The sequence below is a fragment of the Asparagus officinalis genome, chromosome 7 (assembly GCF_001876935.1).
Source record: "Asparagus officinalis chromosome 7, Aspof.V1, whole genome shotgun sequence".
Lineage (NCBI taxonomy): Eukaryota > Viridiplantae > Streptophyta > Magnoliopsida > Asparagales > Asparagaceae > Asparagus > Asparagus officinalis.
The window spans coordinates 80,121,495-80,193,583 of record NC_033800.1 but is presented as its reverse complement, the minus strand read 5'-3'; the positions used below and the strand labels follow the sequence as shown (position 1 = coordinate 80,193,583).

Here is a 72,089-nt window from a genome sequence, read left to right as displayed (position 1 = left end):
TTGGTAATTTTGTGCACACGACACTCTATTTTGCTCGTTGTTCATATACTTTGCATTCGTGTTGCTACTTTTTAAACACGTACACATACTTATTTTTGTTAATTGCAAATGTTAGAAGTTGCAATACATGTAGCTAATATTTGTTGTTGGTTATATTCATGTTGCTAATTATTATTGTTGGTTATTTGTGTTTAGATTGAGCCAATGGTTGTTGGTGCCTTGTGGTATATAATGCTCGGTATGAGCTAAATGACGCATGGTTTTTTGGTACTCAATCTGGTTTGAGTTCTTTTCGTACTTGTTTATTTCGATGGGCAATGATGATGATAATAAACTGAGAATGCAGCCCATATTTATTGTGTAATGCTCAAGCGAGGTAATTTTGTGTGGAATGCAACCTACATTGATATTATAATGTATGAGTGAGGCAAACCATAAAAATTGTAGCCTATGTTACATCATAAATATTTAGGCGAGGCAATCTTTTATGACAAATATATTTATATCCTGGGCCTAGTAAGTATTCATGTAATGGTGGATTTGTGCTCTTTGTTGAGCTGTTGGTGTTGTTTTTTGTTGGACATTTTAGAGCTTGTTTAGCTCTATATTGTGGAGTTTTTGGTTAATACCCGTGCTCGTTGTCGAGCTGTTAGGGCTTTTTTTGTTACTATACTGATTTTGAGCTTGTTTAGCTCTATAGTGGAGTTTTTAGTTGATACACGTTGTCACGCCCCGCTTCCCAAAATACCAGGGAATCGAAACGTGAACAAGCCCGTGACGTATTGGACTGAGGAGAAATGTACTAGATCTTCTACTCAATCTAATATGCTAAACGTCAAGCAATATAAAGCGAAGTCATAGGTCCCCGATCACAGTAGCAAGAATATAATAAACAACTCAGAACCAAAAGATTCATATCACAACTGAAATAATCATCCAAACATAATATTCGGGCCAAACATGCCCTTATACAAAACTATCTGAATGAAATGCTGGAAAAAATATAAAATACATCGATCAGGCGGAAATAAAAAGTACTGTAAAAGTAAACTAGGGTCATCAACTAACTAAAAGAGGTAACTAAGCTTCGACTTGTTCTTCTGCTCCGTCTGCAAAACCTTCCCACGGAGGATCCTCTGGCTCCTGTACTACTCGGAACTGTAGCTGCCCGTCCTCTAAATCTGACGTATATCCCAAGAGAAAAGGAGTATGTTAGCGTGCATGGCACACGACAAGATCCCACAAGGAAGAATAGAAACGATCGAACGACCAATGCAATAATAGTAATAATAAATAGGAGCATGGTAATAAAATTCTAATAATATAAATGCAATCTATCACTAGAATATAATAATCAAAAGAATCCAAAAATCAATCAGGTGACGAGGTCATGTAGCTAGCGATCAGAATAATCATCCAAGTAACAGAGTCATACAACTAGATGGAATTAATACTTAAAAAATCTACAACTCGAGACGTAGTACATCGAACGAAATAATCCAAACAAGGAAACCTTCATATATATACCATATGTCTCAAATTGTAGATAATTAAATATTAATCCTGATCTATGTATGAAAAGAATATAACTAGTCCGTATCTCACAAGAATCCAAAATCATCCAAATAACGAGGTCATGTAACTTGTCATTCTATAACAAGTCTGTAAAACCCCGTAAAATAAAGTGAATGAGTTTTTATTAAGAAATATATATTTATATTATAGATAAATGTGATAACAAATGTTTGGGGGATCAAACAAATTTATTTATGTGAGAGAAAACAAGTGAGAGGCCAACACACAAACAATCATGCATGAACAGGAATTTTCCTGTCCGGTCGACCGGGCCGGTCGACCGCGCATCGGCCAGACATTCGGGTCGTGTTGGGTTTTGGGTCGGGTTTTTGGGTTCATATATATATATTTTAATCTGGGAGACCCTTTTCTTCATCAGTCCAAACCCTAATAGCCTCCTCCTCCCCTCTTACAAACCCTAATCCCTTCTCCTTGGTAATTCTGGCAGATTTTGGAGAGTTTTAGCGTGATCCGGCGGCGTTCAACGAAGGGGAATCTTTTTCAGCGTCCTTAAGAGTTTGTCAACACCCCTCAGGTGAGTTTCATCTCGTTCAACCCTGTACCCATGCTTTTAAACTTGTTTTCTAATGTTTTCTTGTCATTTGTGAGTAAAAGAATGAGTTCTTCAGTTAATAAAGATCACCCACGAATTTCTTAATGCAGATCTAGATCTAAAATTTTTATTTTAACAAGAGTTTTGAAAGAAAAATAATTGTTTTCGAAGGATTTGACATGAATATGTATGTTTGAAGATGTTTCGTTTTGCCTAAAGTGATTAAATTGTTCTTCATATGTTTAGATATGCTAAATTACTCATATAAGGTTATCCAATATGCAAGATTAACATATAAGAGTTTGTATTTCATCTATCGTAGAACACAAACCTGTAGGAAGCTTTCTGTTCTTGCGCGGTCGACCACAAATATGCGGCGGTTGACCGCTGGGCGCGCAACTGAGCAAAAACTTTCTGCTCACTGCGCGGTCGACCGCAGGAATTTGGCGGTCGACCGTAGGACCTATTTGTGCATGTGTACGTCGTTTGCGTACAGTTGTGTGGCTGGCGAAACACCTAGGTTATATGGGTTTATTGTACACTAAGATTTGTGTACATGAGTTGACTACAGACATGAGTCTTAGATTTAATCACTGGGATATGAGAGTGAATAGTATATATGCTTTTACTTGTATCTGCTCATTGCATGATATAAATCGTATGCAGTCCATGCGTTGGACATATGTCTATTGCGGCCTATGTGTTGGACTTTAATCATATAGTCCATGTGTTGGACATTTACCCATTTCAGTCTATGTGTTGGATCTTCGTCATATATAGTCCATGTGTTGGGCTTTTACCTTTTACAGTCCATGTGTTGGGCATTTATCATATGAATTCCATATGTTGGATATTTATCTGAGTTATTTTATTTAATATATAGTAGATGAAGTCCATGTGGTGGACAAGTATCTGGCGTTAGTCAGGATATTTTGATAGTATGGTTGGAGATGGAGTTAATGCTCCACGTTGTAGCTCGAATTTGGTATTTAGATATTTATAATTTGAGCTACGGGGGACGTACCTATGCTCGTGTTGTAAATTTCTAAATATCAAACTCCCACTTTATTTTAAAGTCAGTGATTGATTATCCATTATATATCTACAGCTATTTTCTTATCCTTCTAGCCCTTCCCCCTGGGGTTGGTTAAGATGTTACTCGCTATAGCGTTTTGATGCTCGTTGTCCCCCCTAGGCAGCGAGTCAGGCGTACGGAGAGTCGCAGGTTGATGAGATATCTTCATAGATTCTATCTAGATATTTATTATATTTGTAGTTTATGATAGAACTCCACAGTAGATGTATTTATGAACATTTGAGATATTATTTCTAGCTTTGTAAGGCGATGTGCCTTTATGTCATTTCATTTGACTTCCTATTATGAGACAGTTGTATCAGTGCAGTTCTTTGTTTCTTAGAGATTTATCTGTTTATATCAGTGATAATGATTTTCTTTAGAGTATCTATTGTTTAGTATTTCTTCCGTATATTCTCTCTTGCCTGTTTTAAACCTATACCTGTTGTTGATTCCACTAGATAGATAGTAATTGTGATGGTGAAATATATCGTAGCATGGTGTTTGGTGCTTGGCAGGTTCAACATTCTTGGTTTTACCTTAGACTGCAGCCTTGTTGAAACCAGGGGCATCACAGTTGGTATCAAAGCGCTAGTTCTAGTATCCTAAGATCATCATGTGTCAAGTCGTGGAGTTAGAGTAGAGTTTCTTAATATTCATGTATAGAGTCCGCTAGAAATTTTTAGAATGAATGAGGACGTTATATTCACGTATTCAAAAATTACAAATATTTTTTTGTGTGATATTAAAAGTATTTGCGTGAATAATATATGATATGAACTTTCTATTTATACGAGTTCCATATATGTTTTGTTTGAGGACTCATAAACCTTCTTCTATGTGCTCAGATGGCAGGATGCGGTAGACCTCATACCCGAAGAACTGGTCAGGCAGAGCCACAGCAGGCTCCACCCGAGCCCTCCCCAATATTTGATAGATCTGATGGCTCCCATAGCCGCTAGGATGGCAGCGCTTGAGGAGCTTGTGACGAATCACGTCACACCACCACCACCAGTAGTTCCACCACCTGTAGTACCAGCTATTCCAATCGTGGAGAATTTTTTGGGAGTCACACCAGCACCTACCCCACATGCAGTTACTGATAGGGCCACAATGTAGGAGGCTTGGCTCTGCCTAGTGGAGAGATACCAGAAGATGAGGGCACCGAAGTTTCAGGGATTGTCGGATTCTCTTGCTACACATAAGTGGAAGGAGGATGTGGGTAATATTCTTGAGATACTTAATGTGACTTCGGTTCAGAAGCAGAGGTTGGCATCTTACAGTCTCAAAAGGGATGCAGGAAGATGGTATCGGCTTCAGTTCACTCCAGAGCAGAGAATGACCCTCACCTGGGAGGATTTCATCTACTTATTTGATGAGTAGTATATCTCTTCCGCGGCACGGGCCGGGAAAGAGCTTGAGTTATACAGATTGACTCAGGGAGACATGTCAGTAGCGGATTTCGAGAGCAGATTTATGAGTCTACTTCACTTTACGGGCATGTGACAGACTGGAGAACGCCAGACACAGATGTTTCTAGCAGGACTTCACCCTAGCCTTCATCGATACCTCATTTCTAGGAGGTTCTACTCAGTTCGAGAGGTAGCTGATGCTGCCACTTCATAGGAGAATGAGTCAACTATGTTCCAGAAGGACAAAGAAGGAAATACTAAAGATAAGGGCAAGAATAAGAGGCTATTTTTCGGACCCCAGCAGCAGCAGCAGCAACAGCAAGGCCCTCATAGGAGAGGACCTCAGCACGATCAGAGAGCGCCTCAGCAGCATAAGTTTCAGGGCACATGTTATAATTGTTGTAAGATTGGGCACAAAGCATCAGAATGCCGCAGTGCACCAACAAGAGCTCAGCAAGGGGAAGGGCAAAATCAGCAACATAATCGATTTCAGGGCCGAGGTTAGGGCCAACAGATGAGACTGGAGGTACCGCTAGTGGTTCCACAGATTGAGGGGCAGGTTCATGTAGTTCAGGAGGTCCCTCAGGGACATGTAGTTCCATATGCTCCACCTCCAGTAGCAGAGTAGGCTCCAGCCCCGGTAGGGTCTATGCAGTAGTCCCTCGTGATCATGGTACGAGCGGGGCCATAGTGGAGCGTATGTTCTTCGTGAACTCCTTTCCAGACCATATTCTTTTTGATTCGGGAGCTTCGCACTCTTTCATATATTATACTTTTATGATTAGACTTCAGCTTGTAGCTCAGCCTCTAGATGTTCCTTTGTTAGTTTCCACCCCGCTAGGTGAGATGTTGCTCTTGGAGAGCATTTGTAGGAGGTGTGTTATCAGTTTATACGAGTCTAAGTTTGTTGTCGATCTGATAGTGTTGATCATATCAGAGTTTGATGTTATTCTTGGTATGAATTGGCTATCTTCCTGCCACATTAGTATCGACTGTTTTGCAAAAACAGTTAAGTTGCGAGCGTCCGATGGGTCCGAGTTAGTTGTGGCCACCTCTCAGGGGAACCAGTTTGCGGAGTCATTATTGACGTACATCGAGGATTTGATGCTTTGGGATCAGAGTGTTGATATATGTGAGACTAGATTTTCAGGATGTCTTTCAGGATATACCTGGGTTGCCTCCTGTGAGAGAGGTTGAGTTTTGTATTGAGTTGCAGCCGAGCATAGCCCCGATATCCCGAGCACCCTATCGCATGGAACATGCTGAGATGAGGGAGCTACAGACCCGGTTGGATGAATTGTTAGCTTAGGGCTTTATTCATCAGAGTCATTCTCCGTAGGAAGCGTCAGTCCTCTTCGTAAAGAAGAAGGGTGGTAGTATGCGATTATGTATCGACTATCATGAGTTGAACAAAGTCACTATCCGGAATAGATATCCTTTACCTTGGATTGATGACTTGTTTGATCAGCTGTAGGGAGCATAATATTTCTCGAAGATTGATCTTCATTCTGGTTATCATCAGTTGTGGGTTCGGGAGATGGATATTCCCAAGACCGTCTTTCTGACTCGATATGGGTCCTTCGAGTTTTTGGTCATGCCATTTGGGTTGACCAATGCACTCACGGTATTTATGGATTTGATGAATCGGATCTTCTGTCCATACTTGGACCAGTTCGTGATTATATTTATCGATGATATTCTTATCTATTCGAGATCAGAGTCGGAGCACGAGCAGCATCTACATTTGACTTTACAGACCTTGTGAGAGTATTAGCTATATGCTAAGTTTAGCAAGTGGGAGTTTTGGATTTCTGAAGTCAGATTTCTTGGCCATGTTGTCAGCAGAGAGGGTATAGCAGCGGACCCAGCTAAGGTTTCAGCATTGCTTGATTGGGAACCACCAAAGACGATTACTGAGATTCGTAGCTTTTTGGGGTTAGCTGGATATTACAGGTTGTTCATTCAGGACTTCTTGAAGATCGTAATTCCACTTACACACCTTACGAATAAGGGTGTACAGTTTACTTAGAGCATAGAGTGCCAGAAGGCCTTTGATACCTTGAAGGCTAAGTTGACTACGACACCAGTTCTTACTATTCCGAGCAGTGACAGGATATTTTTTTATTCATGGATGTGTCATTAGCAGGTTTGGGAGGTGTTCTGATACAAACTCAGAGGGTAGTAGCATATATCTCACGGTAGTTGAGGATGAATGGGCAGAACTACCCCACTCATGATTTGGAGTTAGCAGTGATAGTATTCACGCTGAAGGCGTGGAGACGCTACTTGTATGGAGTTCAGTTCGAGCTATTCACAGACCACCAGAGTCTGAAGTACCTTTTCTCCCATAAGGAACTTAATCAGATACAGCGGCGATGGATTGAGTTCATCAAGGACTACAAGTTTGCGATTCAGTGTCACCCTGGGAAGGCGAACGTCGTAGCGGATGCTTTGAGTAGGAAGCGTCGACATCAGGTTGCGGCTTTGAGGTGCTCGTTGTATCAAGATCTTCTCACTCTTAGCCAGTTCAATTTTAGGCTGGAGATTGGCAGGACCAGCGCATACTTGGGAGCTATATCAGTGCAGCCATCTTGGAGGGACAGAGTAGTCAGAGCTCAGTTGGAGGACTCTTGAATTCAAATCTGAAAGGTGGAGATTTCCAAAGAGCCCAAGGACGATTGGACCATTGGAGCAGATGGAGGCCTTCGAATGAAGGGTCAATTTGTTATGCCAGCTAGTGTGAAGCTGAAGAGGGAGTTATTTGATGAAGCACATCGTACCCGATATACAGTGCATCCAGGAACTACTAAGATGTACAAGAACTTGAGGAGACACTTTTGGTGGAGTGGTATGCGTAGAGATATTGCAAATTATGTAGCTAAGTATTTTACCTATTAGCAAGTGAAGGCAGAGTACCAGAGACCAACAGAGACACTTCAGTCTTTACCCATTCTAGAGTGAAAGTGGGCGGATATTTCCATGGACTTCATTGTAGGGTTGCCGAAGTCGAAAAAGGGGAACGACTCAGTTTGGGTAATAATGGATCGGTTGATGAAGTCAGCATATTTTATTCCAGTGAGGACCACTTATACCGTTGAGACCTATTGTAGGCTGTCTAAAAATCACAATAGATAGCTTATCCCCCATCAACCACCGATGATGGAAGTTACAATCTGACGACTTCCAGAAGGCTGTAATCTGACGACCTTCACGACGACGGATGAAAACTCTATTCAGCAGTCTTCACAATCTACAGTGAAAGTTACAATCTGACAGACTTTCACACTCCCACAACAGTTAACGCAGGATGTACTGGAACAATGGGTCCTTGCAATGCACGCACCAGAAGAAGCTACAAGTCAAGATACTCATTCGAGACGCGATGTCATCCCGCGTCACCACTTTGGAAATGTGAGCGACTCGCGTCGCAAGCCTACGCAACCCTCGCGTCGCCAAGCCACGCGACCCCTCGCGTCGCAGCCACGCGACCACTGCGCGTCGTCAAGCCACGGCGACCCTCGCCGTCGCCAAGCCACGCGACGCCTCGGTCGTCAACCACGGCAAGACCCTCGCGTCCGGCAAAGCTCACAGCGACCTCGCGTCGCCAAGCCACGGCGACTCTCGCGTCGTCAAGCCACAGCGACCGCTCCGTCGTCAAGCATAGCGACCCCTCGCGTCCGTCCAAGCCACATGCGAGCCCTCGCTGTCGATAATGCACAAGCCAAACGTGAGCGACCTCGCGTTCAATGGTGTCAACCAACAGACGACCCCGCGTCGACAATAGCACAAGCAAACGTGAGCGAGCCTCGCGTTCCTAGGGATCCAACAACACCGAGACCCGCGCGTCCATCCAAGCTAACAACAAGCCAAACGCGAGCGATCCCTCGCGTTCATTCAATGTTCAGCCAACACCGCAACCTCGCAGTCTCAATCCAGGACGTGAGGGTTAGGGTCCTGACGCACAACGTGGGCGTTGATCATCAAGTCAAATGAGTTGAAGCAGTTTCTAAAACCGTTTCCGCACGATTTCGGGGGCGGTTACACCTACTTAGGAGAGATTTAAGGGCGTTTCACCCCCTTAATCGCCATAAATAACCTAAAGATTAATTCAGTTCGGGGGCTTGTTTTCTTCTGACGGTTCCCGGTGGAAATTTTCTTGGGCTTGATCTGACCAGCTGGAGACAAGCTTTTGAGGAGATCGCAAAATCATCTTCCAAGGGAGATCATCTTCAACTTGACAGCAACCGAGATCCTAGAGGCTTTGATCTTGCTTATTAACCGAACTTTCGTTCAAATCACTCTTCATAGAGTTTCAAACTCGTTCAGAGTTATCAACTCGTTCAGAGTTCTAAACTTGCCAAGCGTCAAGTTCTCCACAACGCAATTCGTGAAGAAGAAGACATGCGTTCGAGTGATCAAGAAAGACGTGGCGGATCGTCAACGGAGGAGCAAACCTCACGCGAGCATTCGAGGGAGGCACTCCAAATCGTCGCCACCGTGAAGACACAGTTTTAACAAAGAGGAAAGAACCAAATTCGTATCTCCCTGCTCTTTTGTAATCAAGTTGTAATCGGAATCAAAGAAATAATACAATCAAATTTTCTTTATTCTCTCTTTGCAATTTTCCACAAACAAAAGATGGCGACTCCGCTGGGGATGAGCTTCTGTGACGAAGAAGTGGTGGTGCAATCCGATGTTCATCTCACTGGAACAACTGTCGAAACTCTCGTGGTAGAGTTTGATCAAGCCAAGTTTGAGGAGGCTATCTCTTCCGGATCCCTTAGCCCCAAGGCTATGCGCAAGATCCACAAAGTCTCCAAGGAGAATAAATCTCTAACTGTTGCTGGAGTGCCGAAGAAAGTCCTCTCCTTTGGCCGCAATTTGTCGAACAGTCACTCTGCTTCAGGAGCGGGCTCGGCCTCTGCTGAACTCGCACAGCGAGTTGAATATCCCACCTCCGCGTCAACACGATGTGCTTCAGGCCATAAACGGCTTAGAGAGGAGACGAGCTCCATAAACGCCGATGATGCCTCTGCAAAAGCCTTAAAACAGGCCAAGAAGAACGCTGCTCATCGAAGAAGAAGGTCTCAACGACGAGCACAACTTCGAGAAAATCAATCCTCCAACCAACGCGAACTTCGCATTCGTGAGCCTGAACGCGACCCTGAACTCCGCGTTTATGAGCCCAAACATGAGCTTCGCGAGAACCAGACTGAACGCGACTCTCAATGGCGCGTTTTACAGCCAAAACGCGGACTTCAAGCCTTCGTTGAACGCGAACTTCAACTTCGCGTTTCCCAGTCAAAATACGACCCTCGCGTCGATACTGAAGAACGCGACCTTCGCGTTTCAAGTCCCAAACGCGACCTTCGTGTTTCAAGTGCCAAACGCGATCTTCGTGCCAGACGCGACCCTCACGTTTCAAGTGCCGAACGCGACATTCACGTTTCAAGTGCCGAACGCGACATTCGCATTTCAAGTTTATGGATTCAAGGCATCTCAATCAAGTCCCGAATAGTCTGCGTAGCGCGACTAGGTTGAGGGGCGGATATAAGAAGTTTATGGATTCAAGGCATCTCAATCAGATCCATATTCACCAAGAGCCAGTCCTGTCCAATCATGGACTGGGGGTTCCAGTTCAAACCTCACAATCAGTGAGTAATTCTCCTCTAATCTTTATAACAGATTCGAGAGAGTTCACATCGAGAGAAAGATCGATGCAACAAGTCATTCGTTCATTTCAATGTGAACGACTGATTCCTACGGTCCTCTCGGGACGCCAATGCCGCTCATATGCGGCCCAATTGCTGGTGTTCAACCAATCTACGAACGTTGCTTTGTCCAACCAACAACGATGTTCTCACAGGAAGAAGTCTCCAGAGACCGAATATCCTGGGGTCACTATCAATGTGATCGGTAGAGGGAAAGCCTCAGGTCCTAGTTCGGATGACTCTGAGGCAAGTCGTTCACCGACCGTCAGAGAAATCGCTAACGAGTTTGAAGGAATCTACCAACGCACTCGGACGCGAACAGGAGCTATTCCCCCTGTCAACTATCGGAGTTTGTCCAGAGGAACCAATTCCGATGATGAACACTCAGCTATCGCAGAGTCCCAATCGTCAAGCTCTTTTGTTGAACATGAGAGCTCCGCTTATATGACAGGAAACCATGAAGATCTTGCGAAGAGACTTGATGAGCAGGAGGCCATGCTCAAATCTCAGCAAGAGGCCATCAATGAACTCCTGGCCCTGTTGACTCAACTCGTCGCAGACAAGGCCAAATCTCAGAAGACAGATTCGCCACTCAGGCAAGAATCTTCCCGAAGGGAAAGAACGTCTTCGTCCCGACCTCACACAAGCAAAGGGAAGGGAAAAATGGTTGATGACACGGCTTCTGACCAAGAAGCCCACAACCTGGAATCTTCCTCTGATGAAGGAAGAGAGACGGAGTATGAGCAAAATCCTCAGTCGGCTAAAATCGAGGAATTGGAAGCCCGCCTCAATGTCATTGCTAACAGAAGCGAGCTCCAAGATGAGGGAGTTGTCAGGCCCTACCCTGCCGAATGGGACGCAGCCCCTTATCCTCCAAAATTCGAAGTCCCGACGCTACAAACTTTTGACGGCACGGGATCACCGAACCAACATATCTATCATTTCAAGTCACAGACTGGGAATGTAATATCAAACGATGCCATACTGGCTCGATTGTTCATTGGCACCCTTAAGGGAGTTGCCTTTGAATGGTTCAGGAAACTACCTGCCGGATGTATCCAAAGTTTCTTTACAGGAAAAAGCTTGCTGGAACTGAATCAGATGAAAAAATAAGGCTAAATGCCAACTTCGGGGCGTATTGGAAATTCATGAAGCGGATTGCCCCGAAGATGCGCCAGTGGCACAGGGATGCGTACCGTGGCTCTATATTTGAGCACTATATTTTATTTGGGCCTCCTGCGCCTGGTCGCCCCTTATTGGAACTGCTGCTGAGCTATTATGATGAAGCCAATGGCGAATTTTCTATCCCTGATTCAAAGACTGGTGGGGTAAAAAGAGTTATATTTGATATACAATGGGTCCACAACCATACATATTTCCCAGTTGATGGAGAAGTCCCAAGTATCAATCGGGACTCAAAAAACCATACATATTTCCCAGTTGATGGAGAAGTCCCAAGTATCAATCGGGACTCAAAAAACAGAATCTGGGTACAATACTTCGCTCATCTTTTCAAGACTGAAGAGGGGAAGAAGTTAAAAAAAGGAACAAAGACCCATTGCAGTTACCTCGAAGGGCAACTGGAGAGGCTTGTGGAATCTACAGAACAGCAGGATATCCAAGACTTTGTTCTGCTGCAAATTCTGTACCAATGCTCTTTGATATGGTGCCCCAGATGCGGGGAGGGTATCCCTAGACCTATACTCAGGTACCTGGATAGCATTGAGAGGGTCAATGGAGTTGCATGGGCCCAATTAATTTATTCAGAAATTATCAGGGGCATTGGGGTTGCTTTGAAGGGCAAGAAGAAGTCAGGGATGACACATGTCCCAGGTTGCATGACACTATTGTGTGTAAGTTCCATGTTTTACTCACTCAGCAAGTATTTTTGTTCTGATTTATGTCATGTGAGTTCTAATGTATGGTCATGTTAGTTCTAGTTTTTTCCATGTTAGTTCTAACTTATTTCATGTTAGTTCTAATTTGGGTCATGTTGGTTCTATCTGTGGACATAAGTTAGAACTAACAGAGATCATGTTAGTTCCAATTTATGCCATGTGAGTTCTAACTTTTAGCATGTTAGTTCTAGCTGCACCCATGTTTTATTTTAAATCGCTAATCATTTTAGTTCTAATTCATGCCTTGCGCGTTCTAATTTGAGTGCTTAATGTATTTGTTACAGCTTTGGTACTACGAGATGACCGGCATAAAGAAATATGCCTACGTCGACTACTCCAAACCTCCAATGACATGTTGGGCTTCAGCGGATGTGAAAGTCTCATCTATGAGGGTGAGGACAATAACATCAAAGGCTAAGGCAGCTTCAATAGCTTTTGTCCATAGGCCTATTGTGGAAGTAGGGCCTGCTCCTTCAAATATACGTGCACTTCCCGCGGTACCGAGGGGCGAAGGAGTGCATCATAAGCCTAAGGCAAAGAGGAAGGCGAATGAGGAGGAAACGAGGAAGAACTTATCAATAGGCTATGTAAGTACAATGTTAAGTCTAACTTATTTCACGTTAAATGTAAACAACATCCATGTTAGTTCTAATCCTATTTTATAATATAATCTCCAAACCATCTCAGATCATTGCAAAGCATATTGACGATTCCATTGATGATGAAGAGGTGGAGAATCTACCCATTGAGCAGCAGCTTGCTTTTTGGAGAAATTCTGCTAAATGTCTCAAACGAATACTATCTGCCACAAAGCAGAGCAAGAGTACATATTGTAAAGAATTTATGATTGAGATCAACAGGCTAAACACAATAGTTCAAAAGCTTGGAAGCCATGATGAGATTATAGACCCGGTGGTGCTAAAGGCAAATATCAAACAGAAAATTGTGGATAGGAGGAAGTTGAAGACACGGGTAACTGAGGAGGAACAGCATGGCAAATCAAGCAGAGCACATAAGGAAGGCGCCACCATGCAAGAAGCTGTACATAAGAATGTTGAAGAGGTTGCTGAGGAGCCTGTTGATGATTTTGTTGTACATGGGTGCGATGTTGATTTGGGGGTCACCACAATGGAAGGCAAAGTTGTGGATGAAGCCCCCGAGAATAAAGATGAGGAGAGTGTAGATAGAGAAGATATTATTGTAGATAATAAGATTGAGGAGGATGTAGATAAGGTGGATGAAAATGTAGATAGGGAAGTGGAGAATGCAGATAGGGTAAAGGAGCATGTTGATAACGAAGAGGGGATTGTACATAAAAAGGAGGAGATTGTAGCCCTGAAGACGAGCATGTTGGTAGAGAAGGGGAGAATGTAGAGAGCAGGGCTGAGGAGATTGTACATAAAGGGGAGGAGCCTGTTGATATGGGAGGGGAGCATGTTGGTGGAGAAGGGGGGGATGTAGATAGCAATGCTGAGGAGAATGTAGATAAGGTGGATGAAAATGTAGATAGGGAAGTGGAGAATGCAGATAGGGTAAAGGAGCATGTTGATAACGAAGAGGGGATTGTACATAAAAAGGAGGAGATTGTAGCACCTGATCAATAGGATGATAAGTCCACAAAGTTGCTCCAATCGCAACACATCCCTGTCACGTTAACATTAAACCTCTGACAAATTCACTTATTAATCCTCGTCAATAGGATGATAAGTCCCCAAAGTTGCTCCAATCGCAACATCCTCCTGTCACGTTAACACTAAACCTCTGACAATCCACTTATCACACTTATCAATCCTCGTCAATAGGATGATAAGTCCACAAAGTTGCTCCAATCGCAACATCCTCCTGTCACGTTAACACTATACCTCTGACAAATTCACTTATCAATCCTCGTCAATAGGATGATAAGTCCACAAAGTTGCTCCAATCGCAACACACATCCTGTCACGTTAACACTAAACCTCTGACAAATTCACTTATCAATCCTCGTCAATAGGATGATAAGTCCACAAAGTTGCTCCAATCGCAACATCCTCCTGTCACGTTAACACTATACCTCTGACAAATTCACTTATCAATCCTCGTCAATAGGATGATAAGTCCACAAAGTTGCTCCAATCGCAACATCCTCCTGTCACGTTAACACTATACCTCTGACAAATTCACTTATCAATCCTCGTCAATAGGATGATAAGTCCACAAAGTTGCTCCGATCGAACACACATCCTGTCACGTTAACACTATACCTCTGACAATCCACTTATCAATCCTCGTCAATAGGATGATAGGTCCCCAAAGTTGCTCCAATCGCAACATCCTCCAGTCACGTTAACATCACACCTCTGACGACCAAATCAACTTATCGACTCCCTTCAATAGAGCGATAAGCCCATAAATACTGTTAGGTTAACATCACACCTCTAACAGTCAAACCCTCCTCAATGAACTTGTTAATCCTCTTTCAACAAGAATAGCAAGTTTTCATTATGAAATCCCCAGCGGATTAAAGATTTTCTGGAATTATCCTAGTGATAGTGAAGAAAATTTCTGAATTTCATTCTAAGTGAAAATTCATGCCAAGTTAATACTACACCTCTGGCACTTCCAATTTTCTTTCAGTGTTTCAAGTGAAAATATAACACAGGAAGAAATAGTAACAAAGTCTACGTATTCAATATCGTAGCCAGTGATTACCATTAAATTGATAATCTCTGAATCCATACATTGCATGTATGGGGAATTTTATCCCGAATCCTAAGAAGGGCATGTATGGGGAATTTTATCCCGAATCCTAAGAAGGGATAAGTCAACGCCTGATACGCGTTGCCGGTGAGTCTTTGACCGTAAAAAGGACAAAAGTCTACGTATTCAACATCGTAGCAGGTCGTTATTAATAACGCCAAAATCCATGCCTTACACGCATGGGGAACATTATCCCAAATCCTAAGCAGGGATAAGCCTACGCCTAACACGCGTCGCCGGTTAGTCTTTTTCCGTAAAAAAATGACAAAGTCTATGTATTCAAAATCATAGCATCAAGACTAAGAGAGTTCATTCTCTTAGCACAACGTTACATGTGGAACGGACTTAGACAATCCATGCGCTAGCCCGACTCAAACGGTAGTCGGTAAAGGCTTATCAAATCCGTTGATGGCTGAGGGTTTGCCAAAAATCCTATGTATGTTTGAAGGCCCAACAGCTTAATGGACGTGCGCCGAGACTTGAAACAGATAAGCTAAAGACAAGTCTCAAAATCACGACGCTGAGGTCACACCCCGCATCTCAAGTTCAAAACGCCGAGGTCAGACCCACGTTGCAAAAATCAAGACGTCGAGGTCACACTCGCGTCTCAAGGTCAAAACGCCTAGGTCAGACCCGCGTTGCAAAAATCAAGACGCCGAGGTCACACTCGCGTCTCAAGTTCAAAATGCTGAGGTCAGACACGCGATGCAAAAACTGAACGCCGAGGTCACACCCGCGTCTCAAGTTCAGGATGCAGGGTCCACCCCCAACATTCCAGAAGCGGGATTATGGCGCATACCTTCACACAGGTCCCATGTGACAAATCCTTTCAACCAAGATGCCTTCGAAGCGAGTGCAGAGAACGGCTCCTTTACAACAAGGAATCAACAGCTCTAAGATCAGAGTTAAGATCCAAAGTATTCCGAAAATTCGTCCCAGTCAACCGCGAACTTTCGAAAACTTTGGAGGGGGTTCTGTAGGCTGTCTAAAAATCATAATAGATAGCTTATCCCCCATCAACCACCGATGATGGAAGTTACAATCTGACGACTTCCAGAAGGCTGTAATCTGACGACCTTCACGACGACGGATGAAAACTCTATTCAACATTCTTCACAATCTACAGTGAAAGTTACAATCTGACGACTTTCACACTCCACAACAGTTAAAGCCAGGATTACTGAACAACGGTCCTTGCAATGCACCACAGAAGAAGCTACAAGTCAAATAGCTCATTCTGAGACGCGGATGTCATCCCCGCGTCACCACTTTGGAAATGTGAGCGACCCTCGCGTCGCCAAGCCACGGCGACCCTCGCGTCGCCAAGCCACGGCGACCCTCGCGTCGCCAAGCCACAGCGACCCTCGCGTCGTCAAGCCAAACGTGAGCGACCCAGCTACAACAAGCCAAAACGCGAGCGACCCTCGCGTTCATCAATGTTCAGCCAACACCCAACCTCGCGTCTCAATCCAAGGACGTGAGGTTAGGGTCCTGAACGCCAACGTGGGCGTTTGACTCATTCAACATGAGTTGAACGGTTCTAAAACCGTTTCCCACGATTTGGGGGCGGTTACACCCTACTTAGGAGAGATTTAAGGGGTGGTTTCACCCCCTTAATCCTCTATAAATAACTGAAGATCAATTCAGTTCGGGGGCTTTTTTCTTCTGACGGGTCCGGTTGGAATTTTCTTGGCTTGGATCGACCACTGGAGACAAGCTTTTGAGGAGATCGACATCATCTTCCAAGGGAGATCATCTTCAACTTCAGCAACCGAGATCCAGAGGCTTTGATCCTTGGCTTATTAACCGAACTTTCGGTTCAAATCAACTCTTTCATAGAGTTTCAAACTCGTTCAGAGTTATCAACTCGTTCAGAGTTCTAAAACTTGCCACGCAAGTTCTCCACAACGTCAAATCGTGAGGAGAAGACATCGTTCCAGTGAATCAAGACGTGCGGATCGTCAACGGAGAGCAAACTCGACGCGAGCATTCGAGGGAGGCACTCCATCGCCACCGTGAAGAACCCAGTTTTAAACAAAGAGGAAGAACCAAATTCGTTCTCCTCTCTTTTGTAATCAAGTTGTAATAGGAATCAAAGAAATACAAATCAAATTTTCTTTATTCTCTTCTTTGCAATTTTTACCACAACCTATGCGATGAAATTTATCCGAGAGATAGTTCGACTTCACGGAGTTCCAGATACGATTGTATCAGATTGAGGATCGGTTTTCACCTCGCACTTTTGGAGGAGTTTCCATGATTCATTCGGCAGCAGATTATTGCACAGCAGTCTATTCCACCCTCAGACAGACGATCAGAAAGAGAGAGTGAATCAGGTATTGGAGGACATGTTGCGGGCTTGTATCATTGATCTTCAAGGTAGCTGGGAGGATCATATTCCATTGATAGAGTTTACTTATAACAATAGTTATCAAGCGACGATTGGTATGACTCCATATGAGGCATTACACGGGAGGCCCTGTAGATCCCCTATATGTTGGTCAGAGCCGGAGGATAGCTTGTTGCTTGGACCAAAGCTTGTGAGGCAGACTACTAAAAATATAGCATTGATTAGGGAGCGTATTCTAGCCGCTCAGAGTCGGCAGAAGAGCTACGCAAATCATAGACGGGGACCTTTAGAGTTTTAGGTAGGAGATTATGTCATGCTAAAGGTATTGCCGATGAAGGGTGTGCAGCGATTTGGTAGACGGGGAAAAGGTAGGAGATTATGTCATGCTAAAGGTATTGCCGATGAAGGGTGTGCAGCGATTTGGTAGACGGGGAAAGCTTGCCCCGAGATATATTGGCCCTTTTCTTGCCGATGAAGGGTGTGCAGCGATTTGGTAGACGGGGAAAGCTTGCCCCGAGATATATTGGCCCTTTTCAAATTATTGAACGTATTGGAGTTGTTTCTTATAGACTAGATCTTCCAGCATTGATGTCTAGTGTGCACGACGTATTTCACGTTTCTATGATCAAGAAGCACTTGCATGATGAGGAGAGACAGCGAGTATTGGATGCCCCGAAGGTTGAACTTCGGGACGATTTGACTACGATCAAGATCTCAGTTTGTATACTTTCCAGAGAGGACAAGAAACTTAGACATAAGGTGATTCCTTTGGTAAAAGTCCAATGGAACAGGAGAGGATCTGAGGAGATTTCTTGGGAGCGCGAGGAGGATATGCGTCGCGACTATCCACACCTGCTTGAACATGTAAATTGTTTGGATTATATTTTCCTATGGTTTGTGATGATTTTGGGATAGTTATATTTATTTTAACACTAGAATGGGAGTATTGTCACTTAGTCCCTAATCATTTGGAATACATGGTATATACATGGGAGGTTCATTGTTTGGATTTTTCGCCCGACGTACTAATTCCATTTAGTTAAGGATTTAAGATGCGAATATTTGCATTCTAGATTGTTAACTTTAGATAGCACTATGTTCATATCTGGAAATTAATCCTATGAGATGTGTATGTGGGAAATTAATTACTCCTGACGTGCTTTTCTGATATTATTAATTTTCGAGATGCGATTTTGGAATTTCGAGGACGAAATTCTTTTAAGGGGGAAGAATGTAAAACCCCGTAAAATAATCTGAATGAGTTTTTATTGTGAAATATATATTTATATTATAGATAAATGTGATAACAAGTGTTTGGGGGATCAAACAAGTTTATTTATGTGAGAGAAAACAAGTGAGAGGCCAGCACACAAACAATCATGCACGAATAGGGATTTTCCTGTCCAGTCGACCTTGGTGATCGACCATGACGGTCGACAGCGCATTGGCCAGACAGTTTTCCCAGTTCGGGTCGTGTTGGGTTTTGGGTCGGGTTTTTGGGTTCATATATATATATATAATTGGTAATTCCGGTGGATTTTGGAGAGTTTTAGCGTGATCCGGCGGCATTCAGCAAAGGGAAGCCTTTTTCAGCGTCCTTAAGAGTTTGTCAACACCCCTCAGGCGAGTTTCATCTCGCTCAACCCTATACCCATACTTTTAAACTTGTTTTCTAATGTTTTCTTGTGATTTGTGAGCCTAACATGCTAGTTTATATATATATATATAAATAGATCTTTATATTGTATATTACAAAAAGAACGAGTTCTTCAGTTAATAAAGATCACCCACAAATTTCTTAATGCAGATCTAGATCTAAAATTTTTATTTTAACAAGAGTTTTGAAAGAAAAATATTATTTTCGAAGGATTCGACATGAATATGTATGTTTGAAGATGCTTCGTTTTGTCTAAAGCGATTAAATTGTTTTCATATGTTTAGATATGCTAAATTACTCATATAAGGTTTTCCAATATGCAAGATTAACATATAAGAGTTTGTATTTCATCTATCACAGAACAGAAAACCTGTAGGAAGCTTTCTGTTCTTGCGCGGTCGACCGCAAATATGCGGCGGTCGACCGCTGGGCGCGCAGCTGAGCAGAAATTTTCTGCTCACTGCGCGGTCGACCGCAGGAATTTGGCGGTCAACCGTAGGACCTGTTTGTGCATGTGTATGTCGTTTGTGTGTAGTTGTATGGCTGGCAAAACACCTAGGTTATATGAGTTTGTTTTACATTGAGATTTGTGTACATGAGTTGACTAAGGACATGAGTCTTAGATTTAATCACTGGGATATGAGAGTGAATAGTATATATTCTTTTACTTGTATCTGTTCATTACATGATATAAATCGTATGCAGTCCATGCGTTGGACACATGTCTATTGCGGCCCATGTGTTGGATCTTAATCATATAGTCCATGTGTTGGACATTTACCTATTTCAGTCCATGTGTTGGACCTTCGTCATATATAGTCCATGTGTTGGGCTTTTACCTTTTACAGACCATGTGTTGGGTATTTATCATATGCAGTCTATGTGTTGGACATTTATCTGAGTTGTTTTATTTAACATATAGTAGATAAAGTCCATGTGTTGGACAAATATCTGGCGTTAGTCAGGATATTTTGATAGTATGGTTGGAGATGGAGTTAATGCTCCACGTTGTAGCTCGGATTTGGTATTTAGATGTTTATAATTTGAGTTACGGGGGACGTACCTATGCTCGTGTTGTAAATTTCTAAATATCAAACTCCCACTTCATTTTATAGTCGATGATTGATTATCTATTATATATCTACAACTATTTTCTTATTCTTCTAGCTCTTCCCCCTGGGGTTGGTTGAGATGTTACTCACTATAGCGCTTTGACGCTCGTTGTTTTCCTCCCTTTCAGACAGCGAGTCAGGCGCACGGAGAGTCGCAGGTTGATGAGATGTCTTCATAGATTTTATCTAGATATTTATTATATTTGCAGTTTATGACAGAACTCCACAGTAGATGTATTTATGAACATTTGGGATATTATTTCTAGCTTTGTAAGGCGATGTACCTTTATGTCATTTCATTTGACTTCCTATTATAAGACAGTTGTATAAGTGCAGTTGTTTGTTTCTCAGAGATTTATCTATTTATATCAGTGATTATGATTTTCTTCAGAGTATCTGTTATTTAGTATTTCTTCCGTATATTCTCTCTTGCCTGTTTTATACCTACACCTGTTGTTGATTCCACTAGATATATAGTAACTGTGATTGTGAAACATGTCGTAGCATGGTGTTTGGTGCTTGGCAGGTTTGATATTTTTGGTTTCACCTTGGACTGTAGTCTTGTTGAAACCAGGGGCGTCACAAAGTCACTGGTCCATATCTCACATAGAGTCAACGTTCATATCATCGGATAACTGATTGTTCGCATACCCCCTACGTGCACCCAATACGTCGCTACACAAGATCGGTCAGAGGGTTACACACAATCTGATTTCAGCCTGGTTCGAACTCAAGCTAAACTCGGGTGAATGTCAAATTCACGGACCAATGTGACTACACAAGCTTCACTTTGACCCAACAAACCAACCCCAATGCTACACGAGATCATGGGACGAGCCTAGAAGATACATCAACAGCCACATCCGATCACATGAACAAAGACTTTCCTATCCCAACTCTTCTCGCTTTTCTAAGTCAACACAACACATATCTCTAGGTCACGCAAAGCCGCTACGGTCATGACTACTAACAGTTCTCAATCACAACAAGAAATAACAAATACGACTGATCATGTACAACAATATCATGGCATATAAGGTAATCAAAATTAAGAGTCATAAATTTATGAACAACTAACTATGTAATTTACAAAATAATCTTTTTCACAAGATAATTTATTTATTTAAAATAATCATTTTGCAAAATAAATTCTTTTAATTTATTTAATCCAAAATATTCTCTTTTTCAGAATAAATTCCTTTAAATTATTATAATTATCTAAAAATGATTCTTTTGCCCGAATTAAATTCTTTTAATTCATTATAATTATTTTGAAAATTCTATTTATTACATTACTATGATTTATTTAGTATTATTCATCAAACAATCCCACGCAGACAATTATATCACAATCTAAACGCTACAACTAATCATAATACAGTAAAATATATGCATATAATTTATAATGAATCTAAAATTCAAATTTGAGCAAGAGAGATCTTGCCTACGAGGCCAAGGGGCTTATGGACGAGGCGGCGATGCCGCTGTGGATGCGTGCGACGGAACTAAAGCGGGCGTTTGTCTAAAAGTGGGCGAGCTGACGTGGCTGTAGACGGCTCTGTGTGCTGTTTAGTAGCTCGGGGTGAACTAGATGATGAGGTCTGAAGTAGGCGTGAGGAGAGCTGGGAGGAGTTCGGGAGATGGACTGTTTGAGAATGGATAGGCGAGAGGGTGGTCGGTTGTTAACGATGGGCGCGTGGCGAGGGGAGGAAGCGACGATGCGAGCGGGCCAGGCGACTGAGGGAGCTGGAGGTGACAGAAGGCGGAGGATGCGGTTGGAGTTGGGCGGAGGAGGAGGCGAGAGGAGGGGGAGGCGGGAGGTTAGCTCTCGGTCAGACGCTGGAGGGTTGGTGGCGACACGGTGGGGGCAAGGAGACATGGTGACGTTAGCTCAGGACGCTGCGGGGTTGAGGGCTTGGTGAGGCGGGTGTGGCGGAGGGTGTGAGGAAGATATACGAGGGGAGACTAGCTGGGTGGAGGTTTGGGGAAAGGACAAGAGGCGTCGCTGCTGGCCGTTGAAGGAGGAGGCATCGGCTTGGGGCTGCTCACTAACTGAGAGAGGAGACAGTGGAGCGGATGAACTTGGAGTCGTCGGGCAGCGGTGAGCTGGTGGCTGTCATCGGCCGTCGGGTGGAAGGAGGAGAACGGCTTGGGGCTGAGGGAAGGGGAGGGATGATGAGCAGCTGATGGAGCTCTCGGTGAGAGGTGCGGGTCTGAGTCATGGGGACGGTCGAAGGAGGTGCGGTGAGGCCTTGAGAAGCAGGCACGCAGTCGGGAAGATGGTCGGTGTGGGCGATGCTTTGTCGCGGGTGCGAGGTGGCGAGGGGGAAGGTGGGGATTGGGTGGAGTTCTAAAGCGGGTAGAGCCTGTGTGTTGGTGGTTGAGTACGTGGGTGGAGTAGGCGGAGGGAGTAAGCGGCACGAAGGGGGTCTTGGGGCGAAGGTTGGTCTGAGTTTGATTGAAGAGAGAGAGAGAGAGAGAGAGAGAGAGAGATTGAGAGTGACAGAGAGAGAGTGAGAGTGAGAGTGTGAATGAGAGAGGATGAGCCTGCGGGATTTTTGAGGAGGTGAGAGAGAATCTCGTGGGGGAAGAGAGCGAGGGAGTGAGGGTGAGCGTGGGTTTTGAGGGAATCTGGGGGGGAAACACGAGGGAGGAGATTTGCGTTAATTGTGGAGGGTTTTAGGTGGGGTGGGGTAGGGGAGAGAGGGATGGTTTACAGGTGAGAGAGGAAAACACAGGGGAAAATACCATTTTAAAAAATAATTTAATATTTAAAATACCAAAAAATTTATTCAAATCAATATTGAAAATGTATGGTCAAAATAATATTAACAATAACAATAATGAATAATTAAATATTAATTAAAAAAGTTTTACCGAAACAATTAAATTTATAATTAGCAAAACCATTAAAATAATATAAAACCGTATTTTTAAATAATAGAAAATTCTAGAAAAATTGGGAAAAATAAAAATACTCTTTTTAAAATAATATTTTAATATTTAAATACTAGAATTTTTTTAAACTCGTATTAGAAATTTACGGTTATTACACACGTGCTCGTAGTCGAGCTGTTGGGGCTGTTTTTTTGTTAATATGCTAATTTCGAGCTTGTTTAGCTCTATATTGTGGAGTTTTTGGTTGATACTCGTGCTTATTGTCGAGATGTTGGTGTTGTTTTTTGTTACTCTGCTGATTTCATGTTTGTTTAGCTCTATATTGTGGAGTTTTTGGTTGATACTTGTGCACACAACAAGAGCTGTTGGGGTTGTTTTTATTGTTACTATGATAATTTCGAGCTTGTTTAGCTCTATATTGTTGGGTTTGAGTTTTTAGCAATGATGATGGTCAACTAAATAAGATTGCGAAATAATTTACAATGTTCATAATAAGATAAGGCGTTCTTTACTACGTTATTAGAACGCAATCTACATGAACTTGTACGTTTCATTTGAGGCAATTAATTTTGATAAAAGACCGTTAGCTGAGCCAAATTTCTACATGGAAATATCAAATTACGCACACGAAATTGCCAAAGTGATACATGATTTATTTAGATCATTGATTTCGATCTAACCAAAGTAAATAAACTTATAGTCCACGATGCTGGCCAAGCCTCTCTTTACCCATGTTGGGCACAGACCCATTGTTACCAATATCATGCGCGTGAGTTAAGAGATCATTCATACTCTAATTTGTGTAAGGGATATCATTGCAATAGGGACACTTCCACCACCCGTTTTGATCTATAACTTTCAAAGCATTGGCTCTTAGCATTATTTTCGCTTCTTCCATTATATCCCACATCTCATCACGCTCTCGATCTTCATCTGTATATGAAAATAGTTCTTCATATGTTGGTTTCCGCAGTATTTTCCAAGCACGCTGATTACAAAAAAGAAAATTAGACTCTGGTCATTGGGAAAATATTAATAGAATTTGTAGTTTTTTCTAACCAAAATACATACCTTTGGATTTGATGAATTTGACGAGTCACCATAGGCTCTAACACTCTTACTCATGTTTTTCAATTGTGAAAATTTTGTGTTCATCGATAGTTGAGGATAGAATGATTTTATAAGATTTGAGAATGTAAAACTAGTCGTTAAACTAGCCGTTAAAGTGATAAATATGATAGTTGACACTTTTCTATAAATTTGGCATATGTAAACAAACAAAAGAAAAGGAAAGCTTGCTATTTCTATAAAGTAATGGGCACATTTTCTTGTTTTGAACCAAACAATCAAAATACAAAAAACAAGAAACTTGGTATTTTTTAACTTTTCAAAACTCTTCCTATAATATTTTTAAGAAATACAAGAAAATCTATATTTTAGGTGTTTTCCTTTTCCTATAATTTATAGAAAATGAACCAAACACCTCTTTAATGTAAAAAAGTCAAGAAACAATGATTTAATAATTTTGTTTAAAAATACACTATACAGTTAACTACACACGGCCAAAAAAAAGAGAGCAATTTTCGTCATATACCTTTAGTCCAAACATATACATATGTTGAACAATTTGGAATAAAAATAAAGCAAGTTGCAATAAAAAAATATAATACGTTATACCGTATACTTAACTGTTAGATACAAAATAAGTATAAAATAGGGGGTTTTCAAAATTAGGCCCTTAAATTCATATTTTGAAATTAGTAAGTCATTGAAATTGCCACTTAGTCCTTAATTATTAAGTTTTTCGGAAATTAGTCCCCCAAATGAATGAAATTGCTATTAGATCCCCCCCAAATCTTAAGTTTTTTTAAAGTTAGTTCCTCAAATCAATGAAAGAATTAGCAATTAAAGTGATTAATTTAAAATAACTTACGATAACTGGACAATGGAATAGAAATTTTGATGATTTGAGATACTACTCTGTGTCTAATTACTATTTCTACTCTTGATTGGAGAGACTAATTCTAAAACAACTTAAAAGTTGAGGAACTTAGTAGCAATTTCAATAATTTGAGGGACTAATCTAAAAATATCTTAAGAAATTAGGGACTTATTATCAATTTCAATTATGTGAGGGACTAATATAAAATAGTATAACTCGGGATAGCCCTTTGGGTTTGTATGTAAAAACTCATTTTGAAAGTCGATGGGTTTAAAATAAATATGGGTAAAAGGTTTTAGGCAAAAAAATACCCCTTACTATACATTTCTTTATATAAATTGAATTTTTTGGGATGAACGATGTACAACTATAACTAAAGTCCCAAAAATTAAAACTCTAGTCGATTCTAGAAGTGAGTAAGTTTAAACTTAAATGAGGAGAAAATTTTGGGTCTATAAACAAAAAATCTTTATATATTATATTTTATTTATTATATTGTATTATTATATTATTAAATTATTAAATTATTACATTGTTTTGGTTTATGGAGTATTTGGGCCCAAAAGTGATTCTGAAAGCAAATGACCTTAAAAAAATTGGTCCAAGACTTTGGATTTCGACAAAGGAACCGACTATTTTTATGTGTATATATACTAAGCTAGCGGAACTTCCACTGTAGCTATGAATAATAGGTACAATGTGTGCCCTTATAGATAAATGATTTTGGATGCTAATGGGTGTGAAATAATTATTTTGGAGGTTTGGGGTGTTTTTTTTGGGTTTGGGTGGGGGTTAAGGCAATAAAATATCGGGTTTGGAGGTGGAAAAATCTTTTTATTAGGTTTTTTGTTTTAGTCCCTTACATCTTCCATATTTGAAATTAGTTCCCCATATCTTTGAAATTGTTATCATGTACCACCTCAATCTTAAGTTAATTTAAAATTAGTCCCTCAAATCACTAGAATTGCTATTAAGTCCCCCAATTCTTAATTTATTTTCAAAATAATCCCTCCAATCAATATTAAAAGTAGTAATTAGTAGGAAATTAGTTCCTCAAATCATTGAATTTTTTCAAAATTTCCCTAATTTATTTCAAATTAATCATTTAATTGATAATTTAACTATTGATTTGAGAGATAATTTCAAAATAACTTTAAAATAGGGGGATCGTATAGCAATGCCAATTATTTGAGGGGCATATTTCAAAATAATTTAATAATTTAGGGATCAAATAATAATTTTAGTTATATGATCGACTAGTTTTAAAATACAAAAGTTTTAGGGACTAATATGGAAAAATCCTTTTTGTAAATAAATGTGTGGGTTTTGAAATAAAAAACCTGGGGGGGGGGGGGGGTTATTGATTGAGGATTATTGATTTGGACTCGGATTTTTCTTGGATTTCAATTTAGGGTGTTATTCATTTCAGAGTAGAATTTATATGTAATGTCTTATTGATTTAGGATTAGGATTCAGATTCGAATTTAAGATATTGTTAGTTGAGGATTAGAATCTGAATTTGAATTTAATGTGTTATTAGTTTAGGATTAGGATCTGGATTTGAATTTAACGTGTTATTGACTTAGGACTAAGATTTGAATTTTAAATTTAAGGTGTTATTAATTGTCTAGTATTGTTTTTTCAAATCCATACTCCATTCATGTTCTATAGTTTTTTAATGAGAAAATTTGAAGGGAAAGTTCAGCTAAAATTGGTGGATTGTGATCTTACTCTGTGGATTTTCTCTCACATCTTCTCTTTACTTATTTAAATATTTAATATATTTTAATTTAAATAAATTTAATTTTAAAATATTCCAATTTTTTAAATTATTTATATGTTAACATTGTACATATTTAATTTTAAAATATTTATAATTAACATCTGTAAATAAAAACGTCTGTAAATTTATTTAATTTATTTATAATGAAATATATTTAATATTATTTAATCACTTAATACTGCTAATTTTTAATATTAAATTAGATATGTTTATTATTTAACATTAAATGTATAAATATTTTGAATATTTAAGATTATATTACATACATTTCGTTTTTAGTTAAATGTTAGATACAAAATATATTTAGTACATAAATATTAAATATATAAATGTTCAAAAATTTTAATATATAAAATAACAAAAATATTTAACATTAAATCATTCAAAAAATTGATGTCAAATGTTTGATATAAGATTTTCTAATATATTTAATATGTACATATTAAAATATAAAAATTAGTTTTGAAATGATCGAGCACTAATTATTGTCTTTTATGTACTTGAACACTAGTTATTTTCATTGATGCTCAAACACTAGTTATTTTCAGTTATGCTTGAACACTAGTTATCTTCTTTTAAGTCGCACCATTTGAACTATTTAAATGGATTACAAGATGTATACCAATTTTGTTGTTGCCATCTGTTAATCAAAATGAGGGTAGTTTTTTAAATTAATGCTTAATTTTTGTTAATTATTATTATTTAACATAATAATTTAAATTGAAACTCCTAACGTAAATAATCCACAAATCTAAAACTTAATCTGGAAATCTGACCCTCAGTCTATGAATCCAAATCAAAAGTTCAATAATCCAAACCAATAGATCAAGAATTATTCTAAAAAATCAAAATCCAATCTAAGAGTCCGGGTCTCTAACCACAAAGTCTGAGTCCAGGCCTCATTCCAAGAATGTCAGATTTATATACCATTGTCTGAGACCAAATCAACAATTCGGAATGAAAAACACCCTCCAAGATAAAAATTTGTGAATTGCATCTTCGAATGTATTCCCACTGTGCCACATTCTACTTTATGATCATTTCATGTTTGAAAGGGGATTTTGAGCGCATGTAAAAAATAACAAACGTAATCCAAAAATTGTGAAACTTTGGGAAAAGATTATAAACATGAAAATAAACATGTTTGTGAAGAAATTTTTGCATTTGCATTCACCAATAGTAAAAAGTCATCGTTTCTCAAAATATGCACAAATACGTATTTAAGCTTAAACTTGAAAAGTGATTTTGAACATGAAAACCATAACGAGACTTTCATAAAATGTTTTCATGAGCAATATAAAGCATGAATGTAATGCAAACGAGACTAAAAAACTACAAACACATTGTTTTCGTAAAATAACTCATTTTGTGATATAATCAAGCTTGTGTGTGTGTGTATATATTGAGCTTAGAATATAACATACAATATAAACAAAAAGACTAATATACCTAAGTGATTGCGAACATGGCTTGATCTTGAATCTTTAACACTGATATAAAAGACTTTTATCATATTGATAACTTGTAACAAGCTGCAATCACTAGAAACAAATTAGCTATAAACTGTTTGTAAAATCATCAAAACAAGCAGAGAGTGTAGGTTCAAAACCAGAACCCTAACAAGTATAGCATGTTGTACTAAAAGTATAGCATGTTGTCCTAAAAGGATAGCATGTTATCCTAAAAGTATACCGTGTTATTATGGAGTATAACTGTTATCTTGAAAGTGTAGCATGTTGTCCAGAAAGGATAGCGTGTTATCTTGAAAGTATATCGTGTTATTATAAAACTATAGCGTGTTATCGTGAAAGTATAGCATGTTATTATGAAAGTATATCGTGTTATCCTAAAAGTATAGTGTGTTGTCCTAAAAATATAGCATGTTGTCATGAAAGGATAACATGTTATCCTAAAAGTATACAGTGTTATCATGAAAGTATAATTGTTATTTTGAAAGTGTGATGTCCTGAAAGGTTAGCGTGTTATCCTCAAAGTATAGATTGTTATTATGAAAGTATAACATGTTATTGGTAAAAACACAATCATACCAAACAAAAAACAAACATAGTCATATCTCATAAAATAAAGTGTACAACACTTACATAAAGTAGAATGCAAAACTCATGCATGTTTGCAATATATTGCTTGCATGTTCTAAAAGCTAGAATATAAATCCCAATTTAGTTTGCAATAAGTTATCTACATGTTCCACGATTGTGATCATATAGTTGACATCTACTACACTTCAACTCTTTATGGGGAGTCAATCTTGAAGGAATGCACTTTGTTCTTGGTCGTCCACGAAGAATTATTGTTGTTGGCGACCTAATCACCATATTTTCATCATCTACATATGGCATATCATTGTCACGAATTCGATATATAGAAAATAAGTAGCATTTGCAATATGTCTCCACACTAAAATACTGAGAAATATAAGAGTAAAGATCATCATATTTTGTTAAATTATTGCAACAGCATACTTGCAAGTTTGTCCAACTACTTACCATTCATGACCAATGCATGTGAGATCGTTCAAATTTACTTCGACAGTAGGGAAATCATACATCTTGTACCTTCTAATAGTAAGAGGAGTAGCAGAAAGACAACATGATTGCTCGTAGATAAGAATGAGGTGCTCATCCACAATAGGAACAAACATTTTGTCCCTCTTATAGGATGTCCCCCGCCTTTCAAAACTCATCTTCATCATTTTCTTATGAACATTATCTGTAATGATCATGAATTTTCGATACTAGTTAAAATATTTTTTAGTGTTTTAAAATAATTAATTATTATTTTTAAAAGAGTATTTGTATTTTTCTCGATTTTTTAGAATTTTTCTACGATTTAAAAGTCCAAATTTTATATTTATTTAAATGATTTTGATATTTATAAATTAACTTAGTGTAGTAAAAACTTTTAAATTAATTCATTGTGTTATTATTACTATTATGTATCATTTTGTATAAACCGTTGTGTTATAATTACTATTGTGTATAGTCCGTTGTATTAGTACAACTAGTACATATTATTTTATAGATAATTTTCCATAATTATTTAATTTTATACATAATTAATTATATTTTTATTAATTATTTTTGTTAAATACCCTAACCCTAACCCTATAAATATTCTCATATTATTCCTCTCCTGTACACTTGAACCCGCCGTCATCGTCAAAATTTCATTCTCTCTCCTCTCACCATACTCTCTCTCCTCTCTTTCTCGCTTCTCAACTCATGTGCCTCCCCAAGCCAGCCTCTCATCCGGCCACCCAACAGCCGGCCCCGAGCACCAACGCCCGAGCCCTCGCTCAGCCCGAGCCCAGGACACCTCGCCCCCAATCGCCCGACGCCTCCCGTTCGAGCCACCAAACATCCAGTAGCCCCACGCCTCCATTGCGGCCAATGATCCCCGTCGTGCTCACTCCGATCATGCCAATCTGACCCACCCGAGGCCACGCCGCGCACCGTTCCTCTCCCAACTCGCGCCCTCAAGCCACGCACTTCACTGCCCTCAAACCGCACCCGCCCGCTCCCCTCGCGCTTTACATCGCCAAACAGCCCATAACCTCGTCATAGTCATCTTCAAATGCCACGCCCTGCCCTGTTTGTCGCCCCGACTCACAACCTGAGTCCCACCAATCACCTCCGTCGCAGATAGCATCCTCCACCTCGTCGCCCTTGATCCATCGCCGTCGTTACCTCCTCTTTCGTTACCTAACTCCGACAGTCCTCAACCGTCATTGTCGCCTCATCCGCGAACCCATAGCCTCGCGTGTCAGTGTTGAGTCGTTCAACGAAACCCCGAGGCAAGATTTCCAACCCATTATTTTATTTTATTTAGATTATTGTAAAAATCATTAGGTGTAAGATTCTATTTCTTATTTAGTTTCATATCAATTATTATATTTGTCGTAAATTAATTATGTGCAAGATCCCCGCTCCGTTATTTTATTTCGTACAATTTTTAGATCTGTCAATAATTATTTGCGTGAGTTTGATGAATGATATTAATGAATAGTAATTATGTTATAAATAGTATTTTTAGAACAAATATAATAAATTAAAGAATTTATTTTAGGTAACAAGATTATTTTAGTATAATTATAATATTTTTTAGAATTTATGTTGTGGAAGGAAATTATTTTAGAATGATAAATATTTTAAAAAATAATTTATTTTGGGAAATAGATTATTTTGAATTAATAGGAATTTATCTTGTAAAAAATATTATTTTTGACTTATGCATTTATTATTTAGAAAGATTATTTTTAGAATAATTATGGTGAAAGATAATTTGAAAGGAATTTATTTTGCAAAAGAATTATTTATTTTGAATTAATTTAGTTTATGAACGTGTGATGGATGGTTTTTGACCGCGACATTTTATGTGCAAAATAATCACCGATTCCATGATTCTTATTTTAATTACGTGACATGCCATGATTTCTTACATATAATTAGATGCATTTATTATTCCTTGTTGTGTTTGAGAACCACTAGTAGTTCATGACTTAGTGGCTTTGTGCATCATGAACAAGACTTAGTGACATGTGTGTGCATTGACTGAATTTAGAAGGTAGACCAGAGATCTAGTTCAGGTTATGATTGTTGACTTAGAAAAGCGAGAAGAGTTGGGATGGGGAAGTCTTGGTGCATGTGATCGGATGTGGCTGTTATGTAACATCCAGGCTCACACCAGTGAATTCGTGTAGTCACTGGGGTTGTTTTGTTGGGCTAAAGTGAATTCGTGTAGTCACTTTAGTTAGTGAATTTGTGTAGTCACCCGAGTTTTATTTGAGTTCGGACCAGGCCGAAATCGGATTGCGTGTACTCCTCACACTGATTCATGTAGCGATATTGGATGCACGTAAAGGATTCATGAACAGTCATTTATCCGAGAATATGAACATTGACTCTATGTGAGATATGGACCAATGAGCTATTATAGGATGGTTAGTTACATGAGCTTGTTGCTTAGATGATTATGGATTCTCGTGAGATGTGGACTAGTTATATTTCTTTTCATACATAGATCGGGATTAATGTTTAATTATATACAATGTGAGACATATAATATATACATGAGAGTTTTGTTGTTTGGATTATTTCGCTTGACGTACTACGTTTCGTATTGTAGATTTTTAAGTATTAATTCCTTCTAGTTGTATGATCTTGTTACTCAGATGTTTATGGATATTATACTCTAGCGGTGGATTGCATTTTGATTTATTAGATTTCCAATTGCACGTTTTATTTCATTTCTGTTGTTGCATCGGTTTTTTCCTTGGTCATTCGATCGTTACTATTTTTCCCTTGTGGGATCTTGTCGTATGCCATGCACGGTGATGTACACCTGTTTTTTATAGTGTACGTTAGACTTAGAGGAAGGACATGTTCAGCTTGGAGACACACCAGAGCCCGAGTATCCTCAGCAGGAGTGCTTTGTAGACAGAGCAGCAGAAGAAGTCGAAGCCTAGTTTTTCTTTTATTAGTTGATGGTCCTAGTTTACTTTTGTAGTTCTTTCTATTTTTGTGATCGATGTATTATATATCTCTTCAGCATTCAGTTGGATAGTTTTGTAATAAGGGCATTAATGCGGCATAATTATGTACCAAAAATTGCAAGTGCACAATTTATCAAGTTATAGTATAAAAAGATATCGATCCCACGAAGAAGGTGATTTTAAGAGATTATTAAACTTGGTTCTTATATTTTGTGCATGACAATTAGGAATAAAGAGTGATTGTTATGAATATATGCAAAAGATAATAAATTGAATTTTAGAGGAGAGAAGGAAGAATTAAAGAATAAATGAAATCATAAGGCAAGAAATATGAATTAATAAAATCAAGAAATAAAACCAAAAATGAAAAGAAAATTTAAGAAAGTTAAGATGAAGGATTCAAAAGAGGTAAGAAATCTAGAATATAATCCACTAACCAATTTCAATTACAAAATATAAACTATTCTCTTTTTATCATATTTCAACTTAGATTTATTAAGCATAGATTATCAAACCATTTAAGGAAAGTGTAACCTATCAAATTATCATCTAAGTCAAAATTACTATTCATGATAAGAACAACAACATGATAATAATCCTAGAATTCATAAGCATAACCTATCAAACCATTTAAGATAAGCATAGATTATCAAATTCTTCTTCTACCGATTAGTTCTCTAGTTGATTATCCTAAACATGAACATTTTAAATACAAGAGAATAATTCATACAATATAAAGGAAATTAGACTAGTTTCATATAATTCTAAACTTCCTACAAGAATTAAATTCACATCTTAAGAAATAAAAACAAGAAAAAGAAGACTAATTACAAAATTAAAAAGAAAAGAAAAATCTAAACTATGAACAAGAAATAAATCTAATTACAAAGAAAATAAAAATCTAAACTACAAAATAAATTGCAGAAATTAAATGCAAGAAAAATAAATCTACTCTACAAATTAAAGTGCAAAAAGAAAATAAAAAAGACAAGAAAGTAAATCTACACTACAAGCATGAATTTAAATCTAACTAATAAGCAATAATAAAGAAATTACTAAAAAGAAATAAAAGAGAAAAGAAATGCAAACCTTCAAATTGCTCTTCATCTCCATCCTCATCATTCAACAAAGAGGAGAAAGAACAAATTTAAAGAGGAAAAAATTATTTTTATTAATTGCAACTAAAGTTACAATTTTTGGAAGGCAATATAATAAACAACTCAGAACCAAAAGATACATATCACAACTGAAATGATCATCCAGACATAATATTCGGGCCAAACATGCCCTTATACAAACTATCTGAATGAAATACTGGAGAATATAAAATACAATGATCAGGCGGAAAAGGAAATGCTACGAAAATAAACTGAAAGGAATAACTGAACTTCAACTCTTCTTCTGCTTCGTCTACAAGACACTCCTACTGAGAATACTCGGCTTTGGCGCATCTCCAAGCTGAACCTGTTCTTCTTCTAAGTCTGACGTACACCAGAGAAAACAGAGCTCTGGGGCATCTCCAAGCTGAACCTGTTCTTCTTCTAAGTCTGACGTACACCAGAGAAAACAGGTGTACGTCAGGGTGCATGGCACTCGGTAAGATCCCAAAAGGAAGAATAGAACGGTCGTGCGACTAATGCGATAATGGTAATAACAATGGAAACGTGCAACTGACATACTAATAATCTAAATATAATTTACTACTAGAATAGAATAATCATAATAAATCCCAGGAAATCAACCAAGTAACAAGTCGATCATGCAGCTAGCGATCAGAATAATCATCCAAGTACAGACTAATCATCCAAGTAACGAGATCATACTACTAGCCATTGTATAACAGGTCACTGGTCACATCTCACACAGAGCCAACACTCATATCACCGGATAACTGACTGTTCACAAATCCCCTACGTGCATCCAAACCCGCGAAACGGTTTGGTGAGAGGACTACACGTAATCCGATATCGGCCTGGTTCGAACTCAAGCAAAACTCGGGTGACGAAACGATTTCACTAACCAAGTGCGAAACGGTTCACTTGGCCCAACAAACTAACCCCAGTGCGAAACGGTTCACTGGTTCTAGTCTGGAAGATACATCAACAGTCTTATCCGATCACATGAACATTAACTTCCCCATCCCAACTCTCTTGTTTTTCTAAGCTAACATATACACAGGTTTCTAAGTCTTAAACAGGACACACCAGGCCACACTAGTCATGAATTTCTAATGGTTCTCAAGCATAACAAAGAGTAATAAATACAACTAATCATATACAACAAGATCATAACACATCACATAATTAAAATTAAGAAACATAAATCATGAAAAATTCATAATAATCCCTTTTCTAAAATAAATCCTTTAAATTTATTTATAAATGTTCTAAAATAATTCCTTTTATAAAACCCTCTTAATGAAATTATTCTAAATTGATACTTATTCTAAAATATTGATAATTATTCTAAAATAAATTCCTTTAAATTATTTACAATTATTCTAAAATAATTCTTTTGTCAAATAAATTCTATTAATTTATTATAATTACTCTAAAATGATTTTTCACCAAAATAGTAATTATTTTAAATTGATTATTTTGTCAAATAAATTCTTTAAAATTATAAAATATTCTAAAATAATTTTATTTTATTTTATCTTTACAGTATCTATTATCACAAAATTATTTTTAATATCATTCGTTAAATAAATCCGTACAGGTCATCATCGTATATGTATTACAATGTGAATGGTCATACGTTATTGTCCACAGTCCGTTTCGTTCACGACAGTTCTATACGTTATAGTTCTCAGTCCAATATGTTCACGACAGTCCCGTATTTGTAACGAATAATTATTCGGGTAACGAGTTCGTATGCATAATTAATCTGTGATCAATCTAAAATTGTACTGAGCAAGAATAGGGATCTTGCAAGTCACAGCGAGCCTATGAATTGAATGACAAATCAAGAGAGTATCGGGATCTTGCCTAAGAGACCAGGGGGTCTGATGATGATGCGACGGCGCTACGGGGGAGTTGGACAGCGACTCGCTGCAGATGGATCTGGACTGAGGGGGTAGCGGCAGCAAGCTCCAGGTGTGGCAACGACGAAGCAACGTCACTACTGGTGGTGCGACAGCTGAGAGATGGGGCTGCAGCGGGTGGTTCTCGACGCGGGGAGAGGCTTACGGCGAGGTGCTGGGCAGAGGGTCGACGAGGAGGCTCGGCGACGGAGGTGGTTGAGCGAGCTGGGAAACAAAGGGGGGGGATCTCGTGGTGATGGAGCGGCAGTTGGGGAGCTCGGCGGCAAAAGGAGGAGGTGGTGGCGTTGGTGCGGTGTTGATGGGGAGCACGACAGCGGGGTGGGGCGTCGTCGACGGCGATGGGCGAGGGGGTTGCTGGTCAGAGCTCGAGGCGGAGCTGCTGGGGTGGTGCTTACGGCGGCTGTTGGCTGTCGGCGACGAGCAAGGAAGGCGGAGGGGAGGACTGGCGGGTTCTCGGAGAGAAGAGGGAGGTGGAGGAGGCAGGTGGTTGAGCGCGGCCAGATCTGAGGGTTCGGGGGTTGGAGCGGCACGAGCGAGGGTGGCTGCCGGAGGAGAGCGGCGGCGGAGAGCGGCGCTGGCAGAGCTCAGGGGTGCTCGAGCGTGGGCTCAGCGCGAAGGCGGGTCAGAGGCGAAACGAAGAGGAGAGAGAGAAAGAAGAGGAGAGAAGTGAGGTTGTGTGCGAGAGAGATGTGAGAGCGCCTTTAAATAGAAAAAAAAATAATAAAAAAATTAAAAATAAAATAAAATACTGAGGGATGATGCGCGTGATCAGCGTTTTGAAAAATGCGGAGGAGAGAACGGGGTTGTTGGGATTTCGGGAAGCAAGAATAATTTTGGAATATTTTCAAATATTCAGGTATTTAAACGAAAATAAATTAAAATAATAATTTCGGTACTTAAAAATTAAACTAATTTAACATAATTTCTCTAACATAAAAACGTACTGTTGACCTAATACAACAGTTGATACGAACTGTCGAAATATACCCATATTGTACAATTAAACGAGAATAAATATATAAAAAATATATTTACTTACATTTAAAACAAATAATTATGTGATAATTATCTACCGATAAAACGTACCAGTTATGCTAATACGTAATAATTAAAAATAATACAATAATTTACACAAATAATCATAATTAATAATTCAACATAATACAAGAATTAATACGTAATAGTAATAATAATAGACGTATCATTTAAAATAATACGTAATAGTATCAGTAATTCAACGGCTAAATCCCGAATTTTCATTACACTAAATTAATTTATAAATATCAAAATCATTTAAATAAATATATAATCAGATTTTTAAATCATAGAAAATTCTAGAAAATCGAGAAAAATACAATACTCTTTTAAAAATAATATTTTAAAATACCAAAAATTTATTTTAACTAGTATCAAAATTTTACGGTCATTACAAGGAATAAAAGAGAAAAGAAATGCAAACATTTAAATTGCTCTTCATCTCCATCCTCATCATTCAACAAGAGGAGAAAGAACAAATTTAAAGAGGAAAAATTATTATTATTAATTGCAACTAAAGTTACAATTTTTGGAAGGCCTTCTCAATTAAGAGTAGCCCTCCTCTCCAAAAAGAGTTTACAAAATTTTCACACAATTTTCACACCTCTAACCCCTCACTCTCTACCCCTATTTATAGTAAACATCAGTGAATGAGAGCCATTGGATTGAAATCTTATCCAAAAACAACAAATTTCAGCCTTAGATTCGTAACAAACTGCCCAGCGTATCGATGCAGGCATCGATACAGGCATCGATGCAGGCATCGATGTCGGTATCGATGCAGGCATCGATGCCGCCATCGATGCAGGCATCGATGCCTGCCCTTCTCCTTTTGCTGTCCGCAGAGTTCCTCTTCTATTGGCTTTTGGACTTGGATTTTGGGCTTTTGCTTGGACTTTTCTTGGACTCTTGGGCTTCATGGCTTCATTTCTTCATTAAATTATGAGCTTTTTGTTGAGAGATGAGGGTTTTGAGATTTATTCTTCATTAACCTGCAATTAAAGATAAAAACAATTATTAGTAGGATATTTATTCATATAAAATAGATAATGAGGGTATAAAATTGTAATAAAATGTGATTATCAGGCATGTTTGACCCAAACTTTGTGTCTCGGATGTTATCTCATTTGTGATATGACCTTTTTATTCTGAGTTGTTCATTATATTCTTGGTAATTGTGATCGGGGACCTGTGACTTCGCATTGTATATTGCTTGACGCTTAGCGTATTAGGTTGAGAAGAAATAATTTTTATTTATTTTCCTCAATCTAATACGTCACGGGCTTGTTCACGTTCCGATTCCTTGGTATTTTGGGACGCATGGTGTGATAGGTTTTTTGGTGGCTCATGCAGGTCACGGTCCCGAGTTTCTACCAGTGAGAATATAATGAACAATTTTGATGCATATCATATTTCATTCGTAAGACTATAGTTAGCCCTTATCCTATCATCTCGATGAGTTATGTCTTAGTCCCTACCTTATCACTTTTTGACTCTGGAACTTTCCACTGTTTCTTGTCTCGTCACTTTCGGACTCCACTCTCTTTGTACAACTTCTCTTTTCTCATACCGGTCATTATTTTATGTGTTATTATTTTACACTATGTTTTCTTTGATTTGACTTATGTATCGTTTGATTGTATTGATTTCTACATTATTTATTACATTATTTTATGTATCACACACGGTGTAATATTATATGTTTTTCATTAAAAATATATAATTAACATAGTCTAAGGAAAATCATTACTTATACATTTTCAATTGTTCAAATCATGTTCATTAAGTGTTTCGCATTATTCTAGACTTCATATATACATCACATAGCATATCTGATATTCAAATTATTTTTTGTGTTTAAATATATTTTTCACATATCTAAAATGTGTATGTGTGCACTTTTTCTTTCATACTATCTATTATTTAATTATGTTTTAGATTAATATATATTGTTCGTATTTTTAGTAATATACTTTAATAAGTTCATGATTTTAGTATTCTACAAAAGCATTACATTCTTATTCTTTTTTTTTCAACTCACAATATTTTCAGTACATAGTTATCTTATCAGTCAGTTTTATCTTGTTAGGTTGTTTTAGTTTGTTCACATTGGTTTTATTATTTCTAAGAGCAATGTATTTCTATTTTGATATTCAAACAATTATTCATATTGTTAGGTTTGGAGTTTGAGTTACTAATTATATAGTTTTTGTTACACTATCTCGTATCAATGAATACTATTCCTTTATAACTAATATAAAAGATTATTCTACATAGCATTTGTGGGTATGTATAGTATTTACCATTGAGTTGTTTATAGTGTAATTGCATATTTGTTGTTGTTTGCTTCGTTTTCGATATGTATTGTTTTGTCATTGTGACAATATATATTGTATACGCGTGTTATTTTTTAGTATTTATTTTATTAGATTTTTGTGTCTTTTATTATGTTATTAGTTGTTATTCATTCTCTATTCATTATTTTCGTTTACTTGTGTTATGTTTTACTTTTTCATTATTTTTATATTTACTATTCTCTTTTTCATTATAGTGTATTCACGTATATTATTATATTTATGATGTATATTTTTATTGATTTATAATCATTCATTATTTTTAGAATCAACTTTGTCTAATCGTGTTCTATTTCATGTATTATCAGTGTTTATGTTCATTCATCAATCATTCATGGTATGTTTATTTACAATATCTCGGTGTTTTTATTATACGAATTTATGTCCTTCTTATGTTTTTATTTGTTTATAAATCTATTTTATCTTCCATAGTTCATGTTTTATGTATTATACATCTTTATTTGTATATATTTACGTTGATTGTAATTATGTGACTTTTACTACTATGTCATATATTGCTACATCTGAATTAATATTATACAATAATAATTATTGTTGTTATATCTTATTATATTTATTATTTTACCTTATGAAAATTACTAATATGTCTGATTTGTTATATTGTTTGTCGAATACATAGATAATTATGTCCTTATTATGTTTTATATAATATGCCTATTTTGAATCGCTTGTTTACTCTTACGTCTATTTTTATCATATATATTTTATGACTATTTCCATCATAACTTATCTTGTTAGCATGATTAGTACTATGAGTATTCAGATTTTTATGTGCTTATTATTATGTTTATGTTTTCAATTTTAACACTTATTATACATGATGATCATATTTACTATATTCAATAAACATGTTTAATATTGATTTAGTATTGTATTTTGTATGATAATTATTTACTACCATACGCTCTCAAAAATTATTGATCATAACTACAACTATTTTTATTGAAATTAGCATCATGTTCTGTCTTTACTGTTTGTTATTTTATTATTATTATATATATTTTTTCTTACGTGCGTTTATGTTTTGATTGCTTTTAATATATGTTGCCATAATACTATCTTTGAACCTTTTTAATACAATTGCAAATTTTTTTTGGAATTTCTGTCTTACATGTATTATTTGGTTGAATGTGATTTGCTGATTGTATTCATGTGTTAATTTGTAATTATACTTTTGTATATCTTGAATTTCTATTCTACTAACTGATTGTATGATATTTCTATTGTGATTTTATTTTTTTCTTGTCTCTTTATGTTGTCTATTATGTTATCTAAACTATATGTATGTTTGATTATTTGCTATTTTGTTTTGCTTATATACTCTTCAAATATTTCTTTTGCTTTTACTTGTATATAATTCATTTGTTAATTTTACTGTGTTTTTGTTTTATATTTTTGTGTTTATCATGTTTACCATCTGCTTATGTATGAATGATTTATATTTTGTTGAGATCTTTTTATCTTTTATCTTCTTTATGTTCTTCTTTTAATTATTTATATTGTTGAGTTGATATACTTTATTATATATTCTAGTGATTGATAATTGTTTGAATTACATATTTATATTTCATATTATATTTTTGTATGTTATAGATTTATTCTATTTTGCCAAATCTGTATTATTGATTATATATTCACACTGTGACATGTTGTCTTATGATACTATATCATTAATATCATGTTGATATTATATTTTTCTATAATTGTATATTCATTATTGACTTCTTTGTTGTTAAACTATGTTGACTGATACTGATATTTTTGCCTATGCCTAGATGTTGTGTTATTTTATAATTTGATACGTGTCGACTATTTTATTTACTATATACATGCTTCTTTATACCTGTTTAATCTTTTTTCAATATATATTCACTTTCTTTATGTTATACTTACATCATTCTTATTATTTATACTACATACCAAACTTTCTTATGACCTTATGTTATATTTATTCCCTTGATAATTTACGTGTTTTTTATGCTTCTGCTTTATCATTATTCCTGTTTATTTTATATCCTCTGACTATACATTATTGATTTATACGATATGCATTTTACTATTAACTGTTATCATCATATTCTGCTTGTTTGACTTTGTATTTGACTTGCCCGTATAACTTATATTTGATATTGATGCCTAATGCATTCTCATAACATGTTTCATGCCTTATATATACAATATGTGAGTTTACATTCATATTTTTCTCATCTTCTTTATTTATAGAATATTATATCTAAATGATGCTTTATATAAAATATTTTATTACTTTTCTATATACGTGCTATAAATGTTTTATATTTACTTTATATGATTAAATATCATTTTGTGTCTATGGTGATAACTTAGTGTATAGTGAATTGTATATTTATATTCATATATCTCTAGTGTTTTTATTATAACGAATTGTATATTTATATTGTGATAACTTAGTTTGTGTATTTGTATTTTGACTTGTGTTTTTCTCATGCTCTACTTATGGATATACAATTTATTTTAATTTCTTTTCTATATGCGTTGAGTTGAGTCTCTCTTTTAATATCTCTGTCCTTGGGTTCTTTCTTATTTTAATTCCGAGGACGAAAATTGTTTTAAGGAGGATAGAATATAATGATCATGAATTTTTGATACTATTTAAAATATTTTTTTAGTATTTTAAAATGTTTAATTTTTATTTTTAAAAGAGTATTTTTATTTTTCTCGATTTTCTAGAATTTTTCTATGATTTAAAAGTCTAAATTTTATATTTATTTAAATAATTTTGATATTTAAATTAACTTAGTGCAGTAAAAACTTTTGAATTAATCCGTTGTGTTATTATTACTATTATGTATCATTTTGTATAAACCGTTGTGTTATTACTATTATTGTGTATAGTCTGTTGTATTAGTACAACCAGTACTTATTATTTTGTAGATAATTTTTCCATAATTATTTAATTATATACATAATTAATTATATTTTTTATTAATTATTTTCGTTAAATACCCTAACCCTAACCCTATAAATATTCTCATATTATTCCTCTCCTGTTCATGTGAACCCGCCGCCATCTCAAAATTTCTTTCTCTCTCCTCTCACCCGTACTCTCTCTCCTCTCTTTCTCAATCTCAAACCCATGTCGCCTCCCTAAGCCCAGCCCTCTCCTCCGCCACCCGAACGATTCCATGCGGCGCCACGAGTCGAGCCATACTCGCCGACCCGACGCTCACCCTCCATGTGCCTTCCCCACTTGAGGCGCCCAAAGAAAAAAAAAAAGAAAAAAAAATACTCTGTAGCTCACGCGCCCGTCGTGCCACATCCTGCCATGTCACTCAACACTGCCCAGATCCGACCACGCCCGGCCATGCCCGCACCCGCATCATCCTCCAGCTCCGCTCAGGCCGCCGCCTTCACTGCCCTCAAACCACCCACGTCCCCTCGTGCTCACTCGGCCGAACAGCCGCCTAAACCCGTCGACAGCATCCTAAAAATGCCACGCCTCCATGTTCGCCGCCCCGAGCTCTGACCTGAGCTCCACCATCACCTCCGTCCGACAACATCCCCCACCTCGTCGCCACTGTCCATCACCGCTCGTCGTTGCCTCCTCTTCCGCTACCCAATCCGACAATACCATAGGATCTTCCCAACTTGTTGTTTTATTTTATTTTATTTAGATTAATGTAAAAATCATTAGGCGTAAGATTCTATTTCTCATTTAGTTTTGTGTCAATTATTATATCTGTCGTAAATTAATTATGTGCAAGATCCCCGCTCCGTTATTTTATTTCGTACAATTTTTAGGTCTATTAATAATTATTTGCGTGAGTTTGATGAATGATATTGAATGAATAGTAATTATGTGATAAATAGTATTTTCAAAACAAATATAATAAATTAAAGAATTTATTTGGGCAACGGGATTATTTTAGTATAATTATAATATTTTTTTTAGAATTTATGTTGTGGAAAAAAATTATTTTAAAATGATAAATATTTTTAAAAAGAATTTATTTTGGGAAAATAGATTATTTTGAATTAATAGGAATTTATCTTGTAAAAAGATTATCTTTGACTTATGAATTTATTATTTAGAAAGATTATTTTTAGAATAATTATGGTGAAAGATAATTTGAAAGGAATTTATTTTGCAAAAGAATTATTTATTTTGAATTAATTTAGTTTATGAACGTGTGATGGATGGTTTTTGACCGCGACATTTTATGTGCAAAACTTGAATTAATTTAGTTTATGAACGTGTGATGGATGGTTTTTGACCGCGACATTTTATGTGCAAAACAATATCCGATTCCATGATTCTTATTTCAATTACGTGACATGCCATGATTTTATTATATATAATTAGCTACATTTATTGTTCCTTGTTGTGTTTGAGAACCACTAGTAGTTCATGACTTAGTGGCTTTGTGCGTCATGACCAAGACTTAGTGACATGTGTGTGTGCAGTTGTCTGAATTTAGGAGCTGGACCAGAGATCTAGTTCAGGTTATGATTGTTGACTTAGAAAAGCGAGAAGAGTTGGGATGGGGAAGTCTTGGTTCATGTGATCGGATGTGGCTGTTGATGTATCTTTCAGGCTCGCACTAGTGAATTCGTGTAATCACTGGGGTTGGTTTGTTGGGCTAAAGTGAATTCGTATAGTCACTTTAGTCAGTGAATTTGTGTAGTCACCCAAGTTTTGTTTGAGTTCGGACCAGGCCGAAATCGGATTGCGTGTAGTCCTCTAGCTGATTCGTGTAGCGGTATTGGATGCACGTGGAGGATTCGTGAACAGTTATTTATCCGAGAATATGAACGTTGGCTCTATGTGAGATATGGACCAGTGAGCTATTATAGGATGGTTAGTTACATGACCTCGTTACTTAGATGATTGTGGATTCTCGTGAGATGTGGACTAGTTATATTTCTTTTCATAAATAGATTGGAATTAATGTTTAATTATCTACAATGTGAGACATATGGTATATACATGAGGGTTTCCTTGTTTGGATTATTTCCCTCGACGTACCATGTCCCGTATTGTAGATTTTTTAAGTATTAATTCCGTCTAGTTGTATGATCTTGTTACTCGGATGTTTATGGATTCTTCTGATTGTTATACTCTAGTGGTGGATTGTATTTTGATTTGTTAGATTTCCAATTGCACATTCTATTTCATTTCTGTTGTTGCATCGGTTTTTGCCTTGGTCATTCGATCGTTCCTATTTTCCCTTATGGGATCTTGTCGTGTGTCATGTACGCTGACGTACACTTGTTTTCTATGGTGTACGCCAGACTTAGTTTTTCTATGCTTGGAGACATACCAGAGCTCGAGTATCCTCAGCAGGAGTGCTTTATAGATGGAGCAGAAGAAGAAGTCGAAGCCTAGTTTTTCTTTTATTAGTTGATTGTCCTATTTTACTTTTGTAGTTCTTTCTATTTTCGTTGATCGATGTTGTACCCCTGGGTTCACACAAGGCTGCAGTCCAAGGTAAAACCAGAGATGTCAAACCTGTCATGCACCCACACTGTGCATAAACACGTTTTATCAATCACAGCAATATCCTCTAGTGGAACCAAATAGAAGTGCAGGTACAAAACAGGCAAAATAAAGGGAATAAATATAATAGACATGATATAGAAGAGATATCTCATAAATAAAAAGAATAATGTCTCAACTATAATACATCTGATATCTGAATAATAAAAATGTCTCAATATGAATCAACTAAAAATCGTACTAAGGCACACTACCTTTACAATATGAATATGAAACTCTAATGTCTGAATGAAACTCAAAACTACAGTGGAGTCTCTATAAGTAAAAATACGCGACAGAGACTATGCCAGAACTCCGTCACCCTGTGGCTCTCCGAAACTCCGAACTACCTGAAAAGTAATTTAAAAGAAAAAGAACAACAACAAGAGCGTCAGAGCGCTAAAGCAAGATTACCTCCATCCGCCCCCAGGAGAAGGGCTGCTAGATGGAGTGAAGGCTCTATCTATTAAGCATAGTCTACCTAGATTCATTTTTCTCGTATCTAAGTTAGATTAACATTTAGAAACCTACAACACGAGACCTAGTACGTCGAGCAAAATAATCTAAAAAAGGAAACCCTCATATATATACCATAAGTCTCAAATTATAGATATCTAAAAATTAATACCGAACTAAGAAAAGACAATCTAATAAAACCAATAATTAGAAATCCATAACACGAGACTGGTACGTCGAGCGAAATAATCCAAACAAGAAAACCCTCATATATATACCATATGTCTCAAGTTGTGAATCTCTAATCATTGATTCCAACTAAGAAAATACCATATGTCTCAAGTTGTGAATCTCTAATCATTGATTCCAACTAAGAAATAAAGAAGGCAGTAAAATAAATAAAACATAAACACATCGTATTTATAATATCTTTCACTATCACGGGGGAGATAGAATAAAATACCAACACATAATTTTGTATACTTTCAAAAGCAACGTATCTCGGTCATATAGCTCAGTGGTAGGTCGTATTCATAATCTACATCTGCCACACTTAGGCTATCAAGTAATTGTCTCAGTACAACGGACTACCCTGTAGGTATCATGAACTGTGTACATGGCTCATTAGTCTCTCGCGATCTCAGTGCGTAACATGAGTGCGAGACAGACTACCAAATAAGCATCCTAGAAATACGGCTCACGAGCCTCATCGCACCCTAGAACGGGACGGACGGCTAGATCAAGCCTTCTAAAATCCGACTCAATGGCCTGTACATATGGAATATCGACACACTACCTCATGTAGTACTGAACTGAGCTCATCAACGATATCTATCTCATGTATAATCTGTATATATCTGGTATGTTGACGCACTATTTCATATAGTACTGAGTTGTGCTCATCAACGACATCCACCTCATGTATCAACCGTGTATATCTAGTATGTCGACGTACTATCCCATATAGTACTGAGTTGTGCTCATCAACGACATCCAACCTGTGAATGAACAATATCTAATTCAAATGTGATCAAATCAAAACTCATCATAATACTCTTGGGATTCTCAAATACTTACACAATATATTCATGACTACATGTGTCATATCAAGCTGCTCAAAACTCCGCGAATGCATCTCAAAACGTCGCAACACAGCTCCACAAAACAAGCAGGAAAACAGACAGGACTTCTGTTAGTAAAACGAGCATATATTTCTCTAGAAATACTATTTTTACAAATGGTTTTCTGTTTTGAAAACTAGATTCACACATATTTCAAATGGCATAAGGTTGGTTCTGTTTGGAGTTTATTTATTATCCCAAATCTCCAGTTAAACATTATACATGTGTAGCAGTTTTTCTGCAAGATATGTTATTAGTAAACATAACATATCTTTCTCTATACAAACTCTTTTTAAGAATGGTTTTATGATTTAGAAACTAGATACATATATCTTTCATTTGGAACTAGTTTGGTTAAATTTGGAATTTGTTTACTATATTAAAATATTAGTTAAAGATTATACAAGTGCTATAATTTTCTGCAGAAAATATATATTTAGTACATCACTTAAATTTCTCATATATAAATAAAATTATGAATAACCACTAGTTTGGTTAAATTTGGAATTTGTTTACTATATTAAAATATTAGTTAAAGATTATACAAGTGCTATAATTTTCTGCAGAAAATATATATTTAGTACATCACTTAAATTTCTCATATATAAATAAAATTATGAATAACCCTAATGATCATGTGTTTGTGGAAAAATTTGCAGTAAAAGAAATAAAAAAAAATTGATTTGTATTCCTTTAATCTCAGTTACAATTGGATTTCCTGATTACAAAAGAGAAGAGAATGATCGGGATTCTCTCCTTTGTTTAATTCTGGGTTCTTCTTGGTAGCGATGAGATGCCTCCCTCGATTGTTTGCGTCGAGTTTGCTTCTCGTTGACGATCCGAATATCTATACTCACTGGAACAACTGCCTTGTCTGGTTGATAACTCTTGACGAGTTTTGGGATTCAGAACAAGTAACAAACTCTAATGATAGAGTTGTTGGAACCGAAAATAATTCGGTTAATAAACTAAATACCGATTGCTTAGAGTTCCTCCGTCTGTTGATTTCCCAGACTGTGTAAGGAGTCAATCCTCCTTTTTCTGATTCTGGAAGATCTGATCGAAAGATCTTCTCCACGAAAATCCACCCCTTGATCTGATTATCAAAAAATCCCCTCTTTAACTCTGTTGAGTTTGTTGCTATTTATAGGGGGGTTAGGGGTGTAACTGCCCCCATAATCCGCGCCTAAATGGGGGTTTAGTTACCCCATTAGTCGGGTGTAACAACCCACTAAAGCCACTCCTCAAATCGTGGGTGAAGAACAGCTTCGAAGTTGTTACGATCACGTTTGAATGAGTCAGAACCTTGACCTGCGTTCTGGCGGTGATTGAGCTGCGTTTGGCAGCGACTGACGGGCTGCGTTGGGCAGTGATGGATGAGTTGCATCGGCAGCGGTTGATAAGCTGCGTTGGGCAGCGATTGATAAGCTGCGTTGGGCAGCGATGGAGCTGCGTTCGAGCTGTGCTTGGCAGCGATTGGAGCTGCGTTCGAGCTGTGCTTGGCAGCGATTGGAGCTGCGTTCGAGCTGTGCTTGGCAGCGATTGGAGCTGCGTTCGAGCTGTACTTGGCAGCGATTGGAGCTGCGTTCGAGCTGTTGATTGTTGTAGTATTTAGATTTCTCTGTCTTTATATATGGATGACACCAAAGACCAGTAAAGAAGGTCTTATTCAGGCCATTTGTGACAATTGAGGCATCTCAATAACGCTCTATCAACTGCAGGTCATGATCTCCACTGAGTGTGTCGAATATCATTACACTGCTCATCAGCACCTCTAATGGTTGCTAATATAATATTAGTCATGTTGTTGTCGCAGCCATCAAGATCAATCATCTCACATAAGAAGCTGCATTCGTGTTTATAGCTGTTGAAGCGGCGTAGGTGATTGAATCGGTGTAGTGTCTTGATGATGGTACGCGGGGAGGACTTCCACGTCTTGGTTTGAAGAGATCGTCGATTTGTAATCCTTTCTGTCAGAGTATTGCTAAAGACTGTCGTTTTGTAATCTTTGCTTTAACTCTTTGACATGTGAAAATCTTCGAATTGTAGCCTTCTGGAAGTCGTCAGATTGTAACTTCCATCATCAGTGTTCGATGGAGACTCAGCTATCCATTGTGATTTTTAGACAGCCTACAGAACCCCCTCCAAAGTTTTCGAAAGTTCGCGGTTGACTGGGACGAATTTTCGGAATACTTTGGATCCCAAAACTTTGCTGATTAAATGTATTCCATTGTAGACTGAGTAGAGCATCTCGGGGCTTTGGGCAAATTTTGTCGACATCCTCCTTCTTGTTTGATTCATCAACAATGGCTTTAGACTTCAGCTTGTATGAACAGACTTTCATCCCCAGCTTAGTCAGGGAGACAGCTTCGGAAGAATCTTCTTGATCAGCTCGTCTGAGGTAAAATGATCTCGGCCGTCTGATTATTACTTCGAATATTTACCCCTTTGAAGGAGTTATTTATGTGGTAGGCTGAATTCGGCCATCAGAACGCACGTCTAAATCATGCGTTCGACTGTTTGATCATGAGGGTGCGTTTGGGAGTTGAAAACCCCCCCTCCCTTTTATTTGAAAACGCGAGAATCACGTTTCAGGTATCAACGGAAGAAAGGGTCCGTTCCTGAATATTCCGCCCATCTTCGTCTTCCACTCCACGGTTGCCATGGGACCCAAGAAGAAAATGGCCTCCAAATCGAAGACCGCCCAAGCTCCGGATGTTTCTTTGGCTAGAGCCTCCGGGGATGATCAAGTTCTCACGCCTTCGTCGCTAGTTCCTTCAACCAATGGTAAGATTGACCCATTGGAAGTCGATTTGACAGATCTCTCATTTTCGACCCTTGATTGGCGATCCGTATTCCATCTTTAAACTCGAGAGATAATTCTCAGTGTTTACCAATTAAACGTATGGCTAGCTCCATCGTTCCTGAAATTTCAACGTAGGTTCAGACCCTGCGTTTAAAAAATTTTGGACGCAGGTCTGAACCTTGTGTTTAGAATTTTGGATGCAGGTTGAGACCCTGCGTTCAAGACCCCGAACGCAGGTTTGAACCTTGTATTCTTGAGTTAGACTTCTTATGACTAATTTTTCTATTTGCAGTATGCTACTCCAAAGAGCCTCTTTCTTTCAACCACTACTTCGGTCATGCGGGAGGTGCGGAGAAGAATACAATCTTCAGCTTCGCCTTTGAATATCCAGTGTTTCAGAACACCCACAAAGAACGGTCGAAGCTCATCACTCAAGACTTTCCTGAGACTCTCAGGTCTTTGGTTACAAATGCCAAATTCGAAACCGCAGAGCGTGAGATTTTAAAGAAGCCGTCCTTCCTATTCGGGGATTCTGTAAAAATGGACCCCAAGCGGATGTCCGAGGGGAATTACAAATGGCTGAAGGTAGTCAACAACCGTCGTCTTTTCCTTCCCAATTTGGAGCGGATGTGGCCGATTTCTTATTATCAGTGTGCTTCTATTCCGCGGTCGATGAATTGGGAACTTGTTCAAGACCAAGGCGGTGTTGCTACGGGGCACATCACTCATCGGGGTACTCATCCCGCTGGTTTCAATAATTTCATGGCTTTGAAGCCAGGTTTATTCCAAAAAGAGCACCATGTCGGAGAGTCTGCTAAGTTAGCGGAGGTGTTTATCAGAACATTTATTTCTGTCAAAGGAGAGTTCCCTGCTCGAGATTTCAGGGCCCCTACTTGGGTTCACTCCAGTGATGCGGACTGGTGGGCCCGGATGATAAATTTCGTCTTGGAGGAACTAGAAGAACCCTTGAGAATTTCGGATTTGAGAGTTCCTATAACAGCCACTCGATACGGTATTCCTCCGAATTACAGCGGACTCTTCCAGGGCCCCTACTTGGGTTCACTCCAGTGATGCGGACTGGTGGGCCCGGATGATAAATTTCGTCTTGGAGGAACTAGAAGAACCTTTGAGAATTTCGGATTTGAGAGTTCCAATAATGGCCACTCGATATGGCATTCCTCCGAATTACACCGGACTCTTCACTATGCTAGAATTCTACAACCCTCACACCGACACCTTTTTCACTCCAGTTGGTGAACTGGGCTTCGCTCTCCACGAAATGTTTGAGATTTCTGGACTGTCTTTTGGAGAATTGCCTTATGAGGAGTTTGTTCCCGGAAGCAGGGAATTAGAGATCCTGAAAAATGGTGCTCCCGAAATCTACGACACTTACTGGGAATTGATGTGCTATTTCCAGATATGTGCGCAAATTACTGGGAAAAGAGCAAGCGGCGTGAAACAAGGACAATGGGCGGAGTATCTTTTCCATAATCTGTGGGACAAAGAAGCTGAGGTGACTCGTTTAACGGCCAGTACCCTTGAGGAGATCACGGAACGTATCAATGACGCAACTTCTCATTATACTTGCGAGGTAGAGGAGGATGTCTTCCCGACGTTTACCACGTTTGAAAGCTTCCACTATCAGGCAGAGGTCCCAATCTCCGACATGGCTTTATTTGCTGGTTTTCTAACTCTTTGGTTAAAGCGTTGTGTGGTCCCCACAAGGCCAGTGGATGCTATTACAGTAGAAGTTTTGTATCCCGCCGTTCTACCTATCAGGCAGAGGTCCCAATCTCCGACATGGCTTTATTTGCTGGTTTTCTAACTCTTTGGTTAAAGCGTTGTGTGGTCCCCACAAGGCCAGTGGATGCTATTACAGTAGAAGTTTTATACCCTGCTGTTCTACTGGCTTATGGACGACCTTGTGTTGCATTGCCCTCCGATAATGACGACTCCTGAATCAAGTGGCACCTCAACTCCTCTTGTTCAGCAATTAGAAACTTCTGAATGGGCCGGTTGGTATCAGGTCAAATTCCGTGAAATATTGAGACGGGATTATAATTACGAGATTGTTTGCAAGTTTCCCGCTTTCGAGGGCGGCGCGTATGGAGAACTTCATCAAGACACTCCGGGACCGAATTCTTTCACCATGCTTAGCAGGGGTGCCTTTTGGTGGCTCATAAACATTCGTCCGGGCTATCTTATTTTTCGACAAGGAAGGAAGTGTTTCATTGAACCGTATCAACCTTATCGTTTTTCTCGGCAATTTGGCTATGATCAGCTCTATGTTGGGAACCCAAACCCTACTCTTGCATACACAGGTAATGTGTATGAAGGAGCAAGAGCTTGGTACTACTCAGTAGCTGGTTGTACCGGAGCAAAATTCCGACTACCACATAAGACGCCCAATGCTCGTACTTCTTTGAGCTTCTGTACATGGTACCAGGCCGCTTCTCAGATTTCAGCTTACCACATGAATACCTCCTGCTTAAGAGACATCCGCAAATGGTATGCTTCAAAGAAGAGTGCTAAGCGGTTCCGTGCCCGGGGTGCCAATGAATATTTGTCATATGAAAAGTCGATTACGGAGGGTGAACGGCAACAGTCACCAGAGCGAGCTCAGGAAGAGATCAGGATACCGGATACCCACAAGGTACAACCTTCAAGAGTTCTGACCCGGAGTCAGAGTGCTACGGGCAAAAGGGCGCTGGGGGCGGTCGAAGAAGCCAAGTATGACAAAAGAGCTCGTCGGAAGTTAACGCTTGAACCCCCTGCTTCCAAACTTATGTCGGACGCTCAGAAAACATGGCGTTCTGAAGAAGAAGAACAAGAATCGACTGCTCTGGAACTCTCGCCTCAGCCTACTCTCCCCACAGTTAGTCCTGCTTTAGGAGGCCATGATCCTTCTGCTCGTTCATTGCATGAAGAAGAGCATGGAGATGAATCTTTTGCAGGGGGTGCGGAGTTTGTCCCCGAAGGCACGCTTCATGATACTGCCTCCACTACTTCTCACGTGGTAGAAGATATACCTCCTGTCCCCGAACCTATTGTGACTGCCCAGCAAGACCCAGCAACAGACAAGTCTCCTTCCACCTCTGTGTTATTGCCAATTGTAGGCGATTCACAGCTTAGCCCTACCACTGGGATCATAGCAAAGCCTACAATCACCGAAGATGCATCAGCATTTTCTTCCGTAGGCGAGGATGAGCCCATGGATCATAGCGACGGCGATGATGATATGAATGATGAGGGTGACCAAGGTGGGGGTGATGATGATATGAATGATGATGGAGACCAAGGTGGAGGTGATGAAAATGATGACAACTTGGGTGATGACAGCGATGATCCAGAAGACTGGTATATCCCACCATCATCCTTTTCCGACAAAGCGTCAGCCTACATTCCCCTACCCCTCGATGGTAAGTGCCGTTTGTTTCAGCTCAGCTAATCTCTTCTCTGTATTTAAATAGATTTCTTATACAGATCCTATGATACATGAAGCGAGTACTGTCACCCCTCCTTCGACGCAACAGCTTATACCACCACCAGCTCAGGTGTCAGAGCCACCTCGTTTGGAGACCTCCACAACGGCTCTTCCACCGACGACTTTACTGACAATTTCTCTAGCCTCTACCGAAGTGGTAGACGTTCCAAGGTCATCTCAAATGGGGGAACTGATGGCTTTGCAATCGAGTCCATCTCAGCTGGATATCGGCACTCCTTCACAAGCTACTACACCGAAATCGCCTGCTGGTCTTTTACTTGGCTTAGCATCTTCAGAAGTTTCTGTACCGTCGCCTATTGCTGTTTCGAGCCCCGCAGACGTACCAGATTTTGTCAAGATTTCCCTTGACTACTTGAGAGGGCTTACCAAGAAAATAATTGAGGTTGTGCTAGCCGGACGAGATACTTTTGATACCTTCAAACCCATGCTCACGAATAGTTTGAACAACCTCAAGCTTGTAGGTGACGTCGACGTCGTTCAGCGCTGCTCTGAAGCTATCTCACGTCTAGAGGGACAACTCAGATTCTTGGAGGCTTTGGGTCGCGCTGATATCCAAGCGCAAATTGCATCTACTTTTGAGAAGATTCGAGCCGAAGAACTCAATAAGTATGAAGCCGCTCAACGTCATATAGCTGAGGAAGAGGTTGAGGTTGAACAACTGCAACAGCTACATGCTCAAAAACAAGTTGAGCTGACACTTTCGAATACTTCTCTGGAGAATTTGCGAGAGAAGATCGCTGCCGCTGAAGTGGAGTTGACTAGGATGAAGGCTCAATTCAAACGAGAAGAATCTATTGTCACTGAGCTCAACGTCAAAAGTGCTGCTTCCCTGGTGAATTACCGTGCCAAGGCTGGTGCTCTGGAAGAGGCTAAGAAGGAGGTATCTGCCATGCTGTCTAGTGAGGACGAGCTTCGGAAACGGGCCGAGATGCTGGTTCGGGCCGACCATGAAGAAAAACTTTCTGACATTAAGTCTCAGCTAACTTCATTTGATCTGATGAATTGATGAGCCTGTTTTCGTATCGTTCTTTTGGTAGGAACAACACTTATCTTAGGTCACCTTGTTTTCCTTTAAATAAAGGTAGTGTTGCCGTTTGGCTTTTTATTGTTTCTTTTTCATATCATGTTTTGACATGGAACAATGAAATACCAATTTGATATTGCGACAACAACTATTTATTCCTCTTGTATTATGCTTTTGCCTTAAATACTGGAAGAATAATGTAAATGCCAGGAATACAGTATTAACGTGGCACACTTTGTGGTCCCGTCGCTCTATTGTTAAGAGTCGACGAGTGGAAGGTGTTGCGATTGGAGCAACTTTGAGGACTTATCGCTCTATTGACGAGAGTCGATAAACTAGAAGTGTTGCGATTGGAGCAACTTTGAGGACTTATCGCTCTATTGACGAGAGTCGATAAGGTAGAAGTGTTGCGTTCAGGGCAACTTTGAGGACTTATCGCTCTATTGACGAGAGTCGATAAGGTAGAAGTGTTGCGTTCAGGGCAACTTTGAGGACTTATCGCTCTATTGACGAGAGTCGATAAGGTAGAAGTGTTGCGTTCAGGGCAACTTTGAGGACTTATCGCTCTATTGACGAGAGTCGATAAGGTAGAAGTGTTGCGTTCAGGGCAACTTTGAGGACTTATCGCTCTATTGACGAGAGTCGATAAGGTAGAAGTGTTGCGTTCAGGGCAACTTTGAGGACTTATCGCTCTATTGACGAGAGTCGATAAGGTAGAAGTGTTGCGTTCAGGGCAACTTTGAGGACTTATCGCTCTATTGACGAGAGTCGATAAGGTAGAAGTGTTGCGTTCAGGGCAACTTTGAGGACTTATCGCTCTATTGACGAGAGTCGATAAGGTAGAAGTGCAACTTTGAGGACTTATCACTCTATTGACGAGAGTCGATAAGTTAGAAGTGTTGCGATTGGAGCAACTTTGAGGACTTATCGCTCTATTGACGAGAGTCGATAAGTTAGAAGTGTTGCGTTTGGAGCAACTTTGGAGACCTATCGCTCTATTGACGAGAGTCGATAAATTAGGAGTGTTGCGATTGGAGCAACTTTGAGGACTTATCGCTCTATTGACGAGAGTCGATAAGTTAGAAGTGTTGCGATTGGAGCAACTTTGAGGACTTATCGCTCTATTGACGAGAATCGATAAGTTAGAAGTGTTGCGTTTGGAGCAACTTTGAGGACTTATCGCTCTATTGACGAGAATCGATAAGTTAGAAGTGTTGCGTTTGGAGCAACTTTGAGGACTTATCGCTCTATTGACGAGAGTCGATAAGTTAGAAGTGTTGCGATTGGAGCAACTTTGAGGACTTATCGCTCTATTGACGAGAGTCGATAAGGTAGAAGTGTTGCGTTCAGGACAACTTTGAGGACTTATCGCTCTATTGACGAGAATCGATAAGTTAGAAGTGTTGCGTTTGGAGCAACTTTGAGGACTTATCGCTCTATTGACGAGAGTCGATAAGGTAGAAGTGTTGCGTTCAGGGCAACTTTGAGGACTTATCGCTCTATTGACGAGAGTCGATAAGTTAGAAGTGTTGCGATAATTGTTATCGTGTAACAGAATCCCAATTGCAGCTGTAGGGGTTCAGAGGAACAGGATCACCCCCTGCGTTTGGGGCCTTCAAATTGAATTGTGGATATTGTGTACTTGAACGCACCTCTAGACTATTGCGTTTGGCTTCCACTATACGTTTTCCAAACGCAAGGCTTTGTCTTGCGTCTTATCAGAAGCCCAAACGGCTGTAATGATGACGAAGAGATCTCCTTTAAGCGGGAGTCTTGGGACTCTGCACCGTCATAAATTATTTATAAATTGGGTTGATTAGTCATGTCAAGAGGCTTTAACGTTTAAGCTTCTTTCTTGAACTCCCAAACGAGTTTCTTCTCGTTATTTCTTCCACGATCTGATTTCGTCATCTGGCCATGGCTCCCAAGAGATCTCACGAACAGATGGCGGACATTCTCCCGTCGTCGAAGGGTGCTTCTGGGTCCGCCTCCGGACCGTCGTCGACGCCTCCGACGCCTGGACATCGAAGTGAGTATCCCTGTCTTCTTTGTTTTAAGTATTCTTCGTCAATGGGTTTTCTTGACATTCTGAAGACGAATTCTGGTTGATGATGACGAATAAAATTCGTCTCCTCAATCTTGAGAAGAACTTGTATGCTTCTTAACCAAAGACTGTTCATCTCTTTGATCTTGGATGACAAGAGAAGTTCTTGTGTCCATTGTTGAACTCTCCTTGTTGAACACATGGAAAAGTTCATGTGTTTATTGATAACAATTGTTTGTCTTAGATACGAACAACTGTTCATGTGTTCTTTGATCTTGAATGTGGAAGAAGGCTTCCATGTTTATTGATAAGATGAAGGGATTAATCTCTTAATCTGGAATGCAGGCAGAAGCCCTGCGTTCATAGCTTTTTGAGCGCAGGTTTAACTTCCTTGCGTTCAGGCTGATCCTGACGCATGTTTAGATTTACTGCGTTTGCCTCCATCTATTTTATTAACTTTGCTTTGGCTCATATGCCAGGTGGGGCTTCTGCTGCTGAGCCCATTGTTGTATCTGATGATGAAGGAGAAAGATCATCTCAAGAAGACGCCCCTCTTATTCCACCCATCTCTGTGATCTTCCCGCACGAGGACTTCGAGCGGGTGTGTGATGAGAACCTCTTATTCCACCCATCTCTGTGATCTTCCCGCACGAGGACTTCGAGCGGGTGTGTGATGAGAAGGTTCGTCTGTTTCCCCATTCTGTTCTTTTTCTTTCCAGACGTTTAGAAAACTTGGTGAGGCAAGCTTTCTGCATTGTAATGCACGGGTGGGGCTCTTTCTCTGAGTTTCGAGCGCCTATTGTGGAAGGGTTGAAAGCTCTTGCGGAAGTCAATCCCTTCTACGCTAAGTGCTTTGACGAGACGATATATCGATACTCGGGGGCCGCTCGTTATCTAGAGGAGTTGCAGCACACAGACTTGGAGTCTAAAATCCAATGGGCCATCGGCGACGCTATGCTGAAGGAGGGGATTGCTGATAGGGTCCGAGTTCTAGATATTTCAGAGAAGAAGGCTCGTATCTGGAACTTGCAGAAGCAACGTCGCCAAGCCAAGGCCAGACTGAATGCAGGGGAGATAACTCAGGAAGAGTTCAGCCTTGAGGATGCCACTCTCGCATCAGAAGTTCAGGCTGAGAAGGAGGCTGTCAAAGTGTTAAAACAGGAGGCCTCTGCTGCTGCTGCAGTTTCTGATGCTGAGCTTCATAAGAGAATTAGAGAAGAGGTGCTGGCGAAGCACGAAAAATCCATATCGAATACAAGGGCTCATCTTATGAGTTTCTCTTTACTTTAAACCCTAGCAACTCTTACTTTTGATTTTGTAATAACTCTATGCTACTTCCTCAAACACTTATTATCTGCATGAAATGAATTGCTGCTGTTTTTCTTGCATTTTTCTGTGTTTGTCTGGGACGTTGCGGTCTTGTTGTGATGTTGGAACTTCTGTAAATTATTCCTTTTTGTATGATCTGAACGCGGGCCCATTGAGGACATCTTCTTGAAGTTGAAGTGATCATGTTGTGCGTTCGTTGGTGCGAACGCAGTGTCAGGTTCTGCAGCTGTAGAACTTGAACGCAGTTGTAGACTTGTTTTGAACACAGCCATAGACTTGTTTTGAACGCAGCCATAGGTCTTGCGTTCAGGAGGACTGAACACAGTCAAAGGACTTGCGTTCAAGAGGACTGAACGCAGTCAAAGGACTTGCGTTTAAAAGGACCGGACGCGGTCGAAAATAGGACTTTTTCACCAAACAGATTATGCTGATAGTTATTTGAAAGACTTTGGAAAATTCTTTTATTATAATGCATTTTAAATCGTCAGAGGTGTAGTGTTAACTTGACGACATACAAAGTAGGAGAACTTATTTGTTCAGACAAACATTTGATGAGCAACCCCCAGCTAAGCTCAAGAAACTTGTATCTTACGGGTAGTATTGCTTGAGAAATTTTCCATTAATTGGCATCATAAGTCTGTCGCCTTTCTTGTTGATGAGACGATAAGCTCCGTTGGAATAGACTGTCTCCACGACAAAGGGTCCTTCCCATTTGGGATTAAATTTCCCTTTGGTTTTATGAGTCATTACCATGGGTCGTCGATTAGCCAGAACTAAATCGCCTTTCTTAAAAATCCGCTCTCTGACCTTTTTGTTGTAGGCTTTAGAGATGCGGGCTTGATATAATTCAATCTGTTGTTGAGCCTGAAGTCGTTTGTCATCTAAAGCTTCCAGTTCTTGCAAACGTCGCTCGTGCTTCTCTTCCTCTGTTAGTCCGGTTGCGATAGCGACTCTTAAAGAAGGAATTTGAATTTCTAATGGCAGTACGGCCTCGCAGCCATATACCAAAGAAAACGGCGTAGCTCTTGTAGGGGTCCTTACTGTTGTGCGGTAGGCCCACAAACATTCACCGAGTCTTTCGTCCCAATCTCGTCGGCTCTTAGAAACGAACTTTTTGAGGAGCTTCACGATAGTTTTGTTAAAAGCCTCTGCGAGACCATTTGCCGGTGGATAATATGCCGTGGATGCGACACTTTGGATGCGAAATTTATCACAGAATCTCTGAAATCCAAAGCTAACGAATTGTGTCCCGTTGTCGTGAACTATTCGTCTCGGGACTCCAAAGCGATATACGACATGATGTTTAATGAACTTGATCACGTTCTTTGTCTTGACTTCTTTTAGCGGGATTGCCTCTGCCCACTTAGAGAAATAATCGGTTACGGCCAAAATGAACCGGTGTCCTTTAGAAGTTGGAGGAGAGATTGGTCCCACAATATCCATGCCCCACATTTCAAATGGCCAAGTTGCAGATGTAGGATGTAGATTACCCGGCGCTTGGTGGATAAAATCGCCATGAATTTGACATTCGTGGCAATGTCTGGCGTAGTCCACCGCGTCTGCGAACATCTTCGGCCAATAATAACCAATTCGTCGAAGACGATCGCCTAACTTAGCTCCAGGCTGATGAGCTCCGCACATTCCGTCATGAGCTTCCTTAAGAGCTTCTTTTGCCTCCTTCCGGGAGAGACATCGAAGCAAAATTCCATCATGTGATCTACGATACAGGGTTTGAGAAACTGCATCGTAATAGAATTGGAGGGCCTTCCGTTTGATAGTGGCCGCTTCCTTGTGGTCATCGGGCAAAATTCCGTATATAGCATAATCGATGTACGGGAATCGCCAATCTCTAGCTTCTAATTCCATCGAGGTTGTGCAGACTTCTCCTATCGATGTCTCATCTGAGCTTTCCTCTGTAGGAATCTTGAAACAGTATAACTCGCGTCCTGCGACTGAGATAGTAGTCTCAGCCCCTGGGGGTAATGCTAATGAGGTTGCTAAAGAGGCTAATGCATCTGCATAAGCATTCTGAGCTCGCGGGATGTACTCAATAAAGAAGCCCTCGAACTTCTTAGCTTGCTCTAGCACTGCGAAGTAGTACGGGATCAAATCTTCATGGCGTACTTCGTATTCTCCCCGGATTTGATTAACGATGAGCTGGGAGTCACCGTAAGCTTCGAGGCGCCGAACATTAAGTTCTTCCGCAAATTGCATTCCTAACAATAGGGCATTATATTCAGCTACATTGTTGGTGCAGGGTTTGATTAGGGAAAATCCTCTTGGTATTATGTGACCATTCGGGGAGACGAGCACTACCCCCACTCCTGCAGTAATTGCTCCATGAGGATTCGCTCTGGATGCCCCGTCGAAGAACAACTTCCACACCTGCGTGGTTTCTTGAGTAACGCAAGTTTCAGCAACTTCATCTGGCAATTCTTCATACAACTTTGATGTTCCCGTCACTGGATGATCGGCTAAGAAGTCTGCCAATGCTTGACCCTTGACTGCCTTTTGCGGCATGAATTGCATATCATATTGTGACAGGAGGATGGCCCATTTTGCAAGCCGGCAATTTAGAGATGATGGTTTGGTCATCAGAACTCTTAAGGGATTCACTTTAGAAATGACATGAATTGTTTGCCCAACTAGGTAATGTCGCATCTTTTGAACCGCGAATACCAAAGCAAGACATTCTTTTTCAACTGGATTGTATCGGTGCTCGGCTCCCATCATAGTCCTGCTTAGGTAATAGATGGCTTGCTCTTGACCCTGATCATTATTTTGGGCCAACAAAGCTCCGAGAGAATGTTCCATGGCCCTTACGTACAACAGGAATGGCTTTCCTGATATTGGGGCTACAAGAACCGGCGGTTGAGTAAGATACTCCTTAATCTCCTCGAATGCTCTTTGACATTCCGCATCCCAAACAAAGGATATTCCTTTCTTCATAAGCTTAGAGAAAGGTTGGCAGCGCCCTGACAGATTTGATATAAATCTTCGAATGTAGGCCAATCTGCCTTGCAAACCTCTGAGCTCTTTGAGATTCTTCGGAGGTGGCATGTCTTGGATGGCACGCACTTTTTCTGGGTCAAGAGAGATTCCCTTGGAGGTAACGATAAATCCCAGGAATTTTCCACTTGAAACTCCGAGGAACGATTTTGTCGGGTTCATCTTCAGCTGATGTGCTCGCATGATTTCGAACATTGTCTTCAGATCTGCAAGATGATCGTCTTTGCATTGGCTCTTTACCGCTATGTCATCAACGTAGCACTCAATCTTTTTTCGTAAGTGTTCGTGAAAGATCGTGTTCATTGCACGTTGATAAGTTGCACCTGCATTTTTCAGGCCGAAGGGCATCACTGTGTAGCAATACACCCCCAGTGGTGTTCTAAAAGCAGTGTGTTTTTCGTCGTCCGGGTGCATCTTTATCTGATTGTACCCAGAGAATCCGTCCATGAAAGACATCCTTTCATATCCGCAGGTGTTGTCAATCATAACATCCGTGATGGGGAGTGGGAATTCATCTTTCGGACAGGCGGCATTGAGATCGCGGAAATCGATACATATCCGGACTTTACCGTTCTTCTTAGGAACTGGGACGATGTTGGCCACCCAGTCAGGGTGTTGTTCTTCCCTAACAAAACCTGAGTCTATAAGCTTTTTAACTTCTGACTCAATTGATTCCATGATCTCTGGACGAAACCTGCGTTGTTGTTGTTTAACGGGTTTTACATCCGGATCGATGTTGAGACGGTGCATGGCCACCTTCGGGTCAAGACCAGGCATATCTTCATAATTCCAAGCGAAGACATCTATATATTCTCGGATGAGAGATATAAGGTCTTCCTTCTCGGATGATGATAGGTCTTCAGCTATAAAGATAGGCTTGGGGTCAGACTCATTTCCCATGTTGACCTGGATCACCTTATCTTCAGTGGGTGGTTCGCGTTGTTCGAAACGCATATCCCACAGGATGTTAAGACGTTTGATCCAAGGATCGTTAGTCGACTCAATTAACTCTTCGTCACCCCCTGCATCTTCATCAGGGTGACTAGTTGAAACCATGTTCACAGTCAAACCTTTAAAGAAAGGTCCGACACTGACGTCGGATTCCCAGGAAGAGGTTCCGGACGAATGATCTTGACGCAGATAATTACTGATCTCATTTTCTGAGGCAGAGGGAGTGAGTAGAAAACGGAATCAGTATGAAAGTTCTCCACTCCTCGGAAAGGGTATTTTTCTGCAATCAGGGTTCGAACTTCGCCCTCGTTATTGGCGTATTTCATGACTTGATGCAGAGTGGATGGGACAATGCGGTTTGCATGTATCCACGGTCGTCCCAGCAAAAGATTGTAGGATGTGTCCGCATCTATGATGTAGCATGCTACTTCAGACTTAAGATCTCCGATCTGACATCTGAGTTTGATCTTTCCCAGGGGTCGGGTGCTATTTGCATTGAACCCGAAGATAGTAGTCTGGGTGGTGTGCAGCCGATGCATAGGAATCCCTAAGACCTGCATGACTCTATAGGGCATGATGCTGAGTGCGGAACCCGGGTCAACCTGGACACGACTGATTTCGGAAGATCCGATATACCCCGTATAGTACAAAGGCCTGTCGTGTTCATGTTTAACTTGCATATCTTCTTGAGTAAACGATATGCAGGGTAAACTTCTTGCAGTTTGCAGACATTGCCGACAAGTCTGATCTTCATAAGTTTCAGGAATTGGGGTGACTTGGGTGATGAAGCTCTCGGTGTTCTTTAAGGCTTCGATCAGGGCTTCTTTGGTAGTTTTGGACAACCTCAGGAGCTCATATAGAGTGATTCTGGCCGGTATGTTAGCCAACTGTGCCATGACATTGAATTGGAAGGGAGTGCTCGACTCCCCATGTTCCGGGTGGAGATTTCTGTTGAAACGGAGTTCTTTTTGTTTCCCTTTATCAGCCGCCTTTTTCGGGACAGAACCCCCAGCGTCTTGGGGTTGTTCCTCAACTTCTTGAATATTCTGGCCGTAGTCTTTCAAGTAAGTCTTTCCAGACCGAGTGCCAGGGTTATCCCCCGGGTATGCTGCCAGGACTATCCTCTCCTCTTCTGAATCTGTAAGGGTCTTGAGGTGGTCATCGTTCTCAGTAACGGAGGGGCTAATCATGTTGGAAGACTTAGCCTTGCTCCCCTTCTTCTTAGACGAGGTATTCGTCCACTGTTGGTCACCCACTAGATCAGGATGGACCCACATGATTTCTCCTTGGGAGGTTGTGAAGGGTACCAACCCCCTGTCCTTCTGATTGTGTAAATCGGTGTTTTTCAGGTGCATCTCTCCTTTATGGACGGGAATGACCCCATCTACAGCAGCTACAGGGGGAAAGTCACCGAACTGGACCGCAATCAGGTTAGTGGATACAGTCTTCTGCTCCGGCTTCAGAGTAAGTACATTAGCATTCACCAAATTTTGCAAGATGTCCTTGAACACATAGCATTTTCTGGTAGGATGTCCCAAGAACCTGTGATAGCGACAGTAATTGGGGTCATCTACCTTCCCTGCTTCATCTGGTTTTCTGATTTCAGGAAGCTGCAATTTATTGTTCTTCCGAAGTAGTTGGAACAGAGTGTCCACATGCTCTTCTTTGAACGAATACTGCTTGGGTGCTCTTTGTTGATTGGGCGTCTTGCCTTGCTTAGTGGGCGGTGGTACTTGCGTGTAGTCAGCTGCTAGAGTCTCTTTTCCCTTAGACCGCTGGGCATTGTTCTGATTGCGTTGTTGCTGCGGTTTGGGTTGTGGCTCTTCTTCAGCTTTGATCCGGGCGACAATTTCTTCAGCTTGTTCTCCTTGCGAAACTAGTTGTCTCCAGGAGCGACATTCTGCTACTCCCATCTGAGCGAGGAGCTGAGTCTGCAGGTTGTGCCTGCAAGTTTCAACTAGAGTTGATTGAGTCATACCTGATGGGCATCGCAATGCCATGCTACGGAACCTCTCCACATAAGCCTTAATAGATTCTCCCTTCTTTTGCTTTGTGGCAAGAAGGGTAGGGACCGAGACTTCTGTGTCATCTTCGAAGAATCTGGCCAAGAAAAGCCTTTCCAAATCTACCCACTTCTGGATAGATCCAGCAGGCAGTTTCATAAACCATTCAAAGGCTACTCCTTTGAGAGTACCGATGAACAAGCGCGTCAGGATGGCATCATTGGCTACCACATCTCCTGTTTGAGACTTGAAGTAGTAGATATGCTGATTTGGTGACCCTGTACCGTCGAAAGGTTGTAGCGTTGGAGCCTTAAACTTTGGCGGGTAGGGAGCTGTATCCCATTCTGCAGGGTAAGGCCATATCACTCCTTCCTCGCGAAGCTCGCTTCTGTTGGCCATTGCATTAAGGCGGGCTTCTAGCTTGTCGACTTTGGTTAACTGAGGATGCGGCTCCTTTTCCATCTCCTTCTCATTGTCAGAAGAAGAATCTAAGTTGTGAGTCTCACGATCTGAGTGTTCGTGCACCTTCTGCTTTCCTTTTGACGTAGTCCTCCGGGAAGACTCGGGTTTTTGCCCTTTTTCAGCGAGAAATTGGACGAACATATCCTTCAATTGGAGAAGTGTCTCCTGTTGTGCCTGGAGCATGGTATGATGTTCATCCACTCTTTTAGCTATGTCCTCGGGATTCGTCGTCATGTAAACAGAAACTTTTTGTGCTCCAACAGAGCTTGAAGATTGAGATTCAGCTATTGCCGAATGTTCATCACTTGTCGTAATCCCTTGGGCTAACCTTTGGTAATTAACCGGGCGGATAGCTCCAGTCCGTGACCGGGTATGTCGATATACCCCTTCGAACTCGTCGCAAATTTCTCGAACGGTCGGGGAATGGCTTCTTTCTGATTCATCGGAACTGGGACACGGGGCTTTTCCTCTACTGGTCATGTTGATGGTAACCTGAGGGTATTCAGCTTCAGAAACTTTCTTCTTTTGACGTCGTCGTTTGGTAGGTCTTGCGACGTCAGTCAATCTGTCGAATACAGATCTGCGAGGTTCAGGAATACAACAGTGACATTCGGAAAGGACTGTTGAAATAAGCCGTTCGCAATGACATGGATGGGCTGCTCGTTGCGTTGGCTTTTCTCTGGAAAGCAATTCTCGCAAATCTGAGACCCGAGGACAGTTCTTCATCGGGGATGAAACTCCCTGTTCTTGAGTGGGTGAAATTGGTTCTTGTTGAACCTGACGGACCCTATTGCATTCGGGCGTCGAAGCGTGAGGGTCGCGTTTTGATTTATAAACACTAGGCCTTGGCCTGCGTTTAGTTGAAGGAACAGACCCTTTAGGGTCTTGTTTTGTTTGGACGCACTCTTGAGGTGCTTGTTTTCCCTTAACAGGGCTGTGCTTTGATTGGACAACGCACCACTGAGGGTCGCGTTTAAGTTGAATCACCCGAGGTTTGTAATTGGATTCATTACCTCGAAGTGTGCGTTCTGGAGTATGGACGCAATGCTTGTGCAGATCTTCGGAGACGCAATCCTTGCGTTGGACTCGGGATTGATTTTCTCGGAGGTGTGCTCGTCGGATGGACCTTCTTCGTCGTCGAGCAGCGTTTTTCTTGGCTTGTTTCAAAGCCTTAGTATCAGCAACACCGGCGTTGATTGTGCCTATCTCTGTCATAGGCCTTTTACAACCAAGTCTCTCCTTTGTTTAATTCTGGGTTCTTCTTGGTAGCGATGAGATGCCTCCCTCGATTGTTTGCGTCGAGTTTGCTTCTCGTTGATGATCCGAATATCTATACTCACTGGAACAACTGCCTTGTCTGGTTGATAACTCTTGACGAGTTTTGGGATTCAGAACAAGTAACAAACTCTAATGATAGAGTTGTTGGAACCGAAAATAATTCGGTTAATAAGCCAAATATCGACGGTTTAGAGTTCCTCCGTCTGTTGATTTCCCAGACTGTGTAAGGAGTCAATCCTCCTTTTTCTGATTCTGGAAGATCTGATCGAAAGATCTTCTCCACGAAAATCCACCCCTTGATCTGATTATCAAAAATCCCCTCTTTAACTCTGTTGAGTTTGTTGCTATTTATAGGGGGATTAGGGGTGTAACTGCCCCCATAATCCGCGCCTAAATGGGGGTTTAGTTACCCCATTAGTCGGGTGTAACAACCCACTAAAGCCACTCCTCAAATCGTGGGTGAAGAACAGCTTCGAAGTTGTTAGATCACGTTTGAATGAGTCAGAACCTTAACCTGCGTTCTGGCGGTGATTGAGCTGCGTTTGGCAGTGATGGATGAGCTGCGTTGGCAACGGTTGATAAGCTGCGTTGGGCAGCGATGGTTGATAAGCTGCGTTCGAGCTGTGCTTGGCAGCGATTGGAGCTGCGTTCGAGCTGTGCTTGGCAGCGATTGGAGCTGCGTTCGAGATGTGCTTGGCAGCGATTAGAGCTGCGTTCGAGATGTGCTTGGCAGCGATTGGAGCTGCGTTTGAGATGTGCTTGGCAGCGATTGGAGCTGCGTTCGAGATGTGCTTGGCAGCGATTGGAGCTGCGTTCGAGCTGTGCTTGGCAGCGATTGGAGCTGCGTTCGAGATGTGCTTGGCAGCGATTGGAGCTGCGTTCGAGCTGTTGATTGTTGTAGTATTTAGATTTCTCTGTCTTTATATATGGATGACACCAAAGACCAGTAAAGAAGGTCTTATTCAGGCCATTTGTGACAATTGAGGCATCTCAATAACGCTCTATCAACTGCAGGTCATGATCTCCACTGAGTGTGTCGAATATCATTACACTGCTCATCAGCACCTCTAATGGTTGCTAATATAATATTAGTCATGTTGTTGTCGTAGCCATCAAGATCAATCATCTCACATAAGAAGCTGCATTCGTGTTTATAGCTGTTGAAGCGGCGTAGGTGATTGAATCGGTGTAGTGTCTTGATGATGGTACGCGGGGAGGACTTCCACGTCTTGGTTTGAAGAGATCGTCGATTTGTAATCCTTTCTGTCAGAGTATTGCTAAAGACTGTCGTTTTGTAATCTTTGCTTTAACTCTTTGACATGTGAAAATCTTCGAATTGTAGCCTTCTGGAAGTCGTCAGATTGTAACTTCCATCATCAGTGTTCGATGGAGACTCAGCTATCCATTGTGATTTTTAGACAGCCTACATCATGATTATGGTACTATCATAAAAAATAAGAAAATATTACTAATCTAGTATTGATTTAAGATTTACTATCAAAAATCTGACTTTTAACACCTCAGGTTAAAATTAAAGCATGAAAACACACAGTCGACATCATATTAATAATCTACACTAGTTATTTAACTATGGGGATGAGTTTGGATGAAGATAATCTTGCCTCAAATGTCGTTCTAAGCCTTTGAGATAAATAGCAAGCAATCCATGAGCATAAACAACCCGTTCTCCCTTGTCACACGTCGAAGATCTCGCCCTCGTGTCGGTATTGTGCTCCACAAAGCTCTCAAAATTCATAAAAAATATCTAGGCTTTTTAAGGGGAGAGGGTGGCTGCTAGGATTCATAAATATGATAAAAGAGAGGAATTTTCATGAAAAACACATATATTTATAGAGACAAACCTGAAACAAACATGTTTGACCCGAACCAAGAAACCTAGTCTAACTAGGAAAACAACCGTCGGTATTTTGACCATAACTTTCACGTACGATCTCGGAATGAGGTGATATAAGATTTGTTGGAAAACTCTTGAAGAGATATACAACTTTAATTTTTTAAGTTTTTCCATATTCCAAATACATCAGTATATAAAATACATATACTTTTAACTAGTTATTTTCCCCAGATTTCGGCCCGTGCACGTGTGCATGATATCACTTCTATATTCACATATATACATTGGATTGATCTCAAATAAATTCCTAGCATACTCAAATATTAATAAATATTATTTTTTCATAATACAACACATTTATTATTTATTATAAAATATTTAAATTTTTGGGGTTTTACATTCTTCCCCCCTTAAAAGAATTTCGTCCCCGAAATTCCGCAAACGTATCTTAGAGGTTAATAGTACATTACCATAAATCTTCAGATATAAAACATTAAAATGTCTATGATGTCGGCATAATTATGTACCAAAATTGCAAGTGCACAATTTATCAAGTTATAGTATAAAAAGATATCGATCCCACGAAGAAGGTGATTTTAAGAGATTATTAAACTTGGTTCTTATATTTTGTGCGTGACAATTAGGAATAAAGAATAAGTGTGATTATATGAGTGGTTGTTTTGATTTATATGCAAGAGGTAATAAATTGAATTTTAGAGGAGAGAATGAAGAATTAAAGAATAAATGAAATCATAAGGCAAGAAATATGAATTAATAAAATCAAGAAATAAAACCAAAAATGAAAAGAAAATTTAAGAAAGTTAAGATGAAGGATTCAAAAGAGGTAAGAAATCTAGAATATAATCCACTAACCAATTTCAATTACAAAATATAAACTATTCTCTTTTTATCATATTTCAACTTAGATTTATTAAGCATAGATTATCAAACCATTTAAGGAAAGTGTAACCTATCAAATTATCATCTAAGTTAAAATTACTATTCATGATAAGAACAACAACATGATAATAATCCTAGAATTCATAAGCATAACCTATCAAACCATTTAAGATAAGCATAGATTATCAAATTCTTCTTCTACCGATTAGTTCTCTAGTTGATTATCCTAAACATGAACATTTTAAGTACAAGAGAATAATTCATACAATATAAAGGAAATTAGACTAGTTTCATACAATTCTAAGATTCCTACAAGAATTAAATTCACATCTTAAGAAATAAAAACAAGAAAAAGAAGACTAATTACAAAATTAAAAAGAAAAGAAAAATCTAAACTATGAACAAGAAATAAATCTAATTACAAAGAAAATAAAAATCTAAACTACAAAATAAATTGCAGAAATTAAATGCAAGAAAAATAAATCTACTCTACAAATTAAAGTGCAAAAAGAAAATAAAAAAGACAAGAAAGTAAATCTATACTACAAGCATGAATTTAAATCTAACTAATAAGCAATAATAAAGAAATTACTAAAAAGAAATAAAAGAGAAAAGAAATGCAAACCTTCAAATTGCTCTTCATCTCCATCCTCATCATTCAACAAAGAGGAGAAAGAACAAATTTAAAGAGGAAAAAATTATTTTTATTAATTATGCAGGCATCGATACGGGCATCGATACCCGCATCGATGCCCCCATCGATGCAGGCATCGATGCCTGCCTCTTCTCCATTACTGTCCGCAGATCCTCTTTGTTGTTGGGCTCTTGGCATCTTTGGGCTTTTGGGCTTCTTAATTTCTTGAGCTTTAATCATAGCTTAGGCTTTTGGATAATTTGAAAATTGATTTTCCAATGGCTTCATTTCTTCATTTAAACAATGAGTTTTTGTTGAGAGATAGGCGTTCGAGATTTATTCTTCATTAACCTGCAATTCAAATATAAAAACAATTATTAGTGGTATATTTATTCATATAAAATAGATAATGAGGGTATAAAATTACAATAAAATGTGATTATCAGTCTATACTTAACACTCTAGAATACGAATATTCCCACTTAACACCTAACTAGACGGAACTAGTACGTCGGGCAAAAAATCTAAACAAGGAACCCCCATATATATACTATGTGTAACGAATGATTAGAAGTTAAGTGTTAACACCTTATTCTAGCGTTAAATATAAATATGACCATATGGCTAATCATGAACACCAATCAAAATCAATCAACTTATCTGTTTAAATAGGTGCGGGTAGTCACGATGCATAACATCTTCGCGCTCCCAAGAATCTTCCTCGATATCTATACTTAACTATCTAGAATGTAAATACTCCCATTTAACCCCTAACTAAGCGGAACAAGTTCGTCGGGTGAAAAATCCAAACAAAGAACCCCCCCCCATATATATACCATATGTTCCGAATAATTAGGAGCTAAGTGCTAATACCATCATTCTAGCGTTAGGTATAGATATGAGCATATAGATAATCATAAACATAGACAAATTATATCCAAACAATTTACTTGCTCAAATAGGTACAAGTAAATAGGTGCAAGTCGTCGTGATGCATCTTCATCGCGCCCCAAGAAACTTCCTTAGCTCCTTTCCGATTCCATTGAACTTTAACTAAAGATATCACTTTGTTTCTAAGTCTCTTGTCCTCCTTGGCAAGAATACACACAGGAATTACAATAATAGTTATATCATCAAGAATCTCAACCTCTGGTGTGTCTGACACTTGCTGCTGCTCCTCGTCACATAGATGCTTCTTAAGTATCGAAACATGGAAGATATCATGTATACTCGACATCGATNNNTGGAAGATCTAGCCGATATGAAACGGCTCCAAAGTGCTCCACTCTCCTGAATGGACCAATATATCTCAGGAAAAGCTTCCCCCGTCTACCAAATCGCTAAACTCCCTTCATTGGCAGAATTTTTAATAATACATAGTCCCCAACCTGGAACTCCAATGGTCATCGTTTCTGATCTGCATAACTCTTCTGATGACCCTGAGCTAAAAAATACGCTCCCGAATTATTGCTACTTTTTCTATAGTCTGTCTCACTAATGTAGGCATTAAAAAATGCTGAAAGATATTCAAACGCAGCTCAAAAGGAAGTCATCCAAAAATCAAAAAAAAAATGACACAAGTATAGACTGTCTCGCACGCGAGACAGTCTTTACTGTCTCGCCATGCGAGACAGTCTTTACTGTCTTTCCATATGAGACAGTGTTTACTGTCTCGCATGCGAGACAGTTTTTACGCGAGACATTGTTCACTGTCTCGCACGCGAGACAACTTTCAAAGGTTCAGAACTATTTTATAACCACCGACACGTGGCCACCAACTGTTCAGGAACGTGAGAAACATCGTGGGCGAGAATCACGTTGATAACTGCCAAGATAACGGAGTTTAAAAACGTGGGAAGGTAGTTACAAGAAAACTGTCGGGCAGTTGAAGATTTTCGAGACAATATTTACTATCTCGGAACCCGAGACAGTGTTTACTGTCTCGGAACCCGAGACAGACTTTACTGTCTCGGCCGCCGAGACAGCAAATATTGTCTTGGAAATGGTTATTTGTTCAGGGGCTATAAATACCCCCTTGAGATCGATAAACGAGGGGGCTAATCAGAGAGCATTGGCGGAGCATTTTGAGAGCAAACAGAGCAGAGTTCCTGAGCTTCTGGCAATTCCTTAAAATTCGAGCTTTGACTTGATCTTAAGAAGAGTGATCGTCTTACTTTGATAAGATATTCACTTTAAATTCCTACTTCGATAAACGAAGGAAGAATCACTAAACCCCTCACGATTCAATCAGAATCTGTGATTTGGTGGTCTCCCGGCACAGGCAAAGGTCCCACGCAAGCAGCGATCCAAACAACGATCCTGCGTTTGTTTCTAAAAAGTTGTAATTTTTCTTTTGTTGTGTAAAAGAAGTCTTATAAAAAGGCTATTTCTTTCGAATTTGTTGTAATCGACCGAAGATATAATGAATTCCACAACGAGGCCAACTTTTGATGAAAACAAACTGGCGACCACAGTGGGAGCCAACGATCTCGCTGCCGAGACCGTCGTGTCGCAGCCGATCAAGATACTGGTTGAGTCCACGGTTGAATATGAATTCGACCAAGCAAAGTTTGAGGAATATCTGTCATCCACATCCTCAAAATCTTCCTTGCCTCATAAATGCAGGAAGATTTCATCTTCTAAGAAGGTTTTTAAGTTTTCGACTCCGTCGAACGCTATAGATGAAGACTCTCGCCTGATTGTTGCTGAGGATTTTACTCACAACACCTCTGCTCACAATGACTCTTATCTAGTTAAAGAGTCATCGAATCAAAGCCCACCGGCACTGACGAAGAGGGTTCGTCAGAGACAACGTTAGCGTCGCGCTCGCCAAATAGCTAAGGCCTTGGAACAAACCGACGGGGTTCGTTATCACACGGACCTAGAGTCGAGGAGGCATCGAGTGGTTCAGTTGTCTCAACAACCAATCACTCATATCTCTACTAAACTAACGACGGATGAATGGACTTTTGTCAAGAGGGCTCGCTCGACCCTCAAAGAACGTATACAAAAGCGTTGTACAAACGCTGCTCATGCCCGTGCTCTCTTATAACAAAGACGAGAAAGAAATAAGAAAACGGTGGCCAAAGAACCACCAAAACTCTACAAAGTTTGGATTCCAAAGTCTGGAGTTGTGCAAAATCAACATTTGGAGCCCGTTAAGACTCCGCACCCGCAAGGGGGTGGTTCTAAACGTGTGACTCCTGACATAACCTTGGATCGCTCAAAGGCAACAATAATTTGTCCTGAGAATGCCAACAAGGCTTTACACCCCCAGAAGAAGACGTGTTTGCCAAAAGACATCGTTATGTCTGGGAGGTCATACCAACAGACGATAGGATTTTTCGACAATCATACCGATGAATCGTACTATCAAGCTGTGGGTTTGAATAAATTTCGAAAGAGAATTATTCGAGAAATAAACTCTCATTGTTCCTATACGTGACTCATTAAAGCAGCATTGTCAGAATATAACTATGCCAAACGAAAAGTCATCCCGCAAAGAGTCTCAGTGTTCCAGAGGCTTTTCACCGAAATGTCAAAGCCCAGGCCGAGACGTTTCAGCAAGAAGTTTGCTATTCAAGAGGATGAATTCCCTGAAGTCACCATCAACATGGCTGATAAAGGAAAATCTAAGCGGCGTTCAAATGAATCAAACCCAGACTTTTCCCCGGGAGGAAAAGTCAATTCAAGAATTGCCCAACGGATGTCTCGACTCCAGTTAGCAGCTATCAGACATAGAGATTACAAGAGAATGCAAGAAGGAATGTCCTCGGAGGATGAACTCTTGGACACTTGTTCTGCGATCACTTCGGATGATACAATATCTAGCACAGGACAAACCAAAGAAGTGTTCACAATCACTTCCGATCAGTTTGTTCAAATACTTCAAGAAGCTCTAGCCAAGTAACGTGAAGAAATTAGAGCTGAGATGAAGACATAGATGGAGTTAGCTATCCAACAAATGAGAGAATTGTTAGCTCAACGGCCTCAACCTCCTGAGTCCAGTCAGCGACCTGAATCCAGCCGCCACACTCAGAATGTTATAGATGACAGTGATCCAAAAGTAGATGAAGTCATTATGGTTGATACACCTCCCAATGACAATAATACTGGGGGTGGTTCAACAGATCCTCCCGATAACAATATTAGGGATGGTTTAATTTCACCTCTTAATAACACTGGGGGTGGCCCAATTATTTCTGCTCAACATCACTCAAAGAGAGATGAAGATGAGGACAAGAAAATGCAAGACCTTGAAAACAAAGTCAATGCTTTGATGTCCGTTCAGGAAGTAAAGAAGACGGATATTCCGTATCCCTATCCAAGAGAATGGGATTCAATACCGTACCCGGCAAAGTTCAATCTGATTAACTTCACACCATTTTATGGGAAGAGCTCGCCTACTCAGCACTTGATTTATTTCAAGTCTCATTTGGGCATGATCTCTGGAAATGAGGCTTTAATGGTCCGGTCATTCGTTGGCACCCTTCGTGGGCCCGCCTTCGATTGGTACCGACGTCTCAA

The 72,089-nt window shown here is 39.7% G+C and overlaps 1 protein-coding gene across 1 annotated transcript; it reads left to right on the top strand.

Moving 5' to 3' along the window:
- LOC109847415 (heterogeneous nuclear ribonucleoprotein A1-like) lies at positions 35,496 to 35,930 on the top strand. The gene has a single exon (XM_020416643.1). It carries the CDS (start codon positions 35,496 to 35,498, stop codon positions 35,928 to 35,930), a length of 435 nt encoding a protein of 144 aa, XP_020272232.1.

Bases quoted from the DNA above. Each gene is read 5' to 3' on its own strand.
- LOC109847415 (XM_020416643.1), top strand. From the start codon at position 35,496: ATGGAGCGGCAGTTGGGGAGCTCGGCGGCAAAAGGAGGAGGTGGTGGC.